Source organism: Paramisgurnus dabryanus, chromosome 4, assembly GCF_030506205.2.
Source record: "Paramisgurnus dabryanus chromosome 4, PD_genome_1.1, whole genome shotgun sequence".
Classification (NCBI taxonomy): domain Eukaryota; kingdom Metazoa; phylum Chordata; class Actinopteri; order Cypriniformes; family Cobitidae; genus Paramisgurnus; species Paramisgurnus dabryanus.
In genome coordinates this window covers 8,323,411-8,395,499 of record NC_133340.1, presented here as the reverse complement: position 1 = coordinate 8,395,499, position 72,089 = coordinate 8,323,411, and positions in this window count along the sequence as shown.

Sequence of the window (72,089 nt, the reverse complement as noted above, 5' to 3'; positions counted from 1 at the left end):
CAATTCTCAGCTCACAAAATGTTACAGTGGTGTTAATGAGTCAAAAGAGACCACCCCCATGTCTCTACGATGTTCTGATGCAGAGATATAGCTCTTGTAAAAAGGGTTGATAAGGTATCCTAATTGGTTGCTAAGGAGTTAATTGGCATGCACCAATGATCTCCAAGCCTTTAAAGGAATAATCCATGACGACCCAAGATTTTAGATGTACTGTTGGAGTAGTTTTAGGCAAAAATACCATATTTCTATCTCAAAACCACTAGGTGGCGCAATGACAAAGTTGTGCATGCAACCTCAGTTCATAACTGTGTTACATCTAGCTAGTTTTATGACTATACACTTTAGTTTAGGGAAGAAATAGTTGTATGACCATAGGGCTTGCTTGATATGAAAGATTTTGTTCAATTATAGGGCCACCTAGTGGTTCAGGCATACCAATTTTTTTGTGTGGCCTCAGACTCTGCTCATACATCAGCGTATCAAATCTGGTGAAAAAATGTCTTTTCGTTGCGAAGTTATAACCATTTATGTATAAAAACACAAATTGTAAAAGGTAATTTTTCGTTTTTTGCAATTTTCGGCCATTTCTGATGAAAATTTTAATATAATGCCAATAGAACTTTTTGTTCAGAAGGTAATGCAATGTTCTTCCTATGGTGTTTTCGAGTCGATCGGAATAACGCTCGCTGGAGATATTCGCGCATGTTTTTTAAGTGCTGTTTTGCTGCGCAGAGCTAACCGTAAGGCGAAATCTGGCATGTTTGGTATCGTTGGACTCGGCGACTATTCAGGACTCCTAAAAATCAAGTCCCGTCAAAATACGTTGATCACAGCCAAAGTTATTGGTGTAAAAAACATCTGTCTGGCCACTAGGTGGCGCTGTGACGAAACTGTGCATGCACACTCAGTTCCTGACTGGCATCACAAGTACCAAGTGACGTGTCAATAGGCCTAAGTTTGACGAAGATACAGCCTAAAATCTGTTTTTTTGCGCTCCACGTAAAATTTGTTGACGCGCTATACGACAACGGATTGGTTTATCGAAATTCTTTTGATAACTTTTTGCCGTGAGGGTCTCTAGATGCTACATACCAATTTTCGCAGCAATCGGGTAAAAACTCTAGGACGAGTTCGCAAAAGTAGGTTTTACGAATAATTCAAAATGGCGGAAAAATTTTCATGACGGAAAATGACGTCATAGGGTCTAATCGAATCGTCTTGAGCCAAGGAATCAGAGGAAACAAGAATTTCGTTTCTAGGACTTACGGATCAGAAGTTATAAGCAAAAACATAAGTGCAACTTTGGACTGTTGGTGGCGCTAGCGGGTTAGAGATAGAGACTCCAAATTTGCTGTGGGGACACATTGGACTGTCCTTTATCAGTGTGCCAAATTTCATAACTTTCCTACGTACGGTTCTATGGGCTGCCATAGGCCGCAATGGCGGAAGAAGAAGAAGAATAACTAATAATAATAATAAATATAGCTGCAAGCAGCAATGCCGGGGTCAAGCCAAAAAGGGCACATAAGAAAGTAAAGTTGAATTCGGATGAACAGGTTAAAGAACCTGGGAAAATCTCTTGATTTCAGACTAAATAATATAACAGTTATCAGCAAAAAAGCTGTGTTTTCATTCAGTGTCATCTCTCCCTCTCTTCTCGAGGAGCATTGACAACTAGAACACTAAAGAAAATGTGAGTGGTGCTTGCAGTGGCAATTCTCAGCTCACAAAATGTTACAGTGGTGTTAATGAGTCAAAAAAGACCACCCCCATGTCTCTACGATGTTCTGATGCAGAGATATAGCTCTTGTAAAAAGGATTGATAAGGTATCCTTATTGGTTGCTAAGGAGTGAAAAGGCATGCACCAATGATCTCCAAGCCATGAAAGGAATAATACATGATGACCCAAGATTTTAGATGTACTGTTGGAGTAGTTTTAGGCAAAAATACCATATTTCTATCTCAAAACCACTAGGTGGCGCAATGACAAAGTTGTGCATGCAACCTCAGTTCATAACTGTGTTACATCTAGCTAGTTTTATGACTATACACTTTAGTTTAGTGAAGAAATAGTTGTATGACCATAGGGCTTGCTTGATATGAAAGATTTTGTTCAATTATAGGGCCACCTAGTGGTTCAGGCATACCAATTTTTTTGTGTGGCCTCAGACTCTGCTCATACATCAGCGTATCAAATCTGGTGAAAAAATTTCTTTTCGTTGCGAAGTTATAACCATTTATGTGTAAAAAACACAAAATCTAAAGGTAATTTTTCGTTTTTTGCAATTTTCGGCCATTTCTGATGAAAATTTTAATATAACGCCAATAGAACTTTTTGTTCAGAAGGTAATGCAATGTTCTTCCTATGGTGTTTTCGAGTCGATCGGAATAACGCTCGCGGAGATATTCGCGCATGTTTTTTAAGTGCTGTTTTGCTGCGCAGGGCTAACCGTAAGGCGAAATCTGGCATGTTTGGTATCGTTGGACTCGGCGACTAATCAGGACTCCTAAAAATCAAGTCCCGTCAAAATACGTTGATCACAGCCAAAGTTATAGGTGTAAAAAACATCTGTCTGGCCACTAGGTGGCGCTGCGACGAAACTGTGCATGCACACTCAGTTCCTGACTGGCATCACAAGTACCAAGTGTCGTGTCAATAGGCCAAAGTTTGACGAAGATACAGCCTAAAATCTGTTTTTTTGCGCTCTACGTAAAATTTGTTGATGCGCTATACGACAACGGATTGGTTTATCGAAATTCTTTTGATAACTTTTTGCCGTGAGGGTCTGTAGATGCTACATACCGATTTTCGTTAAAATTGGGCAAAAGCTCTAGGACGAGTTCGCAAAAGTAGGTTTTACAAATAATTCAAAATGGCGGAAAAATTTCCATGACGGAAAATGACGTCATAGGGTCAAATCGAATCGTCTTGAGCCAAGGAATCAGAGGAAACAAGAATTTCGTTTCTAGGACTTACGGATCAGAAGTTATAAGCAAAAACATAAGTTCAACTTTGGACTGTTGGTGGCGCTAGCGGGTTAGAGATAGAGACTCCAAATTTGCTGTGGGGACACATTGGACTGTCCTTTATCAGTGTGCCAAATTTCATAACTTTCCTACGTACGGTTCTATGGGCTGCCATAGACCGCAATGGCGGAAGAAGAATAATAATAATAAAAAGAAAACTAACGGATACAATAGGGGTCTTCGCCCCTTCGGGGCTTGACCCCTAAATATAGCTGCAAGCAGCGATACCGGGGTCAAGCCAAACATGGCAAAAAATGATTCATACGTGATGACTGCCATGATTTAACATCTAAGTTTGCATTAGTTTTATGAAAAAAAGCAATTTATTCGTATCTTGAGACCACTAGGTGGCACTGTGCCGAAAGAATAGATGGTGCCTCAGGTCATGACTGTGATGACACATACCAAATTTAGTGTAAATACAATAAAGCGATACGGAGATATAGCCTTAAATGACTTGCCCACTAGGGGGCACTGACCAAAAAATAAATTGTGACTCAGGTCTTGACTGTGATGACACCCACCAAATTTGGTGTGAATACAATAAAGAGATGCAGAGATATAGCCTTAAATGACTTGACCACTAGGGGGCACTGACCAAAAAATAAATTGTGACTCAGGTCTTGATTGTGATGACACCCACCAAATTTGGTGTAAATACGATAAAGAGATGCAGAGATATAGCTTCAAATCTCTTGACCACTAGGGGGCACCGAAAAGTTTACAAGTTCTCCCAGAACATGTTGCTGAAGAACCACACCAAGTTTCATAACAATACGCAATTGCGTTTCTGAAATACTTGAACTTAAAGAAAAATTCAAAATGGCCGACACACAAAATGGCCGACCAAAAACCATTTGGTATCGTTTGACTCGGCATGCCTCATGAAATCTAACAAGACCAGTCTCATAATTTTACATTCAAATTTGCAGTAGTTATAAGCGAAAATAGACATTTTTTATATCTCGTGACCAGTAGGGGGCAGTGTGAAGAAATGGTGCATGCACCCTCAGGTCATCACTGTTATGACATATACCAAGTATCATATTAATACACAAAAGTTTTGCGAAGATACAGGCTCAAACACATTTTGGCGTGCTCGCCCTTGCATTCTTTGATGTGTTATACGACAACGGATAGGTCTACCGAAAATCTTTTGATAACTTTTTGTCTAGAGTGTCTCTAGATTATCCATACCAAAAATCAAGCCAATCACACGAGCGCTCTAGGAGGAGTTCGAAAAAGTAGGTGTTCAATATAATTCAAAATGGCCGACAGGAAGTAGGTTTGACTCAGACATATTTGGTACAGTCGGACTCAGCATGAGCCAAGAAATCAATAGATTGAAGTCTTATGTCATAGTGGCAATTTAATCAAATGATATAAAGATTTCAAAAAAATTTTTTACATATCCTGACCACTAGGTGGCGCCGTCCTATAGATTTATAGGTGCGCTCAGAACATGTCACTGATGAACCATGCCAAATTTCGTAGCGATACGCCATTTTGTTTGTGAAATACTGAACTTAATGAGAAAATTCAAAATGGCCGACACCCAAAATGGCCGACCGAAAACCGTTTGTTATCGTTTGACTCGGCATGCCTCAAGGAATCTAACAAAACCACCTTCATGATTTTAGACTCAAGTTTGAAGTAGTTATAAGCAAAAATAAGCATTTTTCGAATCTCGTGACCACTAGGTGGCGCTGAGACGAAACGTTGCAGGCACCCTCAGGTCATGACTGTAATGACATATACCAAGTTTCGTGTCGATACACAAAAGTTTTGCGAAGATACGGCCTCACGTCCGTTTTGGCGTGCTCGCCGCCTTATATGTTGTCACTGTATACGAGAACGCATTGGTCTATCAAAAAGCTTTTGATAACTTTTTGTCTGGGGTGTCTCTAGATGCTACATACCAAATGACATGCAAATCGGACAAACGCTCTAGGAGGAGTTTGAAAAAGTAGGTTTTACGGAAAATTCAAAATGGCGGAAAGATGTGCATGACACAAATGACATCAATGTGTGCAATTGAATCATCATGAGCCAAGGATTCAGAGGAAACAAGAATTTATTGTCTAGGACTCACGGGTCAGAAGTTATGAGCATGAACATAAGTGGATTTTTGGACTGTTGGTGGCGCTAGAGGGTTTGAGTTAGACACACCAATGTTGCTATAGTAACTTCTAAGACTGTCCTCTACATGTGTGCCAAATTACATAACTTTCCTACGTACGGTTCTATGGGCTGCCATTGACTTCAATGGCGGAAGAACTAGGATGAATAATAATAAGAAAACTAACAATAACAATAGGTGTCTACGCCACTTCGTGGCTTGACCCCTAATAATAATAATTATAAGAAAACTAACGGATACAATAGGGGTCTTCGCCCCTTCGGGGCTTGACCCCTAAATATAGCTGCAAGCAGCAATACCGGGGTCAAGCCGAAAAGGGCCCAGAAGGATGTAAAGTTGCATTTGGATAAGCAGACTGAAGAACCTAGGTAAACCTAATGATTTCAGATGAAAAAATCCAAAGGTAATCAACAAAAATAATCTATATTCTTGTCTACTGCAACTGTCCTTCGGTTATTGACAATCATGGAACATTAGAGCACTGAAGGACATGTATGTGATGCTTACAGTGGGCAAACATGGGTCACAACATGTTACAACAAGTTAAAAGAGTCAAAAGAGACCATCCCCATGCCTCTGTGATGTTCTGATACAGAGAAAAAGCTCTTGCAAAAACAGTTGATAACGTATTCTCATTGGTTGCTGGAGAGTAAATGGACATCCTCTAGTGATTATAGTCAAAGCCATGAAAGGAATAATCCATGATGACTCATGGTTTTAGATGTGTTGTTGCAGTAGTTTTTGGCAAAAAATGCCATATTCTATCTCAAAACCAGTAGGTGGCACAATGACAAAATTCGTGCATGCAACCTCAGGTCATAAATGTGTTACATCTAGCTAGTTTCATGACTATACACTTCACTTTAGTTTAGTGAAGAAACAGTTGTATGACCATAGGGTGGCTTGATTTCAAAGGTTTTGTTCAATTATAAGGCCAACTACTGGTGCAACCATACAATTTTTTTTGTGTAGCCTCAGACTGTGGTCGTACATCAGCGTATCAAATATGGTGAAAAAATCTCTTTGCGTTACGAAGTTATAACCATTTATGTGTAAAAACACAAAATTTAAAGGTAATTTTTCGTTTTTTGCAATTTTCGGCCATTTCTGATGAAAATTTTAATATAGTGCCAATAGAACTTTTTGTTCAGAAGGTAATGCAATATTCTTCCTATGATGTTTTCGAGTCGATCAGAATTACGCTCGCGGAGATATTCGCGCGTGTTTTTTAAGTGCTGTTTTGCTGCGCAGGGCTAACCGTAAGGCAAAATCTGGCATGTTTGGTATTGTTGGACTCGGCGACTATTCAGGACTCCTAAAAATCAAGTCCCGTCAAAATACGTTGATCACAGCCAAAGTTATAGGTGTAAAAAACATCTGTCTGGCCACTAGGTGGCGCTGCGACGAAACTGTGCATGCACACTCAGTTCCTGACTGGCATCACAAGTACCAAGTGTCGTGTCAATAGGCCTAAGTTTGACGAAGATACAGCCTAAAATCTGTTTTTTTGCGCTCTACGTAAAATTCGTTGACGCGGTTTACGAAAACAGATTGATGAATTGACATGAATTCCATAACTTTTTGCCGTGAGGGTCTGTAGATGCTACATACCAATTTTCGCGGCAATCGGGTAAAAACTCTAGGACGAGTTCGCAAAAGTAGGTTTTACGAATAATTCAAAATGGCGGAAAAATTTTCATGACGGAAAATGACGTCATAGGGTCTAATCGAATCGTCCTGAGCCAAGGAATCAGAGGAAACAAGAATTTTGTTTCTAGGACTTACAGATCAGAAGTTATAAGCAAAAACGTAAGTGCAACTTTGGACTGTTGGTGGCGCTAGCGGGTTTGAGATAGAGACTCCAAATTTGCTATGGGGACACATTGGACTGTCCTTTATCAGTGTGCCAAATTTCATAACTTTCCTACGTACGGTTCTATGGGCTGCCATAGACCGCAATGGCGGAAGAAGAAGAAGAAGAAGAAGCAGAATAATAATAACTAGATAGGTACATTTCCTGAAGAAAATGTGAAGTGGTGCTTGCCGTGGCAAATTTCGGGGGACAATATATGATTATACTCCAAGCCAAAAGTAAAACAATTCAACCCACATGTCTCTACGATATTCTGATGCGAAGATATAAGGCTTTGTTTATTCGGTTGCTAGGGTACTGTATTTGGTTGCTAGGGAGAAAATTGGCATCCACTAGTGATTACACTCCGAGTCACGAGTCAAACGGTCAAACCCCCGTGTCTCTACGATGTTCTGATGCGGAGATATAAGGCTTTGTTTACTCTGTTGCTAGGGTACTGTATTTGGTTGCTAGGGAAAAAATTGGCATCCACTAGTGATTACACTCCGAGATACGAGTCAAACGGTCCAACCCCCGTGTCTCTGCGATGTTCTGATGTGGAGATAAAATGCTTTGTTTACTTTGTTGCTAGGGTAATGTATTTGGTTGCTAGGGAGAAAATTGGCATCCACTAGTGATTACACTCCGAGTCACGAGTCAAACGGTCCAAACCCCGTGTCTCTACGATGTTCTGATGCGGAGATATAAGGGTTTGTTTAATCTGTTGCTAGGGTACTGTATTTGGTTGCTAGGGAAAAAATGGCATCCACTAGTGATTACCCTCCGAGTCATGAGTCAAACGGTCCAACCCCCGTGTCTCTACGATGTTCTGATGCGGAGATATAAGGCTTTGTTTACTCTGTTGCTAGGGTACTGTATTTGGTTGCTAGGGGCGTGGCTTGGGAGTGGCCAATGATGAGCCCAGTGATTACACTCCGAGTCACAAGTAAAACGGTCCAACCCCCATGTCTCTACGATGTTCTGATGCGGAGATTTAAGGCTTTGTTTACTCTGTTGCTAGGGCACTGTATTTGGTTGCTAGGGGCGTGGCTTGGGAGTGGCCAATGATGTGCCCAGTGATTACACTCCGAGTCACAAGTAAAACGGTCCAACCCCCGTGTCTCTACGATGTTCTGATGCGGAGATATAAGGCTTTGTTTACTCTGTTGCTAGGGTACTGTATTTGGTTGCTAGGGGCGTGGCTTGGGAGTGACCAATGATGTGCCCAGTGATTACACTCCGAGTCACAAGTAAAACGGTCGAAACCCCGTGTCTCTACGATGTTCTAATGCAGAGATATAAGGCTTTGTTTATTCGGTTGCTAGGGTCCTCAAATTTGGTTGCTAGGGGCGTGGCTTGGGAGTGGCCAATGATGTGCCCAATTGTTACACCCCTAGTCACACGTAAAAACGGTCCAACCCCCGTGTCTCTACGATGTTCTGATGCCGAGATATAACTGTTTGTATTTTATGTTGCTAGGGTGCTCAAAAGTGGTTGCTAGGGGCGTGGCTTAGTAACTCTGTAAGGATCCTGAGAGACTGATTGGATGCCTGAGTAAAATGAGCCCACCCCCATGTCTCTATGACACTGTGGTGCAAAGATATCCATCTGGGCATTTTATAATGGCAGTCTATGGGATAGGTTGCTAGGGTGCTCAAAAGTGGTTGCTAGGGGCGTGGCTTAATAGCTCTGAGATGATCCTGAGAGACTGATTGGATGCCCGAGTAAAATGAGCCCACCCACTTATCTCTACGACACTGTAAAGCAAAGATATCCCATCTGGAATGATTTTATTCCCTTATATGGGCGTGTTCCCTGCCCAATTATAAGTCAATGGGAAATTTCGGGTACTTCTTACACCCCAGGGGTACAACTTACACCCCATTGTGATGTATGCTCTTACAGAGCCTAGCACCCTCTTCAAATGTTATAACCCACATGTTTCTACCAAATCCTCGAGCGGAGCTATGACCCGTCAAAGTTTGGCCCAATGTTAAGTCAATGGGATTTTTCGGGTGGTTTTTCGCCCCCCTTTCGGAAATCCTGCACCCGATCTCTTATAAAAGTCATAGCACACCTCTCCTCAATAATCCGGTCAATTTGAGCCCTCTTTCGTGTGTCTACGACCAACCGTGTGGGACGAGTTACGCGCCGAAAAAGTGTGCAGACATAAGAATAATAAGATATAATAATAATAATAATAATAAGTATGAGCAATAATAATAGTGATGCCTTGCATAAATGCAAGCACCACTAATAATAATAAGAAAACTAACAAATACAATAGGGGTCTTCGCCCCTTCGGGGCTTGACCCCTAAATATAGCTGCAAGCAGCAATGCCGGGGTCAAGCCAAAAAGGGCACATAAGAAAGTAAAGTTGAATTCGGATGAGCAGTTTAAAGAACCTGGGAAAATCTCTTGATTTCAGACTAAATAATATAACAGTTATCAGCAAAAAAGCTGTGTTGTCATTCAGTGTCATCTCTCCCTCTCTTCTTGAGGAGCATTGACAACTAGAACACTGAAGAAAATGTGAGTGGTGCTTGCAGTGGCAATTCTCAGCTCACAAAATGTTACAGTGGTGTTAATGAGTCAAAAGAGACCACCCCCATGTCTCTACGATGTTCTGATGCAGAGATATAGCTCTTGTAAAAAGGATTGATAAGGTATCCTAATTGGTTGCTAAGGAGTTAATTGGCATGCACCAATGATCTCCAAGCCATGAAAGGAATAATACATGATGACCCAAGATTTTAGATGTACTGTTGGAGTAGTTTTAGACAAAAATACCATATTTCTATCTCAAAACCACTAGGTGGTGCAATGACAAAGTTGTGCATCCAACCTCAGTTCATAACTGTGTTACATCTAGCTAGTTTTATGACTATCCACTTTAGTTTAGTGAAGAAATAGTTGTATGACCATAGGGCTTGCTTGATATGAAAGATTTATGTTCATAAGATGTTCAATTATAGGGCCACCTAGTGGTTCAGGCATACCAATTTTTTTGTGTGGCCTCAGACTCTGCTCATACATCAGCGTATCAAATCTGGTGAAAAAATTTCTTTTCGTTGCGAAGTTATAACCATTTATGTATAAAAACACAAATTGTAAAAGGTAATTTTTCGTTTTTTGCAATTTTCGGCCATTTCTGATGAAAATTTTAATATAACGCCAATAGAACTTTTTGTTCAGAAGGTAATGCAATGTTCTTCCTATGGTGTTTTCGAGTCGATCGGAATAACGCTCGCGGAGATATTCGCGCATGTTTTTTAAGTGCTGTTTTGCTGCGCAGGGCTAACCGTAAGGCGAAATCTGGCATGTTTGGTATCGTTGGATTCGGCGACTAATCAGGACTCCTAAAAATCAAGTCCCGTCAAAATACGTTGATCACAGCCAAAGTTATAGGCGTATAGAACATTCGTCTGGCCACTAGGTGGCGCTGCAACGAAACTGTGCATGCACCCTCAGTTTCTGACTGGCATCTCAAGTACCAAGTGTCGTGTCAATAGGCCTAAGTTTGGCGAAGATACAGCCTAAAATCTGTTATTGTGCGCTCTACCTAAAATTCGTTGACGCACTATACGACAACGGATTGGTTTATCGAAATTCTTTTAATAACTTTTTGCCTTGAGTGTCTCTAGATGCTGCATACCGATTTTTGAGGCAAACGGGCAAAAACTCTAGGACGAGTTCGCAAAAGTAGGTTTAACGAAAAATTCAAAATGGCGGAAAAATTTTCATGACGGAAAATGACGTCATAGGGTCCTATCGAATCGTATTGAGCCAAGGAATCAGAGGAAACAAGAATTTCATTTCTGGGACTTACGGTTCAGAAGTTATAAGACAAAACGTAAGTGCAACTTTGGACTGTTGGTGGCGCTAGTGGGCTTGAGATAGAGACTTCAAATTTGCTGTGGATATTATTTGGACTGTCCTCTATCAGTGTGCCAAATTTCATAACTTTCCTACGTACGGTTCTATGGGCTGCCATAGACCGCAATGGCGGAAGAAGAAAAATTTACTAACAGAAACAATTGCCAATATAGCTGCAAGCAGCAATGCCGGGGTCAAGCCAAAAAGGGCACAGAAGAAAGTAAAGTTGAATTCGGATGATCAGTTTAAAGAACCTAAGAAAATCTCTTGATTTCAGACTAAGTAAAATAACAGTTATCAGCAAAAAGCTGTGTTTTCATTCAGTGTAATCTCTCCCTCTCTTCTCGAGGAGCATTGACAACTAGAACACTGAAGAAAATGTAAGTGGTGCTTGCAGTGGCAATTCTCAGCTCACAAAATGTTACAGTGGTGTTAATGAGTCAAAAGAGACCACCCCCATGTCTCTACGATGTTCTGATGCAGAGATATAGCTCTTGTAAAAAGGATTGATAAGGTATCCTAATTGGTTGCTAAGGAGTTAATTGGCATGCACCCATGATCTCCAAGCCATGAAAGGAATAATACATTTAGATGTACTGTTGGAGTAGTTTTAGGCAAAAATACCATATTTCTATCTCAAAACCACTAGGTGGCGCAATGACAAAGTTGTGCATGCAACCTCAGTTCATAACTGTGTTACATCTAGCTTGTTTTATAACTATACACCTTAGGTTATTGAAGAAATAGTTGTATGACCATAGGGCTTGCTTGATATGTAATATTTTGTTCAATTATAGGGCCACCTAGTGGTTCAGGCATACCAATTTTTTTGTGTGGCCTCAGACTCTGCTCATACATCAGCGTATCAAATCTGGTGAAAAAAATTATTTTCGTTGCGAAGTTATAACCCTTTATGTATAAAAACACAAATTGTAAAAGGTAATTTTTCGTTTTTTGCAATTTTCGGCCATTTCTGATGAAAATTTTAATATAACGCCAATAGAACTTTTTGTTCAGAAGGTAATGCAATGTTCTTCCTATGGTGTTTTCGAGTCGATCGGAATAACGCTCGCGGAGATATTCGCGCATGTTTTTTAAGTGCTGTTTTGCTGCGCAGGGCTAACCGTAAGGCGAAATCTGGCATGTTTGGTATCGTTGGACTCGGCGACTATTCAGGACTCCTAAAAATCAAGTCCCGTCAAAATACGTTGATCACAGCCAAAGTTATAGGTGTAAAAATTATCTGTCTGGCCACTAGGAGGCGCTGCGACGAAACTGTGCATGCACACTCAGTTCCTGACTGGCATCACAAGTACCAAGTGTCGTGTCAATAGGCCTAAGTTTGACGAAGATACAGCCTAAAATCTGTTTTTTTGTGCTCTACATAAAATTTGTTTACGCGCTATACGACAACGGATTGGTTTATCGAAGTTCTTTTGATAACTTTTTGCCGTGAGGGTCTCTAGATGCTACATACCAATTTTCGCGGCAATCGGGTAAAAACTCTAGGACGAGTTCGCAAAAGTAGGTTTTACGAATAATTCAATATGGCGGAAAAATTTTCATGACGGAAATTGACGTCATAGGGTCCAATCGAATCGTCTTGAGCCAAGGAATCAGAGGAAACAAGAATTTCGTTTCTAGGACTTACGGATCAGAAGTTATAAGCAAAAACATAAGTGCAACTTTGGACTGTTGGTGGCGCTAGCGGGTTAGACATAGAGACTCCAAATTTGCTGTGGGGACACATTGGAGTGTCCTTTATCAGTGTGCCAAATTTCATAACTTTCCTACGTACGGTTCTATGGGCTGCCATAGACCGCAATGGCGGAAGAAGAATAACTAATAATAATAAAAAGAAAACTAATGGATACAATAGGGGTCTTCGCCCCTTCGGGGCTTGACCCCTAAATATAGCTGCAAGCAGCAATGCCGGGGTCAAGCCAAAAAGGGCACATAAGAAAGTAAAGTTGAATTCGGATGAGCAGTTTAAAGAACCTGGGAAAATCTCTTGATTTCAGACTAAATAATATAACAGTTATCAGCAAAAAAGCTGTGTTTTCATTCAGTGTCATCTCTCCCTCTCTTCTTGAGGAGCATTGACAACTAGAACACTGAAGAAAATGTGAGTGGTGCTTGCAGTGGCAATTCTCAGCTCACAAAATGTTACAGTGGTGTTAATGAGTCAAAAGAGACCACCCCCATGTCTCTACGATGTTCTAATGCAGAGATATAGCTCTTGTAAAAAGGATTGATAAGTTATCCTAATTGGTTGCTAAGGAGTTAATTGGCATGCACCAATGATCTCCAAGCCATGAAAGGAATAATACATGATGACCCAAGATTTTAGATGTACTGTTGGAGTAGTTTTAGGCAAAAATACCATATTTCTATCTCAAAACCACTAGGTGGCGCAATGACAAAGTTGTGCATGCAACCTCAGTTCATAACTGTGTTACATCTAGCTAGTTTTATGACTATCCACTTTAGTTTAGTGAAGAAATAGTTGTATGACCATAGGGCTTGCTTGATATGAAAGATTTTGTTCAATTATAGGGCCACCTAGTGGTTCAGGCATACCAATTTTTTTGTGTGGCCTCAGACTCTGCTCATACATCAGCGTATCAAATCTGGTGAAAAAATTTCTTTTAGTTGCGAAGTTATAACCATTTATGTATAAAAACACAAATTGTAAAAGGTAATTTTTCGTTTTTTGCAATTTTCGGCCATTTCTGATGAAAATTTTAATATAACGCCAATGGAACTTTTTGTTCAGAAGGTAATGCAATGTTCTTCCTATGGTGTTTTCGATTCGATCGGAATAACGCTCGCGGAGATATTCACGCATGTTTTTTAAGTGCTGTTTTGCTGCGCAGGGCTAACCGTAAGGCGAAATCTGGCATGTTTGGTATCGTTGGATTCGGCGACTATTCAGGACTCCTAAAAATCAAGTCCCGTCAAAATACGTTGATCACAGCCAAAGTTATAGGCGTATAGAACATTCGTCTGGCCACTAGGTGGCGCTGCAACGAAACTGTGCATGCACCCTCAGTTCCTGACTGGCATCTCAAGTACCAAGTGTCGTGTCAATAGGCCTAAGTTTGGCGAAGATACAGCCTAAAATCTGTTATTGTGCGCTCTACCTAAAATTCGTTGACGCGCTATACGACAACGGATTGGTTTATCGAAATTCTTTTAATAACTTTTTGCCTTGAGTGTCTCTAGATGCTGCATACCGATTTTTGAGGCAAACGGGCAAAAACTCTAGGACGAGTTCGCAAAAGTAGGTTTAAAGAATAATTCAAAATGGTGGAAAAATTTTCATGACGGAAAATGACGTCATGGGGTCCTATCGAATCGTCTTGAGCCAAGGAATCAGAGGAAACAAGAATTTCATTTCTGGGACTTACGGTTCAGAAGTTATAAGACAAAACGTAAGTGCAACTTTGGACTGTTGGTGGCGCTAGTGGGCTTGAGATAGAGACTCCAAATTTGCTGTGGATATTATTTGGACTGTCCTCTATCAGTGTGCCAAATTTCATAACTTTCCTACGTACGGTTCTATGGGCTGCCATAGACCGCAATGGCGGAAGAAGAAAAATTTATTAACAGAAACAATTGCCAATATAGCTGCAAGCAGCAATCACCGGGGTCAAGCCAAAAAGGGCACAGCAGAAAGTAAAGTTGACTTCGGATGAGCAGTTTAAAGTACCTAGGAAAATCTCTTGATTTCAGACAAAACAATATAACAGTTATCAGCAAAAAAGCTGTTCTCATTTAGTGAAATCTCTCCCTCTCTTTCGACGAGCATTGATAACTAGAACACTGACGTAAAAATGAGTGGTGCTTGCAGTGGCAATACTCAGCTCACAAAATGTTACAGTGGTGTTAATGAGTCAAAAGAGCCCACCCCCGTGTCTCTACGATGTTCTGACGCAGAGATATAGCTCTTGCAAAAACGGTTGATAAGGTATTCTCATTGGTTGCTAGGGAGTGAATTGGCAACCACCAGTGATTATAGTCAAAGCCATGAAAAGAATAATCCATGATGACTCATGGTTTTAGATGTGTTGTTGCAGTAGTTTTAGGCAAAAAATGCCATATTTCTATCTCAAAACCAGTAGGTGGCGAAATGACAAAATTGTGCATGCAACCTCAGGTCATAACTGTGTTACATCTAGCTAGTTTTATGAATATACACTTTAGTTTAGTGAAGAAACAGTTGTATGACCATAGGGTGGCTTGATTTCAAAGGTTTTGTTCAATTATAAGGCCAACTAGTGGTGCAAGCATAAAATTATTTTTGTGTAGCCTCAGACTGTGGTCGTACATCAGCGTATCAAATCTGGTGAAAAAATCTCTTTTCGTTGCGAAGTTATAGCCATTTATGTGTAAAAAATGCAAAATTTAAGGTAATTTTTCGTTTTTTGCATTTTTCGGCAATTTCTGATAAAAATTTGAATGTAACGCCAATAGAACTTTTTGTTCAGAAGGTAATGCAATGTTCTTCCTATGGTGTTTTCAAGTCGATCGGAAAAACGCTCGCGGAGATATTCACGCGTGTTTTTTAAGCGCTATTTTGCTGCGCAGGGTTAACCGTAAGGCGAATTCTGGCATGTTTGGTATCGTTGGACTCGGCAACTATTCAGAACTCCAAAGAAACAAGTCCCGTGAAAATACGTCAATCTGAGCCAAAGTTATAGGCGTTTAAAACATAAGTCTGGCCACTAGGTGGCGCTGCCACGAAATTGTGCATGCACACTCAGTTCCTCACTGTCATCTCAAGTACCAAGTGTCGTGTCAATAGGCCTAAGTTTGACGAAGATACAGCCTAAAATCTGTTATTTTGCGCTCTACGTAAAATTCGTTGACGCGCTATACGACAACGGATTGGTTTATCTAAATTCTTTTAATAACTTTTTGCCTTGAGTGTCTCTAGATGCTGCATACCGATTTTCGTGGCAATCGGGCAAAAACTCTAGGACGAGTTCGCAAAAGTAGGTTTTACGAATAATTCAAAATGGCGGAAAAATTTTCATGACGGAAAATGACGTCATAGGGTCTAATCGAATCGGCTTGAGCCAAGGAATCAGAGGAGACAAGAATTTCGTTTCTAGGACTTACGGATCAGAAGTTATAAGCAAAAACGTAAGTGCAACTTTGGACTGTTGGTGGCGCTAGCAGGCTTGAGATAGAAACTCCAAATTTGCTGTGGATATTATTTGGACTGTCCTCTGTCAGTGTGCCAAATTTCATAACTTTCCTATGTACGGTTCTAGGGGCTGCCATAGACCGCAATGGCGGAGGAATAATAATAATTATTATAATAATAATAATAAAAAGAAAACTAACGGATACAATAGGGGTCTTCGCCCATTCTGGGCTTGACCCCTAAATATAGCTGCAAGCAGCAATGCCGGGGTCAAGCAGAAAAGGGCACAGAAGGGTGTAAAATTGGGTTTGGATAAGAATACTGAAGAACCTAGGTAAACCTCATGATTTCAAAAGAAAAAAAGGCAAAAGTAATCAACAAAAATAATCTATGTTCTTGTCTCCTGCAATCGTCCTTCTGTTATTGACAATCATGGAACATTAGAGCACTGAAGGACATGTGAGTGATGTTTGCAGTGGCATAACATGGGTCACAACATGTTACAACAAGTTAAATCAGTCGAAAGAGACCATCCCCATGTCTCTACAATGTTCTGATGCAGAGAAAAAGCTCTTTCAAAAACAGTTGATTAGGTATTCTCATTGGTTGCTAGAGAGTAGATTCACATCCACCAGTGATTATAGTCCAAGCCATGAAATGAAGAATCCATGATGACTCATGGTTTTAGATGTGTTGTTGCAGTAGTTTTAGGCAAAAAATGCGTTATTCTATCTCAAAACCAGTAGGTGGCGCAATGACAAAATTGTGCATGCAACCTCAGGTCATAACTGTGTTACATCTAGCTAGTTTTATGACTATACACTTTAGATTAGTGAAGAAACAGTTGTATGACCATAGGGTGGCTTGATTTCAAAGGTTTTGTTAAATTATAAGGCCAACTAGTGGTGCAACCATACAATTTTTTTTGTGTAGCCTCAGACTGTGGTCGTACATCAGCGTATCAAATATGGTGAAAAAATCTCTTTGCGTTACGAAGTTATAGCCATTTATGTGTAAAAACACAAAATTTAAAGGTAATTTTTCGTTTTTTGCAATTTTCGGCCATTTCTGATGAAAATTTTAATATAGTGCCAATAGAACTTTTTGTTCAGAAGGTAATGCAATATTCTTCCTATGATGTTTTCGAGTCGATCAGAATTACGCTCGCGGAGATATTCGCGCATGTTTTTTAAGTGATGTTTTGCTGCGCAGGGCTAACCGTAAGGCGAAAACTGGCATGTTTGGCATCGTTGGACTCGGCGACTATTCAGGACTCCTAAAAATCAAGTCCCGTCAAAATACGTTGATCACAGCCAAAGTTATAGGTGTAAAAAACATCTGTCTGGCCACTAGGTGGCGCTGCGACGAAACTGTGCATGCACACTCAGTTCCTGACTGGCATCACAAGTACCAAGTGTCGTGTCAATAGGCCTAAGTTTGACGAAGATACAGCCTAAAATCTGTTTTTTGCGCTCTACGAAAATTTTGTTGACGCGCTATACGACAACGGATTGGTTTATCGAAATTCTTTTGATAACTTTTTGCCGTGAGGGTCTCTAGATGCTACATACCAATTTTCGGGGCAATCGGGTAAAAACTCTAGGACGAGTTCGCAAAAGTAGGTTTTACGAATAATTCAAAATGGCGGAAAAAATTTCATGACGGAAAATGACGTCATAGGGTCCAATCGAATCGTCTTGAGCCAAGGAATCAGAGGAAACAAGAATTTCATTTCTAGGACTTACGGATCAGAAGTTATAAGCAAAAACATAAGTTCAACTTTGGACTGTTGGTGGCGCTAGCGGGTTAGAGATAGAGACTCCAAATTTGCTGTGGGGACACATTGGACTGTCCTTTATCAGTGTGCCAAATTTCATAACTTTCCTACGTACGGTTCTATGGGCTGCCATAGACCGCAATGGCGGAAGAAGAATAACTAATAATAATAATAATAAATATAGCTGCAAGCAGCAATACCGGGGTCAAGCCGAAAAGGGCACAGAAGGATGTAAAGTTGCGTTTGGATAAGCAGACTGAAGAACCTAGGTAAACCTAATGATTTCAGATGAAAAAATGCAAAGGTAATCAACAAAAATAATCTATATTCTTGTCTACTGCAACTGTCCTTCGGTTATTGACAATCATGGAACATTAGAGCACTGAAGGACATGTATGTGATGCTTACAGTGGGCAAACATGGGTCACAACATGTTACAACAAGTTAAAAGAGTCAAAAGAGACCATCCCCATGTCTCTGTGATGTTCTGATACAGAGAAAAAGCTCTTGCAAAAACAGTTGATAACGTATTCTCATTGGTTGCTAGAGAGTAAATGGACATCCTCTAGTGATTATAGTCAAAGCCATGAAAGGAATAATCCATGATGACTCATGGTTTTAGATGTGTTGTTGCAGTAGTTTTAGGCAAAAAATGACATATTCTATCTCAAAACCAGTAGGTGGCGCAATGACAACATTGCGCATGCAACATCAGGTCATAACTGTGTTACATCTAGCTAGTTTTATGACTATACACTTTAGTTTAGTGAAGAAACAGTTGTATGACCATAGGGCTGGCTTGATATCAAAGGTTTTGTTCAATTATAGGGCCACCTAGTGGTGCAAGCATACAATTTTTTTTGTGTGGCCTCAAAATATGCTCATACATCAGGGTATCAAATATGGTAAAAAAATCTCTTTGCGTTACGAAGTTATAACCATTTATGTGTAAAAACACAAAATTTAAAGGTAATTTTTCGTTTTTTGCAATTTTCGGCCATTTCTGATGAAAATTTTAATATAGTGCCAATAGAACTTTTTGTTCAGAAGGTAATGCAATATTCTTCCTATGATGTTTTCGAGTCGATCAGAATTACGCTCGCGGAGATATTCGCGCGTGTTTTTTAAGTGCTGTTTTGCTGCGCAGGGCTAACCGTAAGGCGAAATCTGGCATGTTTGGTATCGTTGGACTCGGCGACTATTCAGGACTCCTAAAAATCAAGTCCCGTCAAAATACGTTGATCACAGCCAAAGTTATAGGTGTAAAAAACATCTGTCTGGCCACTAGGTGGCGCTGCGACGAAACTGTGCATGCACACTCAGTTCCTGACTGGCATCACAAGTACCAAGTGTCGTGTCAATAGGCCTAAGTTTGACGAAGATACAGCCTAAAATCAGTTTTTTTGTACTCTACATAAAATTTGTTGAGGCGCTATACGACAACGGATTGGTTTATCGAAATTCTTTTGATAACTTTTTGCCGTGAGGGTCTCTAGATGCTACATACCAAATTTCGCGGCAATCGGGTAAAAACTCTAGGACGAGTTCGCAAAAGTAGGTTTTACGAATAATTCAAAATGGCGGAAAAATTTTCATGACGGAAATTGACGTCATAGGGTCCAATCGAATCGTCTTGAGCCAAGGAATCATAGGAAGCAAGAATTTTGTTTCTAGGACTTACGGATCAGAAGTTATAAGCAAAAACATAAGTTCAACTTTGGACTGTTGGTGGCGCTAGCGGGTTAGAGATAGAGACTCCAAATTTGCTGTGGGGACACATTGGACTGTCCTTTATCAGTGTGCCAAATTTCATAACTTTCCTACGTACGGTTCTATGGGCTGCCATAGACCGCAATGGCGGAAGAAGAATAACTAATAATAATAATAATAATAATAATAATAATAAAAAGAAAACTAACGGATACAATAGGGGTCTTCGCCCCTTCGGGGCTTGACCCCTAATAATAATAATAATAAAAAGAAAACTAACGGATACAATAGGGGTCTTCGCCCCTTCGGGGCTTGACCCCTAAATATAGCTGCAAGCAGCAATACCGGGGTCAAGCCGAAAAGGGCACAGAAGGATGTAAAGTTGCGTTTGGATAAGCAGACTGAAGAACCTCGGTAAACCTAATGATTTCAGATGAAAAAATGCAAAGGTAATCAACAAACATAATCTATATTCTTGTCTACTGCAACTGTCCTTCGGTTATTGACAATCATGGAACATTAGAGCACTGAAGGACATGTATGTGATGCTTACAGTGGGCAAACATGGGTCACAACATGTTACAACAAGTTAAAAGAGTCAAAAGAGACCATCCCCATGTCTCTGTGATGTTCTGATACAGAGAAAAAGCTCTTGCAAAAACAGTTGATAACGTATTCTCATTGGTTGCTAGAGAGTAAATGGACATCCTCTAGTGATTATAGTCAAAGCCATGAAAGGAATAATCCATGATGACTCATGGTTTTAGATGTGTTGTTGCAGTAGTTTTAGGCAAAAAATGCCATATTCTATCTCAAAACCAGTAGGTGGCGCAATGACAAAATTCGTGCATGCAACCTCAGGTCATAAATGTGTTACATCTAGCTAGTTTTATGACTATACACTTTAGTTTAGTGAAGAAACAGTTGTATGACCATAGGGTGGCTTGATTTCAAAGGTTTTGTTCAATTATAAGGCCAACTAGTGGTGCAACCATAAAAATTTTTTTGTGTAGCCTCAGACTGTGGTCGTACATCAGCGTATCAAATATGGTGAAAAAATCTCTTTGCGTTACGAAGTTATAACCAATTTTGTTATTAAAACACAAAATTTAAAGGTAATTTTTCGTTTTTTGCAATTTTCGGCCATTTCTGATGAAAATTTTAATATAGTGCCAATAGAACTTTTTGTTCAGAAGGTAATGCAATATTCTTCCTATGATGTTTTCGAGTCGATCAGAATAACGCTCGCGGAGATATTCGCGCGTGTTTTTTAAGTGCTGTTTTGCTGCACAGGGCTAACCTTAAGGCGAAATCTGGCATGTTTGGTATCGTTGGACTCGGCGACTATTCAGGACTCCTAAAAATCAAGTCCCGTCAAAATACGTTGATCACAGCCAAAGTTATAGGTGTAAAAAACATCTGTCTGGCCACTAGGTGGCGCTGCGACGAAACTGTGCATGCACACTCAGTTCCTGACTGGCATCACAAGTACCAAGTGTCGTGTCAATAGGCCTAAGTTTGACGAAGATACAGCCTAAAATCTGTTTTTTTGCGCTCTACGTAAAATTTGTTAACGCGCTATACGACAACGGATTGGTTTATCGAAATTCTTTTGATAACTTTTTGCCGAGAGGGTCTCTAGATGCTACATACCAAATTTCGCGACAATCGGGTAAAAACTCTAGGACGAGTTCGCAAAAGTAGGTTTTACGAATAATTCAAAATGGCGGAAAAATTTTCATGACGGAAAATGACGTCATAGGGTCCAGTCGAATCGTCTTGAGCCAAGGAATCAGAGGAAACAAGAATTTCGTTTCTAGGACTTACGGATCAGAAGTTATAAGCAAAAACATAAGTTCAACTTTGGACTGTTGGTGGCGCTAGCGGGTTAGAGATAGAGACTCCAAATTTGCTGTGGGGACACATTGGACTGTCCTTTATCAGTGTGCCAAATTTCATAACTTTCCTACATACGGTTCTATGGGCTGCCATAGACCGCAATGGCGGAAGAAGAATAATAATAAATATAGCTGCAAGCAGCAATCACCGGGGTCAAGCCAAAAAGGGCACAGCAGAAAGTAAAGTTGACTTTGGATGAGCAGTTTAAAGAACCTAGGAAAATCTCTTGATTTCAGACAAAACAATAAAACAGTTATCAGCAAAAAAACTGTGTTCTCATTTAGTGAAATCTCTCCATCTCTTTCGACGACCATTGATAACTAGAACACTGACGTAAAAATGAGTGGTGCTTGCAGTGGCAATACTCAGCTCACAAAATGTTACAGTGGTGTTAATGAGTCAAAAGAGCCCACCCCCGTGTCTCTACGATGTTCTGACGCAGAGATATAGCTCTTGCAAAAACGGTTGATAAGGTATTCTCATTGGTTGCTAGGGAGTGAATTGGCAACCACCAGTGATTATAGTCAAAGCCATGAAAGGAATAATCCATGATGACTCATGGTTTTAGATGTGTTGTTGCAGTAGTTTTAAGCAAAAAATACCATATTTCTATCTCAAAACCAGTAGGTGGCGCAATGATAAAATTGTGCATGCAACCTCAGGTCATAACTGTGTTACATCTAGCTAGTTTTATGACTATACACTTTAGTTTAGTGAAGAAACAGTTGTATGACCATAGGGTGGCTTGATTTCAAAAGTTTTGTTCAATTATAAGGCCACCTAGTGGTGCAGGCATACTAATTTTATTCTGTGGCCTCAGACTCTGCTCATACATCAGTGTATCAAATCTGGTGAAAAAATCTCTTTTCGTTGCGAAGTTATAACCATTTATGTGTAAAAATACAAAATTGAAAGGTAATTTTTTGTTTTTTGCATTTTTCGGTCATTTCTGATGAAAATTTTAATATATCGCCAATAGAACTTTTTGTTCAGAAGGTAATGCAATGTTCTTCCTATGGTGTTTTCGAGTTGATCGGAATTACGCTCGCGAAGATATTCGCGCATGTTTTTTAAGTGCCATTTTGCCGCACAGGGCTAACCGTCAGGCGAATTCTGGCATGTTTGGTATTGTTGGACTCGGCAACTATTCAAAACTCCAAAAAAACAAGTCCTGTAAAAATACGTCGATCACAGCCAAAGTTATAGGCCTATGAATCATTCGTTTGGCCACTAGGTGGCGCTGCAACGAAACTGTGCATGCACCCTCAGCTCCTAACTGGCATCTCAAGTACCAAGTGTCGTGTCAATAGGCCTAAGTTTGGCGAAGATACAGCCTAAAATCAGTTTTTTTGCGTTCTACTTAAATTTCGTTGATGCGCTATATGACAACGGATTGGTTTATCGAAATTCTTTTAATAACTTTTTGCCTTGAGTGTCTCTAGATGCTCAATACCAATTTTCGTGGCAATTGGGTAAAAACTCTAGGACAAGTTCGCAAAAGTAGGTTTTACGAATAATTCAAAATGGCGGGAAAAATTTTATTACGGAAAATTACGAAATATAGTCCAATCGAATCGGCTTGAGCCAAGGAATCAGAGGAAGCAAGAATTTTGTTTCTACGACTTATGGATCAGAAGTTATAAGCAAAAACATAAGTGCAAATTTGGACTGTTGGTGGCGCTAGTGGGTTAGAGATAGAGACTCCAAATTTGGTTTGGGCACACATTGGACTGTCCTTTATCAGTGTGCCAAATTTCATAACTTTCCTATGTACGGTTCTATGGGCTGCCATAGACCGCAATTGCGGAAGAAAAAAATTTACTAACAGAAACAATTGCCAATATAGCTGCAAGCAGCAATACCGGGGTCAAGCCGAAATGGGCACAGAAGGGTGTAAAGTTGAGTTTGGATAAGAATACTAAAGAACCTATGTAAACCTCATGATTTCAGATGAAAAAAAAATGCAAAAGTAATCAACAAAAATAATCTATGTTATTGACAATCATGGAACATTAGAGCACAGAAGGACATGTGAGTGATGTTTGCAGTGGCATAATATGGGTCACAACATGTTACAACACGTTGAATCAGTCAAAAGAGACCATCCCCATGTCTCTACGATGTTCTGATGCAGAGAAAAAGCTCTTTCAAAAACGGTTCATAAGGTTTTCTCATTGGTTGCTAGAGAGTAAATTCACATCCACCAGTGATTATAGACCAAGCCATGAAATGAAGAATCCATGATGACTCATGGTTTTAGATGTGCTGTTGCAGTAGTTTTAGGCAATAATAGCTATTTTCTATCTCCAAACCACTAGGTGGCGCAATGACAGAATCGTGCATGCAACCTCAGGTCATGACTGCATTACATCTAGCTAGTTTCATGACTATACACTTTAGTTCGGCAAATAAATAGTTGTATGACCATAGGGCTTGCTTGATATGAAATATTTTGTTCAATTATAGGGCCACCTAGTGGTTCAGGCATACCAATTTTTTTGTGTGGCCTCAGACGCTGCTCATACATCAGCGTATCAAATCTGGTGAAAAAATCTCTTTCCGTTGCGAAGTTCTAACCATTTATGTGTAAAAAACACAAAATCAAAAGGTAATTTTTCGTTTTTTGCAATTTTCGGCCATTTCTGATGAAAATTTTAATATAACGCCAATAGAACTTTTTGTTCAGAAGGTAATGCAGTGTTCTTCCTATGGTGTTTTCGAGTCGATCGGAATAACGCTCGCGGAGATATTTGCGCGTGTTTTTTAAGTGCTGTTTTGCTGCGCAGGGCTAACCGTAAGGCGAAATCTGGCATGTTTGGTATCGTTGGACTCGGCGACTACTCAGGACTCCTAAAAATCAAGTCCCGTCAAAATACGTTGATCGCAGCCAAAGTTATAGGTGTTTAAATGATCTGTCTGGCCACTAGGAGGCGCTGCGACGAAACTGTGCATGCACACTCAGTTCATGACTGGCATCACAAGTACCAAGTGATGTGTCAATAGGCCTAAGTTTGACGAAGATACAGCCTAAAATCTGTTTTTTTGCGCTCTACTTAAAATTTGTTGACACGCTATATGACAACGGATTGGTTTATCAAAATTCTTTTAATAACTTTTTGCCGTGAGGGTCTATAGATGCTACATACCAATTTTCGTGGCAATCAGACAAAAGCTCTAGGACGAGTTCGAAAAAGTAGGTTTTACGAATAATTCAAAATGGCGGAAAAATTTTCATGACGGAAAATGACGTCATAGGGTCCAATCGAATCGTCATGTTGCTGATGAACCATGCCAAGTTTCATAACAATACGCAATTGCGTTTCTGAAATACTTGAACTTAAAGAAAAATTCAAAATGGCCGACACACAAAATGGCCGACCAAAAACCATTTGGTATCGTTTGACTCGGCATGCCTCACGAATTCTAACAAGACCAGTCTCATAATTTTACATTCAAATTTGCAGTAGTTATAAGCAAAAACAGAATTTTTTATATCTCGTGACCAGTAGGGGGCAGTGTGACGAAATAGTGCATGCACCCTCAGGTCATCACTGTTATGACATATACCAAGTCTCATATTAATACGCAAAAGTTTTGCAAAGATACAGGCTCAAACACATTTTGGCGTGCTCGCCCTCGCATTCTTTGATGCGTTATACGACAACGGATAGGTCTACCGAAAATCTTTTGATAATTTTTGTCTAGAGTGTCTCTAGATGATGCATACCAAAAATCAAGCCAATCACACGAGCGCTCTAGGAGGAGTTCGAAAAAGTAGCTGTTCAATATAATTCAAAATGGCCGACAGGAAGTAGGTTTGACTCAGACATATTTGGTACAGTCGGACTCAGCATGAGCCAAGGAATCAATAGAGTGAAGTCTTATGTAATAGTGGCAATTTAATCAAATCACATAAAGATTTAAAAACATTTTTTTACATATCCTGACCAGTAGGTGGCGCCGTCCTAAAGATTTATAGGTGCGTTCAGAACATGTCACTGATGAACCATGCCAAATTTCGTAGCGATACGCCATTCTGTTTGTGAAATACTGAACTTAATGAGAAAATTCAAAATGGCCGACACCCAAAATGGCCGACCGAAAACCGTTTGGTATCGTTTGACTCGGCATGCCTCAAGGAATATAACAAGACCACCTTCATGATTTTAGACTCAAGTTTGAAGTAGTTATAAGCGAAAATAGGCATTTTTCGAATCTCGTGACCACTAGGTGGCGCTGTGACGAAATGTTGCAGGCACCCTCAGGTCATGACTGTTATGACATATACCAAGTTTCATGTCGATACAATAAAGTTTTGCGAAGATAAGGCCTCACGTCCGTTTTGGCGTGCTCGCCGCCATATATGTTGTCAATTTATATGAGAATGCATTGGTCTATCAAAAAGCTTTTGATAAATTTTTGTCTTGGGTGTCTCTAGATGCTACATACCAAAGGACATGCAAATCGGACAAACGGTCTAGGAGGAGTTCGAAAAAGTAGGTTTTACGAAAAATTCAAAATGGCGGAAAGATGTGCATGACACAAATGACATCAATGTGTGCATTTGAATCATCATGAGCCAGGGATTTAGAGGAAACAAGAATTTAGTTTCTAGGACTCATGGGTCAGAAGTTATGAGCATGAACATAAGTGGGTTTTTGGACTGTTGGTGGCGCTAGAGGGTTTGAGTCAGAGACACCAATGTTGCTATAGTAACTTCTGAGACTGTCCTCTACATGTGTGCCAAAATTCATAACTTTCCTATGTACGGTTCTATGGGCTGCCATTGACTTTCGGCGGAAGAACGAGGAAGAAAAATAATAATAATAATAATAATAATAATAAATATAGCTGCAAGCAGCGATACCGGGGTCAAGCCAAACATGGCAAAAATGATTCATACGTGATGACGGTCATGATTCAAGATCTAAGTTTGCATTAGTTTTAGGGAAAAAATTGCAATTTTTTGTATCTTGAGACCACTAGGTGGCACTGTGCCGAAACAATAGATGGTGCCTCAGGCCATGACTGTGATGACACATACCAAATTTAGTGTAAATACGATAAAGCGATACGGAGATATAGCCTTAAATGACTTGACCACTAGGGGGCACTGACCAAAACAATAGATGGTGACTCAGGTCATGATTGTGATGACACCCACCAAATTTGGTGTAAATACGATAAAGAGATGCAGAGATATAGCTTCAAATCTCTTGACCACTAGGGGGCGCCAAAAAGTTTACAAGCCCTCTCAGAACATGTTGCTGATGAACCATACCAAGTTTCATAACAATACGCAATTGCGTTTCTGAAATGCTTGAACTTAAAAAAAACTCAAAATGGCCGACACACAAAATGGCCGACCAAAAACCATTTGGTATCGTTTGACTCGGCATGCCTCACGAAATCTAACAAGACTACTCTCATAATTTTACATTTAAGTTTGCAGTAGTTATAAGCAAAAATAGAAATTTTTATATCTCGTGACCACTAGGGGGCGCTGTGACGAAACGGTGCATGCACCCTTACGTCATCACTGTTATGACATATACCAGGTCTCATATCAATACGCAAAAGTTTTGCGAAGATACAGGCTCAAACACATTTTGGCGTGCTCGCCCTCGCATTCTTTGATGTGTTATACGACAACGAATAGGTCTACCGAAAAGCTTTTGATAACTTTTTGTCTAGAGTGTCTCTAGATGATGCGTACCAAAAATCAAGCCAATCAAACAAGCGCTCTAGGAGGAGTTCGAAAAAGTAGGTGTTCAATATAATTCAAAATGGCCGACAGGAAGTAGGTTTGACTCAGACATATTTGGTACCGTCGGACTTAGCACGAGCCAAGGAATCAATAGAGTGAAGTCTCATGTCAGTGTGGCAAATGAATCAAATGCTATAAAGATTTTAAACAATTTCTTTACATATCCTGACCACTAGGTGGCGCTGTCCTAAAGATTTATAGGTGCGCTCAGAACATGTCACTGATGAACCATGCCAAATTTCGTAGCGATACGCCATTTTGTTTGTGAAATACTGAACTTAATGAGAAAATTCAAAATGGCCGACACCCAAAATGGCCGACCGAAAACCGTTTGTTATCGTTTGACTCGGCATGCCTCAAGGAATCTAACAAAACCACCTTCATGATTTTAGACTCAAGTTTGAAGTAGTTATAAGCAAAAATAAGCATTTTTCGAATCTCGTGACCACTAGGTGGCGCTGAGACGAAACGTTGCAGGCACCCTCAGGTCATGACTGTAATGACATATACCAAGTTTCGTGTCGATACACAAAAGTTTTGCGAAGATACGGCCTCACGTCCGTTTTGGCGTGCTCTCCGCCTTATATGTTGTCACTGTATACGAGGACGCATTGGTCTATCAAAAAGCTTTTGATAACTTTTTGTCTGGGGTGTCTCTAGATGCTATATACCAAATGACATGCAAATCGGACAAACGCTCTAGGAGGAGTTCGAAAAAGTAGGTTTTACGGAAAATTCAAAATGGCGGAAAGATGTGCATGACACAAATGACATCAATGTGTGCAATTGAATCATCATGAGCCAAGGATTCAGAGGAAACAAGAATTTATTGTCTAGGACTCACGGGTCAGAAGTTATGAGCATGAACATAAGTGGATTTTTGGACTGTTGGTGGCGCTAGAGGGTTTGAGTTAGACACACCAATGTTGCTATAGTAACTTCTAAGACTGTCCTCTACATGTGTGCCAAATTACATAACTTTCCTACGTACGGTTCTATGGGCTGCCATTGACTTCAATGGCGGAAGAACTAGGATGAATAATAATAAGAAAACTAACAATAACAATAGGTGTCTACGCCACTTCGTGGCTTGACCCCTAAATATAGCTGCAAGCAGCGATACCGGGGTCAAGCCAAACATGGCAAAAATGATTCATACGTGATGACGGTCATGATTCAAGATCTAAGTTTGCATTAGTTTTAGGGAAAAAATTTCAATTTTTTGTATTTTGAGACCACTAGGTGGCACTGTGCCGAAACAATAGATGGTGCCTCAGGCCATGACTGTGATGACACATACCAAATTTAGTGTAAATACGATAAAGCGATATGGAGATATAGCCTTAAATGACTTGACCACTAGGGGGCACTGACCAAAACAATAGATGGTGACTCAGGTCATGATTGTGATGACACCCACCAAATTTGGTGTAAATACGATAAAGAGATGCAGAGATATAGCTTCAAATCTCTTGACCACTAGGGGGCGCCAAAAAGTTTACAAGCCCTCTCAGAACATGTTGCTGATGAACCATACCAAGTTTCATAACAATACGCAATTGCGTTTCTGAAATGCTTGAACTTAAAAAAAACTCAAAATGGCCGACACACAAAATGGCCGACCAAAAACCATTTGGTATCGTTTGACTCGGCATGCCTCACGAAATCTAACAAGACTACTCTCATAATTTTACATTTAAGTTTGCAGTAGTTATAAGCAAAAATAGAAATTTTTATATCTCGTGACCACTAGGGGGCGCTGTGACGAAACGGTGCATGCACCCTTACGTCATCACTGTTATGACATATACCAGGTCTCATATCAATACGCAAAAGTTTTGCGAAGATACAGGCTCAAACACATTTTGGCGTGCTCGCCCTCGCATTCTTTGATGTGTTATACGACAACGGATAGGTCTACCGAAAAGCTTTTGATAACTTTTTGTCTAGAGTGTCTCTAGATGATGCGTACCAAAAATCAAGCCAATCAAACAAGCGCTCTAGGAGGAGTTCGAAAAAGTAGGTGTTCAATATAATTCAAAATGGCCGACAGGAAGTAGGTTTGACTCAGACATATTTGGTACCGTCGGACTTAGCACGAGCCAAGGAATCAATAGAGTGAAGTCTCATGTCAGTGTGGCAAATGAATCAAATGCTATAAAGATTTTAAACAATTTCTTTACATATCCTGACCACTAGGTGGCGCTGTCCTAAAGATTTATAGGTGCGCTCAGAACATGTCACTGATGAACCATGCCAAATTTCGTAGCGATACACCATTTTGTTTGTGAAATACTGAACTTAATGAGAAAATTCAAAATGGCCGACACCCAAAATGGCCGACCGAAAACCGTTTGTTATCGTTTGACTCGGCATGCCTCAAGGAATCTAACAAAACCACCTTCATGATTTTAGACTCAAGTTTGAAGTAGTTATAAGCAAAAATAAGCATTTTTCGAATCTCGTGACCACTAGGTGGCGCTGAGACGAAACGTTGCAGGCACCCTCAGGTCATGACTGTAATGACATATACCAAGTTTCGTGTCGATACACAAAAGTTTTGCGAAGATACGGCCTCACGTCCGTTTTGGCGTGCTCGCCGCCTTATATGTTGTCACTGTATACGAGAACGCATTGGTCTATCAAAAAGCTTTTGATAACTTTTTGTCTGGGGTGTCTCTAGATGCTACATACCAAATGACATGCAAATCGGACAAACGCTCTAGGAGGAGTTCGAAAAAGTAGGTTTTACGGAAAATTCAAAATGGCGGAAAGATGTGCATGACACAAATGACATCAATGTGTGCAATTGAACCATCATGAGCCAAGGATTCAGAGGAAACAAGAATTTATTGTCTAGGACTCACAGGTCAGAAGTTATGAGCATGAACATAAGTGGATTTTTGGACTGTTGGTGGCGCTAGAGGGTTTGAGTTAGACACACCAATGTTGCTATAGTAACTTCTAAGACTGTCCTCTACATGTGTGCCAAATTACATAACTTTCCTACGTACGGTTCTATGGGCTGCCATTGACTTCAATGGCGGAAGAACTAGGATGAATAATAATAAGAAAACTAACAATAACAATAGGTGTCTACGCCACTTCGTGGCTTGACCCCTAATAATAAAAAGAAATATAGCTGCAAGCAGCAATACCGGGGTCAAGCCGAAAAGGGCACAGAAGGGTGTAAAGTTGAGTTTGGATAAGAATACTAAAGAACCTATGTAAACCTCATGATGTCAAATGAAAAAACACAAAAGTAATTAACAAAAATAATCTATGTTATTGTTTACTGCAATCATCCTTCTGTTATTGACAATCATGGAACATTAGAGCACTGAAGGACATGTGAGTGATGTTTGCAGTGGCATAAAACACAACATGTCACAACATGTTATAACAAGTTAAATCAGTCAAAAGAGACCATCCCCATGTCTCTACGATGTTCTGATGCAAAGAAAAAGCTCTTTCAAAAACGGTTGATAAGGTATTCTCATTGGTTGCTAGAGAGTAAATTCACATCCACCAGTGATTATAGTCCAAGCCATATGAAATGAAGAATCCATGATGACTCATGGTTTTAGATGTGTTGTTGCAGTAGTTTTAGGCAAATATAGCTATTTTCTATCTCCAAACCACTAGGTGGCACTATGACAGAATCGTGCATGCAACCTCAGGTCATGACTGCGTTACATCTAGCTAGTTTCATGACTATACACTTTAGTTCAGTAAAGAAATAGTTGTATGACCATAGGGCTTGCTTGATATGAAAGATTATGTTCAATTATAGGGCCACCTAGTGGTTCAGGCATACCAATTTTTTTGTGTGGCCTCAGACTCTGCTCATACATCAGCGTATCAAATCTGGTGAAAAAATCTCTTTTTGTTGCGAAGTTATAACCATTTATGTGTAAAAAACACAAAATTTAAAGGTAATTTTTCTTTTTTTGCAATTTTCGGCAATTTCTGATGAAAAAAAGCTTTGTTCTCATTTAGTGACAATTCTCCCTCTCTTTCAACGAGGATTGATAACTAGAACACTGAAGTAAAAATGAGTGGTGCTTGCAGTGGCAATACTCAGCTCACAAAATGTTACAGTGGTGTTAATGAGTCAAAAGAGCCCACCCCCATGTCTCTACAATGTTCTGACGCAGAGATATAGCTCTTGCAAAAACGGTTGATAAGCTATTCTCATTGGTTGCTAGGGAGTGAATTGGCAACCACAAGTGATTATAGTCAAAGCCATGAAAGGAATAATCCATGATGACTCATGGTTTTAGATGTGTTGTTGCAGTAGTTTTAGGCAAAAAATTCCATATTTCTATCTCAAAACCAGTAGGTGGCGCAATGACAAAATTGTGCATGCAACCTCAGGTCATAACTGTGTTACATCTAGCTAGTTTTATGACTATACACTTTAGTTTAGTGAAGAAACAGTTGTATTACCATAGGGGGGCTTGATTTCAAATATTTTGTTCAATTATAAGGCCAACTAGTGGTGCAAGCATAAATTTTTTTTGTGTAGCCTCAGACTCTGCTCGTACATCAGCGTATCAAATCTGGTGAAAAAATCTCTTTTCGTTGCGAAGTTATAACCATTTATGTGTAAAAAACACAAAATTCAAAGGTAATTTTTCGTTTTTTGCAATTTTCGGCCATTTCTGATGAAAATTTTAATATAACGCCAATAGAACTTTTTGTTCAGAAGGTAATGCAATGTTCTTCCTATGGTGTTTTCAAGTCGATCAGAATAACGCTCGCGAAGATATTCACACATGTTTTTTAAGTGCTGTTTTGCTGCTCAGGGCTAACCGTAAGGCAAAATCTGGCATGTTTGGTATCGTTGGACTCGGCGACTACTCAGGACTCCTAAAAATCAAGTCCCGTCAACATACGTTTATCGCAGCCAAAGTTATAGGTGTATAAATCATTTGTCTGGCCACTGGGTGGCGCTGCAACGAAACTGTGCATGCACCCTCAGTTCCTGACTGGCATCACAAGTACCAAGTGTCGTTTCAATAGGCCTAAGTTTGACGAAGATACAGCCTAAAATCTGTTTTTTTGCGCTCTACGTAAAATTTGTTGACGTGGTTTACGGAAACGGATGGACGAATTGACATGAATTCCATAACTTTTTGCCGTGAGGGTCTGTAGATGCTACATACCAATTTTCGTGGAAATCGGGCAAAAGCTCTAGGACGAGTTCGCAAAAGTAGGTTTTACGAATAATTCAAAATTGCGGAAAAATTTTTATGACGGAAATTGACGTCATATGGTCAAATCGAATCGTCTTGAGCCAAGGAATCAGAAGAAACAAGAATTTCGTTTCTAGGACCTACGGATCAGAAGTTATAAGCAAAAACATAAGTGCAACTTTGGACTGTTGGTGGCGCTAGAGGGTTAGAGATAGAGACTCCAAATTTGCTGTGGGGACACATTGGACTGTCCTTTATCAGTGTGCCAAATTTCATAACTTTCCTACGTACGGTTCTATGGGCTGCCATAGACCGCAATGGCGGAAGAAGAACCAGAATAACTAATAATAAGAAAACTAACAAATACAATAGGGGTCTTCGCCCCTTCGGGGCTTGACCCCTAAAAAGAAAACTAACGGATACAATAGGGGTCTTCGCCCCTTCGGGGCTTGACCCCTAAATATAGCTGCAAGCAGCAATACCGGGGTCAAGCCGAAAAGGGCACAGAAGGATGTAAAGTTGCGTTTGGATAAGCAGACTGAAGAACCTAGGTAAACCTAATGATTTCAGATGAAAAAATGCAAAGGTAATCAACAAAAATAATCTATATTCTTGTCTACTGCAACTGTCCTTCGGTTATTGACAATCATGGAACATTAGAGCACTGAAGGACATGTATGTGATGCATACAGTGGGCAAACATGGGTCCCAACATGTTACAACAAGTTAAAAGAGTCAAAAGAGACCATCCCCATGTCTCTGTGATGTTCTGATACAGAGAAAAAGCTCTTGCAAAAACAGTTGATAACGTATTCTCATTGGTTGCTAGAGAGTAAATGGACATCCTCTAGTGATTATAGTCAAAGCCATGAAAGGAATAATCCATGATGACTCATGGTTTTAGATGTGTTGTTGCAGTAGTTTTAGGCAAAAAATGCCATATTCTATCTCAAAACCAGTAGGTGGCGCAATGACAAAATTCGTACATGCAACCTCAGGTCATAAATGTGTTACATCTAGCTAGTTTTATGACTATACACTTTAGTTTAGTGAAGAAACAGTTGTATGACCATAGGGTGGCTTGATTTCAAAGGTTTTGTTCAATTATAAGGCCAACTAGTGGTGCAACCATACAATTTTTTTTGTGTAGCCTCAGACTGTGGTCGTTCATCAGCGTATCAAATATGGTGAAAAAATCTTTTTGCGTTAAGAAGTTATAACCATTTATGTGTAAAAACACAAAATGTAAAGGTAATTTTTCGTTTTTTGCAATTTTCGGCCATTTCTGATGAAAATTTTAATATAGTGCCAATAGAACTTTTTGTTCAGAAGGTAATGCAATATTCTTCCTATGATGTTTTCGAGTCGATCAGAATTACGTTTGCGGAGATATTCGCGTGTGTTTTTTAAGTGCTGTTTTGCTGCGCAGGGCTAACCGTAAGGCGAAATCTGGCATGTTTGGTATCGTTGGACTCGGCGACTATTCAGGACTCCTAAAAATCAAGTCCCGTCAAAATACGTTGATCACAGCCAAAGTTATAGGTGTAAAAAACATCTGTCTGGCCACTAGGTGGCGCTGCGACGAAACTGTGCATGCACACTCAGTTCCTGACTGGCATCACAAGTACCAAGTGTCGTGTCAATAGGCCTAAGTTTGACGAAGATACAGCCTAAAATCAGTTTTTTTGCGCTCTACGAAAATTTTGTTGACGCGCTATACGACAACGGATTGGTTTATCGAAATTCTTTTGATAACTTTTTGCCGTGAGGGTCTCTAGATGCTACATACCAATTTTCGCGGCAATCGGGTAAAAACTCTAGGACGAGTTCGCAAAAGTAGGTTTTACGAATAATTCAAAATGGCGGAAAAAATTTAATGACGGGAAATGACGTCATAGGGTCCAATCGAATCGTCTTGAGCCAAGGAATCAGAGGAAACAAGAATTTCATTTCTAGGACGTACGGATCAGAAGTTATAAGCAAAAACATAAGTTCAACTTTGGACTGTTGGTGGCGCTAGCGGGTTAGAGATAGAGACTCCAAATTTGCTGTGGGGACACATTGGACTGTCCTTTATCAGTGTGCCAAATTTCATAACTTTCCTACGTACGGTTCTATGGGCTGCCATAGACCGCAATGGCGGAAGAAGAATAACTAATAATAAATATAGCTGCAAGCAGCAATCACCGGGGTCAAGCCAAAAAGGGCACAGCAGAAAGTAAAGTTGACTTCGGATGAGCAGTTTAAAGTACCTAGGAAAATCTCTTGATTTCAGACAAAACAATATAACAGTTATCAGCAAAAAAGCTGTTCTCATTTAGTGAAATCTCTCCCTCTCTTTCGTCGAGCATTGATAACTAGAACACTGACGTAAAAATGAGTGGTGCTTGCAGTGGCAATACTCAGCTCTCAAAATGTTACAGTGGTGTTAATGAGTCAAAAGAGCCCACCCCCATGTCTCTGCGATGTTCTGATGCAGAGAAAAGCTCTTGCAAAAACAGTTGATAACGTATTCTCATTGGTTGCTAGAGAGTAAATGGACATCCACTAGTGATTATAGTCAAAGCCATGAAAGGAATAATCCATGATGACTCATGGTTTTAGATGTGTTGTTGCAGTAGTTTTAGGCAAAAAAATGCCATATTCTATCTCAAAACCAGTAGGTGGCGCAATGACAAAATTGTGCATGCAACATCAGGTCATAACTGTGTTACATCTAGCTAGTTTTATGACTATACACTTTAATTTAGTGAAGAAACCGTTGTATGACCACAGGGTGGCTTGATTTCAAAGGTTTTGTTAAATTATAAGGCCAACTAGTGGTGCAACCATACAATTTTTTTTGTGTAGCCTCAGACTGTGGTCGTACATCAGCGTATCAAATATGGTGAAAAAATCTCTTTGCGTTACGAAGTTATAACCATTTATGTGTAAAAACACAAAATTTAAAGGTAATTTTTCGTTTTTTGCAATTTTCAGCCATTTATGATGAAAATTTTAATACAATGCCAATAGAACTTTTTGTTCAGAAGGTAATGCAATATTCTTCCTATGATGTTTTCGAGTCGATCAGAATTACGCTCGCGGAGATATTCGCGCGTGTTTTTTAAGTGCTGTTTTGCTGCGCAGGGCTAACCATAAGGCGAAATCTGGCATGTTTGGTATCGTTAGACTCGGCGACTATTCAGGACTCCTAAAAATCAAGTCCCGTCAAAATACGTTGATCACAGCCAAAGTTATAGGTGTAAAAAACATCTGTCTGGCCACTAGGTGGCGCTGCGACGAAACTGTGCATGCACACTCAGTTCCTGACTGGCATCACAAGTACCAAGTGTCGTGTCAATAGGCCTAAGTTTGACGAAGATACAGCCTAAAATCTGTTTTTTTGCGCTCTATGTAAAATTCGTTGACGCGCTATAAGACAACGGATTGGTTTATCGAAATTCTTTTAATAACTTTTTGCCGTGAGGGTCTCTAGATGCTACATACCAATTTTCGCGGCAATCGGGTAAAAACTCTAGGACGAGTTCGCAAAAGTAGGTTTTACAAATAATTCAAAATGGCGGAAAAATTTTCATGACGGAAAATGACATCATATGGTCCAATCGAATCGTCTTGAGCCAAGGAATCAGAGGAAACAAGAATTTCGTTTTTAGGACTTACGGATCAGAAGTTATAAGCAAAAACATAAGTTCAACTTTGGACTGTTGGTGGCGCTAGCGGGTTAGAGATAGAGACTCCAAATTTGCTGTGGGGACACATTGGACTGTCCTTTATCAGTGTGCCAAATTTCATAACTTTCCTACGTACGGTTCTATGGGCTGCCATAGACCGCAATGGCGGAAGAAGAAGAAGAAGAAGAAGAAGAAGCAGAATAATTATTATAATAATAATAAGAAAACTAACAAATACAATAGGGGTCTTCGCCCCTTCGGGGCTTGACCCCTAAATATAGCTGCAAGCAGCAATGCCGGGGTCAAGCCAAAAAGGGCACAGAAGAAAGTAAAGTTGAATTCAAATGAGCAGTTTAAAGAACCTAGGAAAATCTCTTGATTTCAGACTAAATAATATATCAGTTATCAGCAAAAAAGCTGTGTTTTCATTCAGTGTAATCTCTTCCTCTCCTCTCGAGGAGCATTGACAACTAGAACACTGAAGAAAATGTGAGTGGTGCTTGCAGTGGCAATTCTCAGCTCACAAAATGTTACAGTGGTGTTAATGAGTCAAAAGAGACCACCCCCATGTCTCTACGATGTTCTGATGCAGAGATATAGCTCTTGTAAAAAGGATTGATAAGGTATCCTTATTGGTTGCTAAGGAATTAATTGGCATGCACCAATGATCTCCAAGCCATGAAAGGAATAATACATGATGACCCAAGATTTTAGATGTACTGTTGGAGTAGTTTTAGGCAAAAATACCATATTTCTCTCTCAAAACCACTAGGTGGCGCAATGACAAAATTGTGCATGTAATCTCAGGTCATAACTGTGTTACATCTAGCTAGTTTTATGACTATACACTTTAGTTTAGTGAAGAAACAGTTGTATGACCAAAGGGTGGCTTGATTTCAAAGGTTTTGTTCAATTATAGGGCCACCTACTGGTGCAGGTATACCATTTTTTTTGTGTGGCCTCGGACTCTGCTCATACATCAGTGTATCAAATCTGGTGAAAAAATCTCTTTTCGTTGCGAAGTTATAACCATTTATGTGTAAAAATACAAAATTTCAAGGTCATTTTTCGTTTTTTGCATTTTTCGGCCATTTCTGATAAAAATTTTAATATAACGCCAATAGAACTTTTTGTTCAGAAGGTAAAGCAATATTCTTCCTATGGTGTTTTCGAGTCGATCGGAATAACGCTCGCCGAGATATTCGCGCGTGTTTTTTAAGTGCTCTTTTGCTGCGCAGGGTTAACCGTAAGGCGAAATCTGGCATGTTTGGTATCGTTGGACTCGGAAACTATTCAGAACTCCAAAGAAACAAGTCCAGTGAAAATACGTCAATCGGAGCCAAAGTTATAGGCGTTTAAAGCATAAGTCTGACCACTAGGTGGCGCTGTGACGAAACTCTGCATGCACCCTTAGTTCCTGACTGGCATCACAAGTACCAAGTATCGTGTCAATAGGCTTAAGTTTGGCGAAGATACAGCCTCAAATCCGTTTTTTTGTGCTCTACTTAAAATTCGTTGACGCGGTTTACGGAAACGGATGGACGAATTGACATGAATTCCATAACTTTTTGCCGTGAGGGTCTGTAGATGCTACTTACCGATTTTCGTGGAAATCGGGCAAAAGCTCTAGGACGAGTTCGCAAAAGTAGGTTTTACGAATAACTCAAAATGGCGGAAAAATTTTCATGACGGAAAATGACGTCATAGGGTCCAATCGAATCGGCTTGACCCAAGGAATCAGAGGATACAAGAATTTCGTTTCTAAGACTTACGGATCAAAAGTTATAAGCAAAAACGTAAGTGCAACTTTGGACTGTTGGTGGCGCTAGAGGGTTGGAGTTAGAGACTCCAAATTTGCTGTGGGGACACATTGGACTGTCCTTTATCAGTGTGCCAAATTTCATAACTTTCCTACGTACGGTTCTATGGGCTGCCATAGACCGCAATGGCGGAAGAAGAACCAGAATAATAAATATAGCTGCAAGCAGCAATACCGGGGTCAAGCCGAAAAGGGCACAGAAGGATGTAAAGTTGCGTTTGGATAAGCAGACTGAAGAACCTAGGTAAACCTAATGATTTCAGATGAAAAAATGCAAAGGTAATCAACAAAAATAATCTATATTCTTGTCTACTGCAACTGTCCTTCGGTTATTGACAATCATGGAACATTAGAGCACTGAAGGACATGTATGTGATGCTTACAGTGGGCAAACATGGGTCACAACATGTTACAACAAGTTAAAAGAGTCAAAAGAGACCATCCCCATGTCTCTGTGATGTTCTGATACAGAGAAAAAGCTCTTGCAAAAACAGTTGATAACGTATTCTCATTGGTTGCTAGAGAGTAAATGGACATCCTCTAGTGATTATAGTCAAAGCCATGAAAGGAATAATCCATGATGACTCATGGTTTTAGATGTGTTGTTGCAGTATTTTTATGCAAAAAATGCCATATTCTCTCTCAAAACCAGTAGGTGGCGCAATGACAAAATTCGTGCATGCAACCTCAGGTCATAAATGTGTTACATCTAGCTAGTTTTATGACTATACACTTTAGTTTAGTGAAGAAACAGTTGTATGACCATAGGGTGGCTTGATTTCAAAGGTTTTGTTCAATTATAAGGCCAACTAGTGGTGCAACCATACAATTTTTTTTGTGTAGCCTCAGACTGTGGTCGTACATCAGCGTATCAAATATGGTGAAAAAATCTCTTTGCGTTACGAAGTTATAACCATTTATGTGTAAAAACACAAAATTTAAAGGTAATTTTTCGTTTTTTGCAATTTTCGGCCATTTCTGATGAAAATTTTAATATAGTGCCAATAGAACTTTTTGTTCAGAAGGTAATGCAATATTCTTCCTATGATGTTTTCGAGTCGATCAGAATTACGCTCGCGGAGATATTCGCGCGTGTTTTTTAAGTGCTGTTTTGCTGCGCAGGGCTAACCGTAAGGCCAATTCTGGCATGTTTGGTATCGTTGGACTCGGCAACTATTCAGGACTCCAAGGAAACAAGTCCCATGAAAATACGTCGATCACAGCCAAAGTTATAGGTGTGTAAAACATTCGTCTTACCACTAGGTGGCGCTGCGACGAAACTGGGCATGCGCTCTCAGTTCCTGACTGGCATCACAAGTACCAAGTGTCGTTTCAAAAGGCTTAAGTTTGGCAAAGATACAGCCTCAAATCCGTTTTTTTGCACTCTACGTAAAATTTGTTGACGCGGTTTACGCAAACAGATTGGCGAATCGACATGAATTCCATAACTTTTTGCCGTGAGGGTCTGTAGATGCTACATACCGATTTTCGTGGAAATCGGGCAAAAGCTCTAGGACGAGTTCGCAAAAGTAGGTTTTACGAATAATTCAAAATGGCGGAAAAATTTTCATGACGGAAAATGACGTCATAGGGTCCAGTCGAATCGTCTTGAGCCAAGGAATCAGAGGAAACAAGAATTTCGTTTCTAGGACTTACGGATCAGAAGTTATAAGCAAAAACATAAGTTCAACTTTGGTCTGTTGGTGGCGCTAGCGGGTTAGAGATAGAGACTCCAAATTTGCTGTGGGGACACATTGGACTGTCCTTTATCAGTGTGCCAAATTTCATAACTTTCCTACGTACGGTTCTATGGGCTGCCATAGACCGCAATGGCGGAAGAAGAAGAAGAAGCAGAATAATAATAATAATAATAATAAGAAAACTAACAAATACAATAGGGGTCTTCGCCCCTTCGGGGCTTGACCCCTAATTATTATAATAAGAAAACTAACAAATACAATAGGGGTCTTCGCCCCTTCGGGGCTTGACCCCTAAATATAGCTGCAAGCAGCGATACCGGGGTCAAGCCGAAAAAGGCACAGAAGGGTGTAAAGTTGAGTTTGGATAAGCAGACCAAAGAACCTAGGTAAACCTAATGATTTCAGATGAAAAAACGCAAAAGTAATCAACAAAAATAATCTATGTTCTAATCCACTGCAATCGTCCTTCTGTTATTGACAGTCATGGAACATTAGAGCACAGAAGGATATGTGAGTGATGTTTGCAGTGGCATAACATGGGTCACAACATGTTACAACAAGTTAAATCAGTCAAAAGAGACCATCCCCATGTCTCTACGATGTTCTGATGCAGAGAAAAAGCTCTTTCAAAAACGGTTGATAAGGTATTCTCATTGGTTGCTAGAGAGTAAATTCACATCCACCAGTAATTATAGACCAAGCCATATGAAATGAAGAATCCATGATGACTCATGGTTTTAGATGTGTTGTTGCAGTAGTTTTAGGCAAATATAGCTATTTTCTATCTCCAAACCACTAGGTCGCGCTATGACAGAATCGTGCATGCAACCTCGGTCATATCTGCCTTACATCTAGCTAGTTTCATGACTATACACTTTAGTTCAGCAAAGAAATAGTTGTATGACCATAGGGCTTGCTTGATATGAAAGATTTTGTTCAATTATAGAGCCACCTAGTGGTTCAGGCATACCAATTTTTTCGTGTGGCCTCAGACTTTGCTCATACATCAGCGTATCAAATCTGGTGAAAAAATCTCTTTTCGTTACGAAGTTATAACCATTTATGTGTAAAAAACACAAAATGTAAAGGTAATTTTTCGTTTTTTGCAATTTTTGGCCATTTCTGATGAAAATTTTTATATAACGCCAATAGAGTTTTTTGTTCAGAAGGTAATGCAATGTTCTTCCTATGGCATTTTCGAGTCGATCGGAATAACGCTCGCGGAGATATTCGCGCATGTTTTTTAAGTGCTATTTTGCCGCGCAGGGTTAACCGTAAGGCCAATTCTGGCATGTTTGGTATCGTTGGACTCGGCAACTACCCAGGACTCCTAAAAATCAAGTCCCGTCAAAATACGTTTATCACAGCCAAAGTTATAGACGTATAAAACATTTGTCTGGCCAGTAGGTGGCGCTGCGACGAAACTGTGCATGCACCCTCAGTTCCTGACTGGCATCTCAAGTACCAAGTGTCGTGTCAATAGGCCTAAGTTTGACGAAGATACAGCCTAAAATCTGTTTTTTTGCGCTCTACGTAAAATTCGTTAAGGTGGTATTTGACAACTGATTGCTGTATCGAAATTCTTTTGATAACTTTTTGCCATGAGTGTCTCAAGATGATACATACCAATTTTCGTGGCAATCGGACAAAAGCTCTAGGACGAGTTCGAAAAAGTAGGTTTTTCGAATAATTCAAAATGGCGGGAAAATTTTCATGACGGAAAATGACGTCATAGAGTGTAATCGAATCGCCTTGAGCCAAGGAATCAGAGGAAGCAAGAATTTTGTTTCTAGGACTTACGGATCAGAAGTTATAAGCAAAAACATAAGTGCAATTTTGGACTGTTGGTGGCGCTAGCGGGTTTGACATAGAGACTCCAAATTTGCTGTGGGGACACATTGGAGTGTCCTTTATCAGTGTGCCAAATTTCATAACTTTCCTACGTACGGTTCTATGGGCTGCCATAGACCGCAATGGCGGAAGAAGAAAAATTTACTAACAGAAACAATTGCCAATATAGCTGCAAGCAGCAATCACCGGGGTCAAGCCAAAAAGGGCACAGCAGAAAGTAAAGTTGACTTCGGATGAGCAGTTTAAAGATCCTAGGAAAATCTCTTGATTTCAGACAAAACAATATAACAGTTATCAGCAAAAAAGCTGTATTCTCATTTAGTGAAATCTCTCCCTTTCTTTCGACGAGCATTGAGAGCTAGAACACTGAAGTAAAAATGAGTGGTGCTTGCAGTGGCAATACTCAGCTCACAAAATGTTACAGTGGTGTTAATGAGTCAAAAGAGCCCACCCCCGTGTCTCTACGATGTTCTGACGCAGAGATATATCTCTTGCAAAAAACGGTTGATAAGGTATTCTCATTGGTTGCTAGGGAGTGAATTGGCAACCACCAGTGATTATAGTCAAAGCCATGAAAGGAATAATCCATGATGACTCATGGTTTTAGATGTGTTGTTGCAGTCGTTTTAGGCAAAAAATGCCATATTTCTATCTCAAAACCAGTAGGTGGCGCAATGACAAAATTGTGCATGCAACCTCAGGTCATAACTGTGTTACATCTAGCTAGTTTCATGACTATACACTTTAGTTTAGAGAAGAAACAGTTGTATGACCATAGGGTGGCTTGATTTCAAAGGTTTTGTTCAATTATAAGGCCAACTAGTGGTGCAAACATAAAAAAAAATTTGTGTAGCCTCAGACTGTGGTCGTACAACAGCGTATCAAATCTGGTGAAAAAATCTCTTTTCGTTGCGAAGTTATAACCATTTATGTGTAAAAAATGCAAAATTTAAAGGTAATTTTTCGTTTTTTGCATTTTTCGGCCATTTCTGATAAAAATTTTAATATAACGCCAATAGAACTTTTTGTTCAGAAGGTAATGCAATATTCTTCCTATGGTGTTTTCGTGTCGATCGGAATAACGCTCGCGGAGTTATTCGCGCGTGTTTTTTAAGTGCTATTTTGATGCACAGGGCTAACCGTAAGGCGAATCCTGGCATGTTTGGTATCGTTGGACTCGGCGACTACTCAGGACTCCAAAAAATCAAGTCCCGTGAAAATACTTTTATCGCAGCCAAAGTTATAGGCGTATAGAAAATTCGTCTGACCACTAGGTGGCGCTGCAACGAAACTGTGCATGCTCCCTCAGTTCCTGACTGGCATCTCGAGTACCAAGTGTCGTGTCAATAGGCCTAAGTTTGGCGAAGATACAGCCTAAAATCAGTTTTTTTGCGCTCTATGTAAAATTCGTTGACGCGCTATACGAGAACGGATTGGTTTATCGAAATTCTTTTAATAACTTTTTGCCGGGAGGGTCTCTAGATGCTACATACCAATTTTCGCGGCAATCGGGTAAAAACTCTAGGACGAGTTCGCAAAAGTAGGTTTCACGAATAATTCAAAATGGCGGAAAAATTTTCATGACGGAAAATGACGTCATAGGGTCTAATCGAATCGTCCTGAGCCAAGGAATCAGAGGATACAAGAATTTCGTTTCTAGGACTTACGGATCAGAAGTTATAAGCAAAAACGTAAGTGAAACTTTGGACTGTTGGTGGCGCTAGCAGGTTTGAGATAGAGACTCCAAATTTGCTATGGGGACACATTGGACTGTCCTTTATCAGTGTGCCAAATTTCATAACTTTCCTACGTACGGTTCTATGGGCTGCCATAGACCCCAATGGCGGAAGAAGAAGAAGAAGAAGAAGCAGAATAATAATAATAATAAGAAAACTAACAAATACAATAGGGGTCTTCGCCCCTTCGGGGCTTGACCCCTAAATATAGCTGCAAGCAGCAATGCCGGGGTCAAGCCAAAAAGGGCACAGAAGAAAGTAAAGTTGAATTCGGATGATCAGTTTAAAGAACCTAAGAAAATCTCTTGATTTCAGACTAAGTAAAATAACAGTTATCAGCAAAAAGCTGTGTTTTCATTCAGTGTAATCTCTCCCTCTCTTCTCGAGGAGCATTGACAACTAGAACACTGAAGAAAATGTGAGTGGTGCTTGCAGTGGCAATTCTCAGCTCACAAAATGTTACAGTGGTGTTAATGAGTCAAAAGAGACCACCCCCATGTCTCTACGATGTTCTGATGCAGAGATATAGCTCTTGTAAAAAGGATTGATAAGGTATCCTAATTGGTTGCTAAGGAGTTAATTGGCATGCACCCATGATCTCCAAGCCATGAAAGGAATAATACATTTAGATGTACTGTTGGAGTAGTTTTAGGCAAAAATACCATATTTCTATCTCAAAACCACTAGGTGGCGCAATGACAAAGTTGTGCATGCAACCTCAGTTCATAACTGTGTTACATCTAGCTTGTTTTATAACTATACACCTTAGGTTATTGAAGAAATAGTTGTATGACCATAGGGCTTGCTTGATATGTAATATTTTGTTCAATTATAGGGCCACCTAGTGGTTCAGGCATACCAATTTTTTTGTGTGGCCTCAGACTCTGCTCATACATCAGCGTATCAAATCTGGTGAAAAAAATTATTTTCGTTGCGAAGTTATAACCATTTATGTATAAAAACACAAATTGTAAAAGGTAATTTTTCGTTTTTTGCAATTTTCGGCCATTTCTGATGAAAATTTTAATATAACGTCAATAGAACTTTTTGTTCAGAAGGTAATGCAATGTTCTTCCTATGGTGTTTTCGAGTCGATCGGAATAACGCTCGCGGAGATATTCGCGCATGTTTTTTAAGTGCTGTTTTGCTGAGCAGGGCTAACCGTAAGGCGAAATCTGGCATGTTTGGTATCGTTGGACTCGGCGACTATTCAGGACTCCTAAAAATCAAGTCCCGTCAAAATACGTTGATCACAGCCAAAGTTATAGGTGTAAAAAACATCTGTCTGGCCACTAGGAGGCGCTGCGACGAAACTGTGCATGCACACTCAGTTCCTGACTGGCATCACAAGTACCAAGTGTCGTGTCAATAGGCCTAAGTTTGACGAAGATACAGCCTAAAATCTGTTTTTTTGTGCTCTACGTAAAATTTGTTGACGCGCTATACGACAACGGATTGGTTTATCGAAATTCTTTTGATAACTTTTTGCCGTGAGGGTCTCTAGATGCTACATACCAATTTTCGCGGCAATCGGGTAAAAACTCTAGGACGAGTTCGCAAAAGTAGGTTTTACGAATAATTCAAAATGGCGGAAAAATTTTCATGACGGAAATTGACGTCATAGGGTCCAATCGAATCGTCTTGAGCCAAGGAATCAGAGGAAACAAGAATTTCGTTTCTAGGACTTACGGATCAGAAGTTATAAGCAAAAACATAAGTGCAACTTTGGACTGTTGGTGGCGCTAGCGGGTTAGACATAGAGACTCCAAATTTGCTGTGGGGACACATTGGAGTGTCCTTTATCAGTGTGCCAAATTTCATAACTTTCCTACGTACGGTTCTATGGGCTGCCATAGACCGCAATGGCGGAAGAAGAATAACTAATAATAATAAAAAGAAAACTAACGGATACAATAGGGGTCTTCGCCCCTTCGGGGCTTGACCCCTAAATATAGCTGCAAGCAGCAATCACCGGGGTCAAGCCAAAAAGGGAACAGCAGAAAGTATAGTTGACTTCGGATGAGCATTTTAAAGAACCTAGGAAAATCTCTTGATTTCAGACAAAACAATATAACAGTTATCAGCAAAAAAGCTGTGTTCTCATTTAGTGAAATCTCTCCCTCTCTTTCGACGAGCATTGATAACTAGAACACTGAAGTAAAAATGAGTGGTGCTTGCAGTGGCAATACTCAGCTCACAAAATGTTACAGTGGTGTTAATGAGTCAAAAGAGCCCACCCCCGTGTCTCTACGATGTCCTGACGCAGAGTTATAGCTCTTGCAAAACGGTCGATAAGGTATTCTCATTGGTTGCTAGGGAGTGAATTGGCAACCACATGAAAGGAATAATCCATGATGACTCATGGTTTTAGATGTGTTGTTGCAGTAGTTTTAGGCAAAAAATGCCATATTTCTATCTCAAAACCAGTAGGTGGCGCAATGACAAAATTGTGCATGCAACCTCAGGTCATAACTGTGTTACATCTAGCTAGTTTTATGACTATACACTTTAGTTTGGTGAAGAAACAGTTGTATGACCATAGGGTGGCTTGATTTCAAAGGTTTTGTTCAATTATAAGGCCAACTAGTGGTGCAAGCATAAATTTTTTTTTGTGTAGCCTCAGACTGTGGTCGTACATCAGCGTATCAAATCTGGTGAAAAAATCTCTTTTCGTTGCAAAGTTATAACCATTTATGTGTAAAAAATGCAAAATTTAAAGGTAATTTTTCGTTTTTTGCATTTTTCGGCAATTTCTGATAAAAATTTTAATATAACGCCAATAGAACTTTTTGTTCAGAAGGTAACGCAATGTTCTTCCTATGGTGTTTTCGAGTCGATCGGAATAACGCTCGCCGAGATATTCGCGCATGTTTTTTAAGTGCTGTTTTGCTGCGCAGGGCTAACCGTAAGGCGAAATCTGGCATGTTTGGTATCGTTTGACTCGGCGACTATTCAGGACTCCTAAAAATCAAGTCCCGTCAAAATACGTTGATCACAGCTAAAGTTATAGGTGTAAAAAACATCTGTCTGGCCACTAGGTGGCGCTGCGACGAAACTGTGCATGCACACTCAGTTCCTGACTGGCATCACAAGTACCAAGTGTCGTGTCAATAGGCCTAAGTTTGACGAAGATACAGCCTAAAATCAGTTTCTTTGCGCTCTACGTAAAATTTGTGGACGCGCTATACGACAACGGATTGGTTTATCGAAATTCTTTTGATAACTTTTTGCCGTGAGGGTCTCTAGATCCTACATACCAATTTTCGTGGCAATCGGGTAAAAGCTCTAGGACGAGTTCGCAAAAGTAGGTTTTACGAATAATTCAAAATGGCGGAAAAATTTTCATGACGGAAAATGACGTCATAGGCTCTATTCGAATCGTCTTGAGCCAAGGAATCAGACGAAACAAGAATTTCGTTTCTAGGACCTACGGATCAGAAGTTATAAACAAAAACATAAGTGCAACTTTGGACTGTTGGTGGCGCTAGAGGGTTAGAGATAGAGACTCCAAATTTGCTGTGGGGACACATTGGACTGTCCTTTATCAGTGTGCCAAATTTCATAACTTTCCTATGTACGGTTCTATGGGCTGCCATTGACTTTCGGCGGAAGAACGAGGAAGAAAAATAATAATAATAATAATAATAATAATAATAAGAAAACTAACAATAACAATAGGGTTCTACGCCCCTTCGGGGCTTGACCCCTAAATATAGCTGCAAGCAGCAATGCCGGGGTCAAGCCAAAAAGGGCACATAAGAAAGTAAAGTTGAATTCGGATGAGCAGTTTAAAGAACCTGGGAAAATCTCTTGATTTCAGACTAAATAATATAACAGTTATCAGCAAAAAAGCTGTGTTTTCATTCAGTGTCATCTTTCCCTCTCTTCTCGAGGAGCATTGACAACTAGAACACTGAAGAAAATGTGAGTGGTGCTTGCAGTGGCAATTCTCAGCTCACAAAATGTTACAGTGGTGTTAATGAGTCAAAAGAGATCACCCCCATGTCTCTACGATGTTCTGATGCAGAGATATAGCTCTTGTAAAAAGGATTGATAAGGTATCCTAATTGGTTGCTAAGGAGTTAATTGGCATGCACCAATGATCTCCAAGCCATGAAAGGAATAATACATGATGACCCAAGATTTTAGATGTACTGTTGGAGTAGTTTTAGGCAAAAATACCATATTTCTATCTCAAAACCACTAGGTGGCGCAATGACAAAGTTGTGCATGCAACCTTAGTTCATAACTGTGTTACATCTAGCTAGTTTTATGACCATACACTTTAGTTTAGTGAAGAAACAGTTGTATGACCATAGGGTGGCTTGATTTCAAAGCTTTTATTCAATTATAAGGCCAACTAGTGGTGCAAGCATACAATTTTTTTTGTGTAGCCTCAGACTGTGGTCGTACATCAGCGTATCAAATCTGGTGAAAAAATCTCTTTGCGTTACGAAGTTATAGCCATTTATGTGTAAAAACACAAAATTTAAAGGTAATTTTTCGTTTTTTGCAATTTTCAGCCATTTCTGATGAAAATTTTAATACAATGCCAATAGAACTTTTTGTTCAGAAGGTAATGCAATATTCTTCATATGATGTTTTCGAGTCGATCAGAATTACGCTCGCGGAGATATTCGCGCGTGTTTTTTAAGTGCTATTTTGCCGCGCAGGGCAAACCGTAAGGCGAAATCTGGCATGTTTGGTATCGTTGGACTCGGCTACTACTCAGGACTCTTAAAAATCAAGTCCCGTCAAAATACGTTGATCGCAGCCAAAGTTATAGGTGTATAAAACATCTGTCTGGCCACTAGGTGGCGCAGCAAAGAAACTGTGCATGCACACTCAGTTCCTGACTGGCATCACAAGTACCAAGTGTCGTGTCAATAGGCCTAAGTTTGACGAAGATACAGCCTAAAATCAGTTTTTCTGCGCTCTACGTAAAATTTGTTGACGCGCTATACAACAACAGATTGGTTTATCGAAATTCTTTTGATAACTTTTTGCCATGAGTGTCTCTAGATGATACATACCAATTTTCGTGGCAATCGGGCAAAAGCTCTAGGACGAGTTCGAAAAAGTAGGTTTCTCGAATAATTCAAAATGGCGGAAAAATTTTCATGACGGAAAATTACGTCATAGGGTCCAATCGAATCGTCTTGAGCCAAGGAATCATAGGAAGCAAGAATTTTGTTTCTAGGGCTTATGGATCAGAAGTTATAAGCAAAAACATAAGTGCAACTTTGGACTGTTGGTGGCGCTAGAGGGTTGGAGATAGAGACTCCAAATTTGCTGTGGGGACACATTGGACTGTCCTTTATCAGTGTGCCAAATTTCATAACTTTCCTACGTACGGTTCTATGGGCTGCCATAGACCGCAATGGCGGAAGAAGAAAAATTTACTAACAGAAACAATTGCCAATATAGCTGCAAGCAGCAATCACCGGGGTCAAGCCAAAAAGGGCACAGCAGAAAGTAAAGTTGACTTCGGATGAGCAGTTTAAAGTACCTAAGAAAATCTCTTGATTTCAGACAAAACAATATAACAGTTATCAGCAAAAAAGCTGTGTTCTTATTTAGTGAAATCTCTCCCTCTCTTTCGTCGAGCATTGATAACTAGAACACTGACGTAAAAATGAGTGGTGCTTGCAGTGGCAATACTCAGCTCTCAAAATGTTACAGTGTTGTTAATGAGTCAAAAGAGCCCACCCCCGTGTCTCTACGATGTTCTGATGCAGAGTTATAGCTCTTGCAAAACGGTTGATAAGGTATTCTCATTGATTGCTAGGGAGTGAATTGGCAACCACCAGTGATTATAGTCAAAGCCATGAAAAGAATAATCCATGATGACTCATGGTTTTAGATGTGCTGTTGCAGTAGATTTAGGCAAAAATAGCTATTTTCTATCTCCAAACCTCTAGGGGGCGCTATGACAGAATTGTGCATGCAACCTCAGGTCATGACTGCGTTACATCTAGCTAGTTTCATGACTATACACTTTAGTTTAGTGAAGAAATAGTTGTATGACCATAGGGCTTGCTTGATATGAAATATTTTGTTAAATTATAGGGCCACCTAGTGGTTCAGACATACCAATTTTTTTGTGTGGCCTCAGACTCTGCTCATACATCAGCGTATCAAATCTGGTGAAAAAATCTCTTTTCGTTGCGAAGTTATAACCATTTATGTGTAAAAACCACAAAATCTAAAGTAAATTTTTCGTTTTTTGCAATTTTCGGCCATTTCTGATGAAAATTTTAATATAAGGCCAATAGAACTTTTTGTTCAGAAGGTAATGCAATGTTCTTCCTATGGTGTTTTCGAGTCGATCGGAATAACGCTCGCGGAGATATTCGCGCGTGTTTTTTAAGTGCTGTTTTGCTGCGCAGGGCTAACGGTAAAGCGAAATCTGGCATGTTTGGTATCGTTGGACTCGGCGACTACTCAGGACTCCTAAAAATCAAGTCCCGTCAAAATACGTTGATCGCAGCCAAAGTTATAGGTGTATAAATCATCTGTCTGGCCACTAGGTGGTGCTGCGACGAAACTGTGCATGCACACTCAGTTAATGACTGGCATCACAAGTACCAAGTGTCGTGTCAATAGGCCTAAGTTTGACGAAGATACAGCCTAAAATCAGTTTTTTTGCGCTCTACGTAAAATTTGTTGACGTGCTATACAACAACGGATTGATTTATGAAAATTCTTTTAATAAATTTTTGCCGGGAGTGTCTCTAGATGCTACATACCAATTTTTGCGGCAATCGGGTAAAAACTCTAGGACGAGTTCGCAAAAGTAGGTTTTACGAATAATTCAAAATGGCGGAAAAATTTTCATGACGGAAAATGACGTCATAGGGTCCAATCGAATCGTCTTGAGCCAAGGAATCAGAGGAAACAAGAATTTCGTTTCTAGGACTTACGGATCAAAAGTTATAAGCAAAAACATAAGTGCAACTTTGGACTGTTGGTGGCGCTAGCGGGTTTGAGATAGAGACTCCAAATTTGCTGTGGATAATATTTGGACTGTCCTTTATCAGTGTGCCAAATTTCATAACTTTCCTACGTACGGTTCTATGGGCTGCCATAGACCGCAATGGCGGAAGAAGAAGCAGAATAATTATTATAATAATAATAAGAACACTAACAAATACAATAGGGGTCTTCGCCCCTTCGGGGCTTGACCCCTAATAATAAAAAGAAAAAGAAAACTAACAGATACAATAGGGGTCTTCGCCCATTCTGGGCTTGACCCCTAAATATAGCTGCAAGCAGCAATGCCGGGGTCAAGCCAAAAAGGGCACAGAAGAAAGTGAAGTTGAATTCGGATGAGCAGTTTAAAGAACCTAGGAAAATGTATTGATTTCAGACTAAATAATATAACAGTTATCAGCAAAAAAACTGTGTTTTCATTCAGTGTAATCTCTCCCTCTCTTCTCGAGGAGCATTGACAACTAGAACACTGAAGAAAATGTGAGTGGTGCTTGCAGTGGCAATTCTCAGCTCACAAAATGTTACAGTGGTGTTTATGAGTCAAAAGAGACCACCCCCATGTCTCTACGATGTTCTGATGCAGAGATATAGCTCTTGCAAAAACGGTTGATAAGGTATTCTCATTGGTTGCTAGAGAGTAAATTCACATCCACCAGTGATTATAGTCAAAGCCATGAAAGGAATAATCCATGATGACTCATGGTTTTAGATGTGCTGTTGCAGTAGATTTAGGCAAAAATAGCTATTTTCTATCTCCAAACCACTAGGGGGCGGTATGACAGAATCGTGCATGCAACCTCAGGTCATGACTGTGTTACATCTAGCTAGTTTTATGACTATACACTTTAGTTTAGTGAAGAAATAGTTGTATGACCATAGGGCTTGCTTGACATGAAAGATTTTGTTCAATTATAGGGCCATCTAGTGGTTCAGGCATACCAATTTTTTTGTGTGGCCTCAGACTCTGCTCATACATCAGCGTATCAAATCTGGTGAAAAAATTTCTTTTCGTTGCGAAGTTATAACCATTGATGTATAAAAACACAAATTGTAAAAGGTAATTTTTCGTTTTTTGCAATTTTCGGCCATTTCTGATGAAAATTGTAATATAACGCCAATAGAACTTTTTGTTCAGAAGGTAATGCAATGTTCTTCCTATGGTGTTTTCGAGTCGATCGGAATAACGCTCGCGGAGATATTCGCGCATGTTTTTTAAGTGCTGTTTTGCTGCGCAGGGCTAACCGTAAGACGAAATCTGGCATGTTTGGTATCGTTGGAATCGGCGACTATTCAGGACTCCTTAAAATCAAGTCCCGTCAAAATAAATTGATCACAGCCAAAGTTATAGGTGTAAAAAACATCTGTCTGGCCACTAGGTGGCGCTGCGACGAAACTGTGCATGCACACTCAGTTCCTGACTGGCATCACAAGTACCAAGTGTCGTGTCAATAGGCCTAAGTTTGACGAAGATACAGCCTAAAATCTGTTTTTTTGCGCTCTACGTAAAATTTGTTGACGCGCTATACGACAACGGATTGGTTTATCGAAATTCTTTTGATAACTTTTTGCCGTGAGGGTCTCTAGATGATACATACCAATTTTCGTGGCAATCGGACAAAAGCTCTAGGACGAGTTCGAAAAAGTAGGTTTTACGAATAATTCAAAATGGCGGAAAAATTTTCATGACGGAAAATGACGTCATAGGGTCCAGTCGAATCGTCTTGAGCCAAGGAATCAGAGGAAACAAGAATTTTGTTTCTAGGACCTACTGATCAGAAGTTATAAGCAAAAACATAAGTGCAACTTTGGACTGTTGGTGGCGCTACAGGGTTAGAGATAGAGACTCCAAATTTGCTGTGGGGACACATTGGACTGTCCTTTATCAGTGTGCCAAATTTCATAACTTTCCTACGTACGGTTCTATGGGCTGCCATAGACCGCAATGGCGGAAGAAGAAAAATTTACTAACAGAAACAATTGCCAATATAGCTGCAAGCAGCGATACCGGGGTCAAGCCAAAAATGGCAAAAAATGATTCATACGTGATGACTGCCATGATTTAACATCTAAGTTTGCATTAGTTTTATAAAAAAAAGCAATTTTTTCGTATCTTGAGACCACTAGGTGGCACTGTGCCGAAAGAATAGATGGTGCCTCAGGTCATGACTGTGATGACACATTTCAAATTTAGTGTAAATACAATAAAGCGATACGGAGATATAGCCTTAAATGACTTGACCACTAGGGGGCACTGACCAAAAAATAAATTGTGACTCAGGTCTTGATTGTGATGACACCCACCAAATTTGGTGTGAATACAATGAAGAGATGCAGAGATATAGCCTTAAATTACTTGACCACTAGGGGGCACTGACCAAAAAATAAATTGTGACTCAGGTCTTGATTGTGATGACACCCACCAAATTTGGTGTAAATACGATAAAGAGATGCAGAGATATAGCTTCAAATCTCTTGACCACTAGGGGGCACCGAAAAGTTTACAAGTCCTCCCAGAACATGTTGCTGATGAACCATACCAAGTTTCATAACAATACGCAATTGCGTTTCTGAAATACTTGAACTTAAAGAAAAATTCAAAATGGCCGACACACAAAATGGCCGACCAAAAACCATTTGGTATCGTTTGACTCGGCATGCCTCATGAAATCTAACAAGACCAGTCTCATAATTTTACATTCAAATTTGCAGTAGTTATAACCAAAAATAGACATTTTTTATATCTCGTGACCAGTAGGGGGCAGTGTGACGAAATGGTGCATGCACCCTCAAGTCATCACTGTTATGACATATACCAAGTCTCATATTAATACGCAAAAGTTTTGCGAAGATACAGGCTCAAACATATTTTGGCGTGCTCGCCCTCGCATTCTTTGATGCGTTATACGACAACGGATAGGTCTACCGAAAATCTTTTGATAACTTTTTGTCTAGAGTGTCTCTAGATGATGCATACCAAAAATCAAGTCAATCACACGAGCGCTCTAGGAGGAGTTCGAAAAAGTAGCTGTTCAATATAAATCAAAATGGCCGACAGGAAGTAGGTTTGACTCTGACATATTTGGTACAGTCGGACTCAGCATGAGCCAAGGAATCAATAGAGTGAAGTCTTATGTCATAGTGGCAATTTAATCAAATGATATAAAGATTTTAAAAATTTATTTTACATATCCTGACCACTAGGTGGCGCCGTCCTAAAGATTTATAGGTGCGCTCAGAACATGTCACTGATGAACCATGCCAAATTTCGTAGCGATAAGCCAATCTGTTTGTGAAATACTGAACTTAATGAGAAAATTCAAAATGGCCGACACCCAAAATGGCCGACCGAAAACCGTTTGGTATCGTTTGACTCGGCATGCTTCAAGGAATCTAACAAGACCACCTTCATGATTTTAGACTCAAGTTTGAAGAAGTTATAAGCAAAAATAGGCATTTTTCGAATCTCGTGACCACTAGGTGGCGCTGCGACGAAACGTTGCAGGCACCCTCAGGTCATGACTGTAATGACATATACCAAGTTTCGTGTCGATACAATAAAGTTTTGCGAAGATACGGCCTCACGTCCGTTTTGGCGTGCTCGCCGCCATATATGTTGTCAATTTATACGAGAACGCATTGGTCTATCAAAAAGCTTTTGATAACTTTTTGTCTGGGGTGTCTCTAGATGCTACATACCAAAGGACATGCAAATCGGACGAACGCTCTAGGAGGAGTTTGAAAAAGTAGGTTTTACAAAAAATTCAAAATGGCGGAAAGATGTGCATGACACAAATGACATCAATGTGTGCATTTGAATCATCATGAGCCAGGGATTTAGAGGAAACAAGAATTTAGTTTCTAGGACTCATGGGCCAGAAGTTATGAGCATGAACATAAGTGGATTTTTGGACTGTTGGTGGCGCTAGAGGGTTTAGGTCAGACACACCAATGTTACTATAGTAACTTCTGAGACTGTCCTCTACATGTGTGCCAAAATTCATAACTTTCCTATGTACGGTTCTATGGGCTGCCATTGACTTTCGGCGGAAGAACGAGGAAGAAAAATAATAATAATAATAATAATAATAATAATAATAATAATAAGAAAACTAACAATAACAATAGGGTTCTACGCCCCTTCGGGGCTTGACCCCTAAATATAGCTGCAAGCAGCAATACCGGGGTCAAGCCGAAAATGGCACAGAAGGATGTAAAGTTGCGTTTGGATAAGCAGACTGAAGAACCTAGGTAAACCTAATGATTTCAGATGAAAAAATGCAAAGGTAATCAACAAAAATAATCTATATTCTTGTCTACTGCAACTGTCCTTCGGTTATTGACAATCATGGAACATTAGAGCACTGAAGGACATGTATGTGATGCTTACAGTGGGCAAACATGGGTCACAACATGTTACAACAAGTTAAAAGAGTCAAAAGAGACCATCCCCATGTCTCTGTGATGTTCTGATACAGAGAAAAAGCTCTTGCAAAAACAGTTGATAACGTATTCTCATTGGTTGCTAGAGAGTTAATGGACATCCTCTAGTGACTTATAGTCAAAGCCATGAAAGGAATAATCCATGATGACTCATGGTTTTAGATGTGTTGTTGCAGTAGTTTTAGGCAAAAAATGCCATATTCTATCTCAAAACCAGTAGGTGGCGCAATGACAAAATTCGTGCATGCAACCTCAGGTCATAAATGTGTTACATCTAGCTAGTTTTATGACTATACACTTTAGTTTAGTGAAGAAACAGTTGTATGACCATAGGGTGGCTTAATTTCAAAGGTTTTGTTCAATTATAAGGCCAACTAGTGGTGCAACCATACAATTTGTTTTTGTGTAGCCTCAGACTGTGGTCGTACATCAGCGTATCAAATATGGTGAAAAAATCTCTTTGCGTTACGAAGTTATAACCATTTATGTGTAAAAACACAAAATTTAAAGGTAATTTTTCGTTTTTTGCAATTTTCGGCCATTTCTGATGAAAATTTTAATATAGTGCCAATAGAACTTTTTGTTCAGAAGGTAATGCAATATTCTTCCTATGATGTTTTCGAGTCGATCAGAATTACGCTCGCGGAGATATTCGCGTGTGTTTTTTAAGTGCTGTTTTGCTGCGCAGGGCTAACCGTAAGGCGAAATCTGGCATGTTTGGTATCGTTGGACTCGGCGACTATTCAGGACTCCTAAAAATCAAGTCCCGTCAAAATACGTTGATCACAGCCAAAGTTATAGGTGTAAAAAACATCTGTCTGGCCACTAGGTGGCGCTGCGACGAAACTGTGCATGCACACTCAGTTCCTGACTGGCATCACAAGTACCAAGTGTCGTGTCAATAGGTTTAAGTTTGACGAAGATACAGCCTAAATTCTGTTTTTTTGCACTCTACGTAAAATTTGTTGACGTGCTATACGACAACGGATTGGTTTATCGAAATTCTCTTGATAACTTTTTGCCGTGAGGGTCTCTAGATGCTACATACCAATTTTCGCGGCAATCGGGCAAAAGCTCTAGGACGAGTTCGAAAAAGTAGGTTTCACGAATAATTCAAAATGGCGGAAAAATTTTCATGACGGAAAATGACGTCATAGGGTCCAGTCGAATCGTCTTGAGCCAAGGAATCAGAGGAAACAAGAATTTCGTTTCTAGGACCTACGGATCAGAAGTTATAAGCAAAAACATAAGTGCAACTTTGGACTGTTGGTGGCGCTAGAGGGTTAGAGATAGAGACTCCAAATTTGCTGTGGGGACAGATTGGACTGTCCTTTATCAGTGTGCCAAATTTCATAACTTTCCTACGTACGGTTCTATGGGCTGCCATTGACTTTCGGCGGAAGAACGAGGAAGAAAAATAATAATAAATATAGCTGCAAGCAGCAATCACCGGGGTCAAGCCAAAAAGGGCACAGCAGAAAGTAAAGTTGACTTCGGATGAGCAGTTTAAAGTACCTAGGAAAATCTCTTGATTTCAGACAAAACAATATAACAGTTATCAGCAAAAAAGCTGTTCTCATTTAGTGAAATCTCTCCCTCTCTTTCGTCGAGCATTGATAACTAGAACACTGACGTAAAAATGAGTGGTGCTTCTAGTGGCAATACTCAGCTCACAAAATGTTACAGTGGTGTTAATGAGTCAAAAGAGCCCACCCCCATGTCTCTGCGATGTTCTGATGCAGAGAAAAAGCTCTTGCAAAAAGGGTTGATAACGTATTCTCATTGGTTGCTAGAGAGTAAATGGACATCCACCAGTGATTATAGTCAAAGCCATGAAAGGAATAATCCATGATGACTCATGGTTTTAGATGTGTTGTTGCAGTAGTTTTAGGCAAAAAAATGCCATATTCTATCTCAAAACCAGTAGGTGGCGCAATGACAAAATTGTGCATGCAACCTCAGGTCATAACTGTGTTACATCTAGCTAGTTTTATGACTATACACTTTAGTTTAGTGAAGAAACAGTTGTATGACCATAGGGTGGCTTGATTTCAAAGGTTTTGTTAAACTATAAGGCCAACTAGTGGTGCAACCATACAATTTTTTTTGTGTAGCCTCAGACTGTGGTCGTACATCAGCGTATGAAATATGGTGAAAAAATCTCTTTGCGTTACGAAGTTATAACCATTTATGTGTAAAAACACAAAATTTAAAGGTAATTTTTCGTTTTTTGCAATTTTCAGCCATTTCTGATGAAAATTTTAATACAATGCCAATAGAACTTTTTGTTCAGAAGGTAATGCAATATTCTTCCTATGATGTTTTCGAGTCGATCAGAATTACGCTCGCGGAGATATTCGCGCGTGCTTTTTAAGTGCTGTTTTGCTGCGCAGGGCTAACCGTAAAGCGAAATCTGGCATGTTTGGTAACGTTGGACTCGGCAACTATTCTGGACTTCAGCGAAACAAGTCCCGTGAAAAAACACAGATCAGAGCCAAAGTTATAAGCATGTACAACATTCGTATGACCACTAGGTGGCGCTGTGACGAAACTCTGCATGCCCCCTCAGATCCTCACTGGCATCACATCTACCAAGTGTGGCATCAATAGACATAAGATTGGCGAAGATACACACTAAAACCTGTTTTTTTGCGCTCTACGTAAAATTTGTTGACGCGCTATACGACAACGGAATGGTTTATCAAAATTCTTTTAATAACTTTTTGCCCTGAGTGTCTCCAGATGCTACATACCGTTTTTCGTGGAAATTGGGCAAAAGCTCTAGGACAAGTTCGCAAAAGTAGGTTTAATGAATAAATCAAAATGGTGGAAAATTTTTCATGACGGAAAATGGCGTCATAGGGTCCAATCGAATCGTCTTGAGCCAAGGAATCAGAGGAAGCAAGAATTTTGTTTATAGGACTTATGGATCAGAAGTTATAAGCAAAAACATAAGTGCAACTTTGGACTGTTGGTGGCGCTAGCGGGTTAGAGATTAAGACTCCAAATTTGTTGTGGAGACTTTTTGGACAGTCCTCTATCAGTGTGCAAAATTTCATAACTTTCCTATGTAAGCTGCTATGGGCTGCCATAGACGCAATGGCGGAAGAAAAAGAAAAAGAAAAAGAAAAAGAAAAGGGAAGAATAATAATAAGAAAACTAACAATAACAATAGGTGTCTACGCCACTTCGTGGCTTGACCCCTAAATATAGCTGCAAGCAGCAATGCCGGGGTCAAGCCGAAAAGGGCACAGAAGGATGTAAAGTTGCGTTTGGATAAGCAGACTGAAGAACCTAGGTAAACCTAATGATTTCAGATGAAAAAATGCAAAGGTAATCAACAAAAATAATCTATATTCTTGTCTACTGCAACCGTCCTTCGGTTATTGACAATCATGGAACATTAGAGCACTGAAGGACATGTATGTGATGCTTACAGTGGGCAAACATGGGTCACAGCATGTTACAACAAGTTAAAAGAGTCAAAAGAGACCATCCCCATGTCTCTGTGATGTTCTGATACAGAGAAAAAGCTCTTGCAAAAACAGTTGATAACGTATTCTCATTGGTTGCTAGAGAGTAAATGGACATCCTCTAGTGATTATAGTCAAAGCCATGAAAGGAATAATCCATGATGACTCATGGTTTTAGATGTGTTGTTGCAGTAGTTTTAGGCAAAAAATGCCATATTCTATCTCAAAACCAGTAGGTGGCGCAATGACAAAATTCGTGCATGCAACCTCAGGTCATAAATGTGTTACATCTAGCTAGTTTTATGACTATACACTTTAGTTTAGTGAAGAAACAGTTGTATGACCATAGGGTGGCTTGATTTCAAAGGTTTTGTTCAATTATAAGGCCAACTAGTGGTGCAACCATACAATTTTTTTTGTGTAGCCTCAGACTGTGGTCGTACATCAGCGTATCAAATATGGTGAAAAAATCTCTTTGCGTTACGAAGTTATAACCATTTATGTGTAAAAACACAAAATTTAAAGGTAATTTTTCGTTTTTTGCAATTTTCGGCCATTTCTGATGAAAATTTTAATATAGTGCCAATAGAACTTTTTGTTCAGAAGGTAATGCAATATTCTTCCTATGATGTTTTCGAGTCGATCAGAATTACGCTCGCGGAGATATTCGCGCGTGTTTTTTAAGTGCTGTTTTGCTGCGCAGGGCTAACCGTAAGGCGAAAACTGGCATGTTTGGCATCGTTGGACTCGGCGACTATTCAGGACTCCTAAAAATCAAGTCCCGTCAAAATACGTTGATCACAGCCAAAGTTATAGGTGTAAAAAACATCTGTCTGGCCACTAGGTGGCGCTGCGACGAAACTGTGCATGCACACTCAGTTCCTGACTGGCATCACAAGTACCAAGTGTCGTGTCAATAGGCCTAAGTTTGACGAAGATACAGCCTAAAATCTGTTTTTTGCGCTCTACGAAAATTTTGTTGACGCGCTATACGACAACGGATTGGTTTATCGAAATTCTTTTGATAACTTTTTGCCGTGAGGGTCTCTAGATGCTACATACCAATTTTCGCGGCAATCGGGTAAAAACTCTAGGACGAGTTCGCAAAAGTAGGTTTTACGAATAATTCAAAATGGCGGAAAAAATTTCATGACGGAAAATGACGTCATAGGGTCCAATCGAATCGTCTTGAGCCAAGGAATCAGAGGAAACAAGAATTTCATTTCTAGGACTTACGGATCAGAAGTTATAAACAAAAACATAAGTTCAACTTTGGACTGTTGGTGGCGCTAGCGGGTTAGAGATAGAGACTCCAAATTTGCTGTGGGGACACATTGGACTGTCCTTTATCAGTGTGCCAAATTTCATAACTTTCCTACGTACGGTTCTATGGGCTGCCATAGACAGCAATGGCGGAAGAAGAATAACTAATAATAAATATAGCTGCAAGCAGCAATACCGGGGTCAAGCCGAAAAGGGTACAGAAGGATGTAAAGTTGCGTTTGGATAAGCAGACTGAAGAACCTAGATAAACCTAATGATTTCAGATGAAAAAATGCAAAGGTAATCAACAAAAATAATCTATATTCTTGGCTACTGCAACTGTCCTTCGGTTATTGACAATCATGGAACATTAGAGCACTGAAGGACATGTATGTGATGCTTACAGTGGGCAAACATGGGTCACAACATGTTACAACAAGTTAAAAGAGTCAAAAGAGACCATCCCCATGTCTCTGTGATGTTCTGATACAGAGAAAAAGCTCTTGCAAAAACAGTTGATAACGTATTCTCATTGGTTGCTAGAGAGTAAATGGACATCCTCTAGTGATTATAGTCAAAGCCATGAAAGGAATAATCCATGATGACTCATGGTTTTAGATGTGTTGTTGCAGTAGTTTTAGGCAAAAAATGCCATATTCTATCTCAAAACCAGTAGGTGGCGCAATGACAAAATTCGTGCATGCAACCTCAGGTCATAAATGTGTTACATCTAGCTAGTTTTATGACTATACACTTTAGTTTAGTGAAGAAACAGTTGTATGACCATAGGGTGGCTTGATTTCAAAGGTTTTGTTCAATTATAAGGCCAACTAGTGGTGCAACCATACAATTTTTTTTGTGTAGCCTCAGACTGTAGTCGTACATCAGCGTATCAAATATGGTGAAAAAATCTCTTTGCGTTACGAAGTTATAACCATTTATGTGTAAAAACACAAAATTTAAAGGTAATTTTTCGTTTTTTGCCATTTTCGGCCATTTCTGATGAAAATTTTAATATAGAGCCAACAGAACTTTTTGTTCAGAAGGTAATGCAATATTCTTCCTATGATGTTTTCGAGTCGATCAGAATTACGCTCGCGGAGATATTCGCGTGTGTTTTTTAAGTGCTGTTTTGCTGCGCAGGGCTAACCGTAAGGCGAAATCTGGCATGTTTGGTATCGTTGGACTCGGCGACTATTCAGGACTCCTAAAAATCAAGTCCCGTCAAAATACGTTGATCACAGCCAAAGTTATAGGTGTAAAAAACATCTGTCTGGCCACTAGGTGGCGCTGCGACGAAACTGTGCATGCACACTCAGTTCCTGACTGGCATCACAAGTACCAAGTGTCGTGTCAATAGGCCTAAGTTTGACGAAGATACAGCCTAAAATCTGTTTTTTTGCACTCTACGAAAATTTTGTTGACGCGCTATACGACAACGGATTGATTTATCAAAATTCTTTTGATAACTTTTTGCCGTGAGGGTCTCTAGATGCTACATACCAATTTTCGCGGCAATCGGGTAAAAACTCTAGGACGAGTTCGCAAAAGTAGGTTTTACGAATAATTCAAAATGGCGGAAAAAATTTCATGACGGAAAATGACGTCATAGGGTCCAATCGAATCGGCTTGAGCCAAGGAATCAGAGGAAGCAAGAATTTTGTTTGTGGGACTTACGGATCAGAAGTTATAAGCAAAAACATAAGTGCAACTTTGGACTGTTGGTGGCGCTAGCGGGTTAGACATAGAGACTCCAAATTTGCTGTGGGGACACATTGGACTGTCCTTTATCAGTGTGCAAAATTTCATAACTTTCCTACGTACGGTTCTATGGGCTGCCATAGACCGCAATGGCGGAAGAAGAATAACTAATAATAATAATAATTATTATAAAAAGAAAACTAACGGATACAATAGGGGTCTTCGCCCCTTCGGGGCTTGACCCCTAAATATAGCTACAAGCAGCAATCACCGGGGTCAAGCCAAAAAGGGCACAACAGAAAGTAAAGTTGAATTCGGATGAGCAGTTTAAAGAACCTGGGAAAATCTCTTGATTTCAGACTAAATAATATAACAGTTATCAGCAAAAAAGCTGTGTTTTCATTCAGTGTCATCTCTCCCTCTCTTCTCGAGGAGCATTGACAACTAGAACACTGAAGAAAATGTGAGTGGTGCTTGCAGTGGCAATTCTCAGCTCACAAAATGTTACAGTGGTGTTAATGAGTCAAAAGAGACCACCCCCATGTCTCTACGATGTTCTGATGCAGCTCTTGTAAAAAGGATTGATAAGGTATCCTAATTGGTTGCTAAGGAGTTAATTGGCATGCACCAATGATCTCCAAGCCATGAAAGGAATAATACATGATGACTCAAGATTTTAGATGTACTGTTGGAGTAGTTTTAGGCAAAAATACCATATTTCTATCTCAAAACCAGTAGGTGGCGCAATGACAAAGTTGTGCATACAACCTCAGTTCATAACTGTGTTACATCTAGCTAGTTTTATGACTATACACTTTAGTTTAGTGAAGAAATAGTTGTATGACCATAGGGCTTGCTTTATATGAAAGATTTTGTTCAATTATAGGGCCACCTAGTGGTTCAGGCATTCCAATTTTTTTGTGTGGCCTCAGACTCTGCTCATACATCAGCGTATCAAATCTGGTGAAAAAAATTCTTTTCGTTGCGAAGTTATAACCATTTATGTACAAAAACACAAATTGTAAAAGGTAATTTTTCGTTTTTTGCAATTTTCGGCCATTTCTGATGAAAATTTTAATATAACGCCAATAGAACTTTTTGTTCAGAAGGTAATGCAATGTTCTTCCTATGGTGTTTTCGAGTCGATCGGAATAACGCTCGCGGAGATATTCGCGCATGTTTTTTAAGTGCTGTTTTGCTGCGCAGGGCTAACCGTAAGGCGAAATCTGGCATGTTTGGTATCGTTGGACTCGGCGACTATTCAGGACTCCTAAAAATCAAGTCCCGTCAAAATACGTTGATCACAGCCAAAGTTATGGGTGTAAAAAACATCTGTCTGGCCACTAGGTGGCGCTGCGACGAAACTGTGCATGCACACTTAGTTCCTGACTGGCATCACAAGTACCAAGTTTCGTGTCAATAGGCCTAAGTTTGACGAAGATGCAGCCTAAAATCTGTTTTTTTGAGCTCTGCGTAAAATTTGTGGACGCGCTATACGACAACGGATTGGTTTATCGAAATTCTTTTGATAACTTTTTGCCGTGAGGGTCTCTAGATGCTACATACCAATTTTCGTGGAAATCGGGTAAAAGCTCTAGGACGAGTTCGAAAAAGTAGGTTTTACGAATAATTCAAAATGGCGGAAAAATTTTCATGACGGAAAATGACGTCATAGGGTCTATTCGAATCGTCTTGAGCCAAGGAATCAGACGAAACAAGAATTTCGTTTCTAGGACCTACGGATCAGAAATTATAAGCAAAAACATAAGTGCAACTTTGGACTGTTGGTGGCGCTAGAGGGTTGGAGATAGAGACTCCAAATTTGCTGTGAGGACACATTGGACTGTCCTTTATCAGTGTGCCAAATTTCATAACTTTCCTACGTACGGTTCTATGGGCTGCCATTGACTTTCGGCGGAAGAACGAGGAAGAAAAATAATAATAATAATAATAATAATAATAATAAGAAAACTAACAATAACAATAGGGTTCTACGCCCCTTCGGGGCTTGACCCCTAAATATAGCTGCAAGCAGCAATCACCGGGGTCAAGCCAAAAAGGGCACAGCAGAAAGTAAAGTTGACTTCGGATGAGCAGTTTAAAGTACCTAGGAAAATCTCTTGATTTCAGACAAAACAATATAACAGTTATCAGCAAAAAAGCTGTTCTCATTTAGTGAAATCTCTCCCTCTCTTTCGACGAGCATTGATAACTAGAACACTGACGTAAAAATGAGTGGTGCTTGCAGTGGCAATACTCAGCTCACAAAATGTTACAGTGGTGTTAATGAGTCAAAAGAGACCTTCCCCATGTCTCTGCGATGTTCTGATGCAGAGAAAAAGCTCTTGCAAAAACAGTTGATAAGGTATTCTCATTGGTTGCTAGAGAGTAAATGGACATCCACTAGTGATTATAGTCAAAGCCATGAAAGAATAATACATGATGACTCATGGTTTTAGATGTGTTGTTGCAGTAGTTTTAGGCCAAAAAAATGCCATATTCTATCTCAAAACCAGTAGGTGGCGCAATGACAAAATCCGTGCATGCAACCTCAGGTCATAACTGTGTTACATCTAGCTAGTTTTATGACTATACACTTTAGTTTAGTGAAGAAACAGTTGTATGACCATAGGGTGGCTTGATTTCAAAGGTTTTGTTCAATTATAAGGCCAACTAGTGGTGCAACCATACAATTTTTTTTTGTGTAGCCTCAAAATATGCTCATACATCAGGGTATCAAATATGGTGAAAAAATCTATTTTCGTTGCGAAGTTATAACCATTTATGTGTAAAAAACACAAAATGTAAAGGTAATTTTTCGTTTTTTGCAATTTTCGGCCATTTCTGATGAAAATTTTAATATAACGTCAATAGAGTTTTTTGTTCAGAAGGTAATGCAATGTTCTTCCTATGGCATTTTCGAGTCGATCAGAATTACGCTTGCGGAGATATTTGAGCGTGTTTTTTAAGTGCTATTTTGCCGCGCAGGGTTAACCGTAAGGCGAATTCTGGCATGTTTGGTATCATTGGACTCGGCAACTATTCATAACTCCAAAGAAACAAGTCCCGTGAAAATATGTCAATCGGAGCCAACGTTATAGGCGTTTAAAGCATAAGTCTGACCACTAGGTGGCGCTGTGACGAAACTCTGCATGCACCTTAAGTTCCTGACTCGCATCACAAGTACCAAGTATCGTGTCAATAGGCTTAAGTTTGGCAAAGATACAGCCTCAAATTTGTTTTTTTGCGCTCTACGTAAAATTCGTTGACGCGGTTTACAGAAACGGATGGACGAATTGACATGAATTCCATAACTTTTTGCCGTGAGGGTCTGTAGATGCTGCATACCGATTTTCGTGGAAATTGGGCAAAAGCTCTAGGACGAGTTCGCAAAAGTAGGTTTTACGAATAATTCAAAATGGCGGAAAAATTTTCATGACGGAAAATGACGTCATAGGGTCAAATCGAATCGTCTTGAGCCAAGGAATCAGAGGAAACAAGAATTTTGTTTCTAGGACTTAGGGATCAGAAGTTATAAGCAAAAACGTAAGTGCAACTTTGGACTGTTGGTGGCGCTAGAGGGTTGGAGATAGAGACTCCAAATTTGCTGTGGGGACACATTGGACTGTCCTTTATCAGTGTGCCAAATTTCATAACTTTCCTACGTACGGTTCTATGGGCTGCCATAGACCGCAATGGCGGAAGAAGAAAAAGAAGAATAAATATAGCTGCAAGCAGCAATCACCGGGGTCAAGCCAAAAAAGGCACAGCAGAAAGTAAAGTTGACTTCGGATGAGCAGTTTAAAGAACCTAAGAAAATCTCTTGATTTCAGACAAAACAATATAACAGTTATCAGCAAAAAAGCTGTGTTCTCATTTAGTGAAATCTCTCCCTCTCTTTCGACGAGCATTGATAACTAGAACACTGACGTAAAAATGAGTGGTGCTTGCAGTGGCAATAATCAGCTCTCAAAATGTTACAGTGTTGTTAATGAGTCAAAAGAGCCCACCCCCGTGTCTCTACGATGTTCTGACGCAGAGTTATAGCTCTTGCAAAACGGTTGATAAGGTATTCTCATTGGTTGCTAGGGAGTGAATTGGCAACCACCAGTGATTATAGTCAAAGCCATGAAAGGAATAATCCATGATGACTCATGGTTTTAGATGTGCTGTTGCAGTAGATTTAGGCAAAAATAGCTATTTTCTATCTCCAAACCACTAGGGGGCGCTATGACAGAATCGTGAATGCAACCTCATGACTGCGTTACATCTAGCTAGTTTCATGACTATACACTTTAGTACGGCAAAGAAATAGTTGTATGACCATAGGACTTGCTTGATATGAAATATTTTGTTCAATTATAGGGCCACCTAGTGGTTCAGGCATACCAATTTTTTTGTGTGGCCTCAGACTCTGCTCATACATCAGCGTATCAAATCTGGTGAAAAAATCTCTTTTCGTTGCGAAGTTATAACCATTTATGTGTAAAAACCACAAAATCTAAAGGTAATTTTTCGTTTTTTGCAATTTTCGGCCATTTCTGATGAAAATTTTAATATAACGCCAATAGAACTTTTTGTTCAGAAGGTAATGCAATGTTCTTCCTATGGTGTTTTCGAGTCGATCGGAATAACGCTCGCGGAGATATTCGTGCGTGTTTTTTAAGTGCTGTTTTGCTGCGCAGGGCTAACCGTAAGGCGAAATCTGAAATGTTTGGAATCGTTGGACTCGGCGACTACTCAGGACTCCTAAAAATCAAGTCCCGTCAAAATACGTTGATCGCAGCCAAAGTTATAGGTGTATAAATCATCTGTCTGGCCACTAGGTGGCGCTGCGACGAAACTGTGCATGCACACTCAGTTCCTGACTGGCATCACAAGTACCAAGTGTCGTGTCAATAGGCCTAAGTTTGACGAAGATACAGCCTAAAATCTGTTTTTTTGCACTCTACGAAAATTTTGTTGACGCGCTATACGACAACGGATTGGTTTATCGAAATTCTTTTGATAACTTTTTGCCGTGAGGGTCTCTAGATGCTACATACCAATTTTCGCGGCAATCGGTTAAAAACTCTAGGACGAGTTCGCAAAAGTAGGTTTTACGAATAATTCAAAATGACGGAAAAATTTTCATGACGGAAAATGACGTCATAGGGTCCAATCGAATCGTCTTGAGCCAAGGAATCAGAGGAAACAAGTATTTTGTTTCTAGGACGTACGGATCAGAAGTTATAAGCAAAAACATAAGTTCATCTTTGGACTGTTGGTGGCGCTAGCGGGTTAGAGATAGAGACTCCAAATTTGCTGTGGGGACACATTAGACTGTCCTTTATCAGTGTGCCAAATTTCATAACTTTCCTACGTACGGTTCTATGGGCTGCCATAGACCGCAATGGCGGAAGAAGAATAACTAATAATAATAATAAAAAGAAAACTAACAGATACAATAGGGGTCTTCGCCCATTCTGGGCTTGACCCCTAACTAATAATAAGAAAACTAACAAATACAATAGGGGTCTTCGCCCCTTCGGGGCTTGACCCCTAATAATAAAAAGAAAAAGAAAACTAACAGATACAATAGGGGTCTTCGCCCATTCTGGGCTTGACCCCTAAATATAGCTGCAAGCAGCAATACCGGGGTCAAGCCGAAAAGGGCCCAAAAGGATGTAAAATTGAGATTGGATAAGCAGACTGAAGAACCTAGTTAAACCAAGTTTAATTAGTGAAAAGAGCCCACCCCCGTGTCTCTACGGTGTTCCGATGCAGAGATATAGCTTTTGCAAAAACGGTTGATAAGGTATTCTCATTGGTTGCTAGGGAGTGAATTGGCAACCATCAGTGATTATAGTCAAAGCCATGAAAGGAATAATCCATGATGACTCATGGTTTTAGAAGTGTTGTTGCAGTAGTTTTAGGCAAAAAATGCGTTATTCTATCTCAAAACCAGTAAGTGGCGCAATGACAAAATTGTGCATGCAACCTCAGGTCATAACTGTGTTACATCTAGCTAGTTTTATGACTATACACTTTAGTTTAGTGAAGAAACAGTTGTATGACCATAGGGCTGGCTTGATATCAAAGGTTTTGTTCAATTATAGGGCCACCTAGTGGTGCAAGCATACAATTTTTTTTGTGTGGCCTCAAAATATGCTCATACATCAGGGTATCAAATATGGTAAAAAAATCTCTTTGCGTTACGAAGTTATAGCCATTTATGTGTAAAAACACAAAATTTAAAGGTAATTTTTCGTTTTTGCAATTTTCAGCCATTTCTGATGAAAATTTTAATACAATGCCAATAGAACTTTTTGTTCAGAAGGTAATGCAATATTCTTCCTATGATGTTTTCGAGTCGATCAGAATTACGCTCGCGGAGATATTCGCGCGTGTTTTTTAAGTGCTATTTTGCCGCGCAGGGTTAACCGTAAGGCCAATTCTGGCATGTTTGGTATCGTTGGACTCGGCAACTATTCAGGACTCCAAGGAAACAAGTCCCATGAAAATACGTCGATCACAGCCAAAGTTATAGGTGTGTAAGACATTCGTCTTACCACTAGGTGGCGCTGCGACGAAACTGGGCATGCGCTCTCAGTTTCTGACTGGCATCACAAGTACCAAGTGTCGTGTCAATAGGCCAAAGTTTGACGAAGATACAGCCTAAAATCTGTTTTTTTGCGCTCTACGTAAAATTTGTTGACGTGGTTTACGGAAACGGATGGACGAATTGACATGAATTCCATAACTTTTTGCCGTGAGGGCCTGTAGATGCTACATACCAATTTTCGTGGAAATCGGGCAAAAGCTCTAGGACGAGTTCGCAAAAGTAGGTTTTACGAATAATTCAAAATTGCGGAAAAATTTTTATGACGGAAAATGACGTCATAGGGTCAAATCGAATCGTCTTGAGCCAAGGAATCAGAAGAAACAAGAATTTCGTTTCTAGGACCTACGGATCAGAAGTTATAAGCAAAAACATAAGTGCAAATTTGGACTGTTGGTGGCGCTAGAGGGTTAGAGATAGAGACTCCAAATTTGCTGTGGGGACACATTGGACTGTCCTTTATCAGTGTGCCAAATTTCATAACTTTCCTACGTACGGTTCTATGGGCTGCCATAGACCGCAATGGCGGAAGAAGAACCAGAATAACTAATAATAAGAAAACTAACAAATACAATAGGGGTCTTCGCCCCTTCGGGGCTTGACCCCTAAATATAGCTGCAAGCAGCAATCACCGGGGTCAAGCCAAAAAGGGCACAGCAGAAAGTAAAGTTGACTTCGGATGAGCAGTTTAAAGTACCTAAGAAAATCTCTTGATTTCAGACAAAACAATATAACAGTTATCAGCAAAAAAGCTGTGTTCTCATTTAGTGAAATCTCTCCCTCTTTCGACGAGCATTGATAACTAGAACACTGACGTAAAAATGAGTGGTGCTTGCAGTGGCAATACTCAGCTCTCAAAATGTTACAGTGTTGTTAATGAGTCAAAAGAGCCAACCCCCGTGTCTCTACGATGTTCTGATGCAGAGTTATAGCTCTTGCAAAACGGTTGATAAGGTATTCTCATTGGTTGCTAGGGAGTGAATTGGCAACCACCAGTGATTATAGTCAAAGCCATGAAAGGAATATCCATGATGACTCATGGTTTTAGATGTGTTGTTGCAGTAGATTTATGCAAAAATAACTATTTTCTATCTCCAAACCACTAGGGGGCGCTATGACAGAATCGTGCATGCAACCTCAGGTCATGACTGCGTTACATCTAGCTAGTTTCATGACTATACACTTTAGTTCGGCAAAGAAATAGTTCTTCCTATGGTGTTTTCGAGTCGATCGGAATAACGCTGGCGGAGTTATTCGCGCGTGTTTTTTAAGCGCTATTTTTATGCACAGGGCTAACCGTAAGACAAAATCTGGCATGTTTGGTATCGTTGGACTCGGCGACTATTCAGGACTCTTAAAAATCAAGTCCCGTCAAAATACGTTGATCGCAGCCAAAGTTAAAGGTGTATAAAACATCTGTCTGGCCACTAGGTGGCGCAGCGACGAAACTGTGCATGCACACTCAGTTCCTGACTGGCATCACAAGTACCAAGTGTCGTGTCAATAGGCCTAAGTTTGACGAAGATACAGCATAAAATCTGTTTTTTTGCGCTCTACGTAAAATGTGTTGACGCGCTATACGACAACGGATTGATTTATCAAAATTCTTTTAATAACTTTTTGCCGTGAGGGCCTGTAGATGCTACATACCAATTTTCGTGGAAATCGGGCAAAAGCTCTAGGACGAGTTCGCAAAAGTAGGTTTTACGAATAATTCAAAATTGCGGAAAAATTTTTATGACGGAAAATGACGTCATAGGGTCAAATCGAATCGTCTTGAGCCAAGGAATCAGAAGAAACAAGAATTTCGTTTCTAGGACCTACGGATCAGAAGTTATAAGCAAAAACATAAGTGCAAATTTGGACTGTTGGTGGCGCTAGAGGGTTAGAGATAGAGACTCCAAATTTGCTGTGGGGACACATTGGACTGTCCTTTATCAGTGTGCCAAATTTCATAACTTTCCTACGTACGGTTCTATGGGCTGCCATAGACCGCAATGGCGGAAGAAGAACCAGAATAACTAATAATAAGAAAACTAACAAATACAATAGGGGTCTTCGCCCCTTCGGGGCTTGACCCCTAAATATAGCTGCAAGCAGCAATCACCGGGGTCAAGCCAAAAAGGGCACAGCAGAAAGTAAAGTTGACTTCGGATGAGCAGTTTAAAGTACCTAAGAAAATCTCTTGATTTCAGACAAAACAATATAACAGTTATCAGCAAAAAAGCTGTGTTCTCATTTAGTGAAATCTCTCCCTCTCTTTCGACGAGCATTGATAACTAGAACACTGACGTAAAAATGAGTGGTGCTTGCAGTGGCAATACTCAGCTCTCAAAATGTTACAGTGTTGTTAATGAGTCAAAAGAGCCAACCCCCGTGTCTCTACGATGTTCTGATGCAGAGTTATAGCTCTTGCAAAACGGTTGATAAGGTATTCTCATTGGTTGCTAGGGAGTGAATTGGCAACCACCAGTGATTATAGTCAAAGCCATGAAAGGAATATCCATGATGACTCATGGTTTTAGATGTGTTGTTGCAGTAGATTTATGCAAAAATAACTATTTTCTATCTCCAAACCACTAGGGGGCGCTATGACAGAATCGTGCATGCAACCTCAGGTCATGACTGCGTTACATCTAGCTAGTTTCATGACTATACACTTTAGTTCGGCAAAGAAATAGTTCTTCCTATGGTGTTTTCGAGTCGATCGGAATAACGCTGGCGGAGTTATTCGCGCGTGTTTTTTAAGCGCTATTTTTATGCACAGGGCTAACCGTAAGACAAAATCTGGCATGTTTGGTATCGTTGGACTCGGCGACTATTCAGGACTCTTAAAAATCAAGTCCCGTCAAAATACGTTGATCGCAGCCAAAGTTAAAGGTGTATAAAACATCTGTCTGGCCACTAGGTGGCGCAGCGACGAAACTGTGCATGCACACTCAGTTCCTGACTGGCATCACAAGTACCAAGTGTCGTGTCAATAGGCCTAAGTTTGACGAAGATACAGCATAAAATCTGTTTTTTTGCGCTCTACGTAAAATGTGTTGACGCGCTATACGACAACGGATTGATTTATCAAAATTCTTTTAATAACTTTTTGCCGTGAGGGTCTCTAGATGCTACATACCAATTTTTGCGGCAATCGGGTAAAAACTCTAGGACGAGTTCGCAAAAGTAGGTTTTACGAATAATTCAAAATGGCGGAAAAATTTTCATGACGGAAAATGACGTCATAGGGTCCAATCGAATCGGCTTGAGCCAAGGAATCAGAGGAAACAAGAATTTCGTTTCTAGGACTTACGGATCAAAAGTTATAAGCAAAAACATAAGTGCAACTTTGGACTGTTGGTGGCGCTAGCGGGTTTGAGATAGAGACTCCAAATTTGCTGTGGATAATATTTGGACTGTCCTTTATCAGTGTGCCAAATTTGATAACTTTCCTACGTACGGTTCTATGGGCTGCCATAGACCGCAATGGCGGAAGAAGAAGCAGAATAATTATTATAATAATAATAATAAGAACACTAACAAATACAATAGGGGTCTTCGCCCCTTCGGGGCTTGACCCCTAATAAGAAAACTAACGGATACAATAGGGGTCTTCGCCCATTCTGGGCTTGACCCCTAAATATAGCTGCAAGCAGCAATACCGGGGTCAAGCCGAAAAGGGCACAGAAGGATGTAAAGTTGCATTTGGATAAGCAGACTGAAGAACCTAGGTAAACCTAATGATTTCAGATGAAAAAATCCAAAGGTAATCAACAAAAATAATCTATATTCTTGTCTACTGCAACTGTCCTTCGGTTATTGACAATCATGGAACATTAGAGCACTGAAGGACATGTATGTGATGCTTACAGTGGGCAAACATGGGTCACAACATGTTACAACAAGTTAAAAGAGTCAAAAGAGACCATCCCCATGTCTCTGCGATGTTCTGATACAGAGAAAAAGCTCTTGCAAAAACAGTTGATAACGTATTCTCATTGGTTGCTAGAGAGTAAATGGACATCCTCTAGTGATTATAGTCAAAGCCATGAAAGGAATAATCCATGATGACTCATGGTTTTAGATGTGTTGTTGCAGTAGTTTTTGGCAAAAAATGCCATATTCTATCTCAAAACCAGTAGGTGGCGCAATGACAAAATTCGTGCATGCAACCTCAGGTCATAAATGTGTTACATCTAGCTAGTTTTATGACTATACACTTCACTTTAGTTTAGTGAAGAAACAGTTGTATGACCATAGGGTGGCTTGATTTCAAAGGTTTTGTTCAATTATAAGGCCAACTACTGGTGCAACCATACAATTTTTTTTGTGTAGCCTCAGACTGTGGTCGTACATCAGCGTATCAAATATGGTGAAGAAATGTCTTTTCGTTGCGAAGTTATAACCATTTATGTATAAAAACACAAATTGTAAAAGGTAATTTTTCGTT